Genomic DNA, 72089 nt, shown 5'->3' on the forward strand with positions numbered 1-72089 from the left:
GTATTCACGTAATGCATCTTTTTCTTTCTTTTGATCCAACACATTTCTAAGACATTTTTCACACGACATTCTCTTTATTAGTAAAACATTGGTTCTGGCAATCAGGGCAGTATATATTAGTTCAAATAGATTTTACTCTCTGAAAATCGAATATTGCTGGAAGGCAACTTGCCAAAATCTTGTTATGTTGGGATTTAAGTAAAATAGGACTTTATTTTGGAAGGATGGATGATAAGTAGTAATGTTCTTTACGTGGCCACATCAAATCCATTAACTAAATCTTTTCATTAATTGATAGTAATGTTTCACATTGGCTTTAAAATCGTGATCTAATATAACCCAAACACAGGAAAAATGGGAAAGTCTTCCACAGTTCTGGCATGAAGCACCAATGTCAAATTAGGCCTGCTGAGTCTCAGAATACAGCCTACAGGAATAGACCAGGTCCAATAAAAATAATAATCAAAGCTAATATTTTAACCTTCAAATCTATTATTATGAGTGTCTGGCAGAATGGGACCCTGATCAGAGCCTGTAAGCGCTGCCACAATTATAGATACTACTATAAAATTTCTGTGCACCTATCAAGGAAAATGCAAATTCAAGTAAATATTAGTTTTGTGGGTAAGATTATTTTTTAAATGATCAGCATTTAAATTCAAAGTATATCAGATGTTGCCACTGGGATCCTTATAAGTTTCCAGTGAAATCCTTCATCTTGAAAATGAATAGAAAACTCTGAAATCCTAGTTTTAGTTGCTTAAAGAAACATATTTATAGTGCTAATTTGTTGGAATGGGACAAAGAAATATCTTAATTAGAAGGATGATCGGATATGCATGTTATGTTATTAAATACATTATAGAGTCAGTTTAGGAGTAGGAACAATTCATCTGTTGTCTTGATCAATGATTCTATCTGAAACAGTTCTCTAGTTATTTCCTCAAAGACTGTAGGGTAAGGTTTTGATGTAGAATCTGAGAAAGAAACATTCTGGAGTCATGTGGTTTATATAATGTTCACTGTGCTGCTTTGTATTTAACTGGTGTCTGAAATTGGCTGGAGTCAGTTCTCATATTTCCTAACTTGTCCTTGCATGGTGATTAGCTAAGTCTATCACGTGGTTGTATGCTGTATCAGTCAGTTAAGCTGCAGATGCCTGCTGTCAAGTCATTCTTAATTGAGAATAAGAACTGAGTTGGTCTCTTGTTACTGGGCAGTTACAAAACACCTGAGTTTATCTTCTAATGGCCATGGAGCACTGATTCAATTGTGGTGCTGAGGAGAGTCACATTACATATCCCATCCTCCTTACTATTACTAGTGAGGTAATGGCGGCTGCAATCACTACATGGTGGTCATTACTGTTATTTATATAAAGCCAAAAAGATGATTTGCATATAGACACAAGTAGGAAGGTAAGGGGCTGACTTTATTGGTCTCCCATGGTGTAACTGGAACGGAAGATCCATAAATCTGAATAGTCCTGAACTCACAAAACATTATTATTATGTTATTGTTTGGGATTGTGATTAGGTATATGTTCTCCAGCAAGGGGAGGAAGGAATCACTGATCTTCCTTGTTGTGGAGGAAAAACATCTTCCCTTTCCTGTGTGAGAGAAGGAGCTAACATTCCTGGAGAGATGGGTAAACAGCTGGGCCTTATTAGGGAGGCAAACCTTTAAATGTATTCAGGCTGCAGATGAGTCCTTTGGTTCCAGAAAAGTACACACTCTACCCACTTCCTGGGCTGAGAAGACCCCTGTCCACAGCACAGAGGATGAGACACTATGTATTTGGTGTGCTTTAGACTCAAAGGCCTGTTGATGTATTATCCCTTAGAGAAGACTGATGGGTGTGTGTTTGTGAATTAATACCTCTGAAGAGTGTTGACATATCCTTGTTTTGCAGGACATACACACGTCACAGTCAGTTTTACTGGTTTCAGGGTAGCAGCTGTGTTAGTCTGTATCCTCAAAAAGAACAAATTTGTTAGTCTCTAAGGTGCCACAAGTACTCCTGTTGTTTTTGAGTTTTACTGGTGTTTGTAAACTCTGAAGACTGAGCAGGTGATGGTTTCAGCAGGCTATGTCTATGAACCTTTGGGATCAGCCTCCATTACATTTGTTAGATGTTGTCACTCTCTCTTCTTTCCATGGGTGGGAAGATACCCTGGAAAATTAGTTTTTGAGGTCAGACCCAGCCTCCTGGTAGGATTTGCCAATGACGTCTCCTTCCATGTGCGGTGGGGTTTTTTGATGAACCTCCTTCAGAGCTATTCTGAACCTAGGGTTACCATACGTCCGGATTTTCCCGGACATGTCCGGCTTTTGGGGGCTCAAATCCCCGTCCGGGGGGAAATCCCCAAAAGCCGGGCATGTCCGGGAAAATCAGGAGGGTTCTTTGGCCGGGGCCGCGGGGCCGGGGGCATGGTGCCGAGCCCGGCCGGGCGCGCGGTGCCGGGCCGGGGTCGCAGTGCCGGTCCGGGGTGGGCGCGGGGCCAGGCGGGGAGCCGGGGGGTCCGGGGGGTCCGGGGGGGCCGCGAGGGCCGGGGGGTCCGCGGGGTCTGCGGGGCTGCGAGCCGGGGCGTCCGCTGGGCTGGGAGCCGGGGGGTCCGCTGGGCCGCGGGGTCCGCTGGGCCGCGAGGTCCGCAAGCCGGGGGGTCCGCGGGGTCCACTGGGCCGGCGGGTCTGCTGGGCCGCGAGCCGGGGGGGTCCGCTGGGCCGGGAGGTCCGCGAGCCGGGGGGTCCGCGGGGTCCGCTGGGCCGGCGGGGTCCGCTGGGCCGGGAGGTCCGCGAGCCAGGGGGTCCGCGAGCTGGGGGGTCCGCGGGGTCCGCTGGGCCGGCGGGTCCGCTGGGCCGCGAGCCGGGGGGGTCCGCTGGGCCGCGGGGCCAGGAGCCGGGGGGGTCCGCTGGGCCGCGGGGTCCGCTGGGCCGGGAGGTCCGCGGGGCCACGAGCCGGAGGGGCCGCGGGGCCACGAGCCGGAGGGGCTGTGGGGTCCGCTGGGCCGTGGGGGCCGTGGGGTCCGCTGGGCCGGGGGGGCCGCTGGGCCGCGGGGCCAGGAGCCGGGGGGGTCCGCGGGGCCGCGAGCCGGAGGGGCCGGGGGGGCCGCTGGGCTGCGAGCCGGGGGGGCCGCGGGGCCGCGAGCCGGGGGGGCCGCGGGGCCGGCAGTGCTGGGCGGGCCAGGGGTGATGGGCCGGGGCCGGCACCCCAGGGCCCGAGCCGACCCAGGCTGGAGCCGCCGGGGGGCCAGCCTGGGCCGCGCCTCCTCCCCCCACACCGCCCCTTACCTGCTACAGGCTTCCCGCGACTCAAATGTTCGCGGGAAGCAGGGGAGGGGGCGGAGACTTTGGGAGGGGGCGGAGTTGGGGCGTGGGCGGGGCTGGGGGCGGGGCCGGGGTCCCTGGGGGTGTCCTCCATTTGGAGGCACAAAATATGGTAACCCTATCTGAACCTAACTGTTGTTCTTCCATGTTCAATATCCACTGCAGTCTCACTGTGTGAACGCGAGCGTCTGCTGAACCTTGACAGACCTTGTGAGGTGGCTAGAGCAATGAATAACTGGATGAGTTTTACAGTTTACAATGTAAATGGTGCTGTCAAGACTGCACTGGCCATGGGGTGCAGGGCAGAAGGGTGGGGATGGTTCCTCTCCTGCCCAATATTCCCTACCCTGTTTGGCATCTTTATTCCGGGTGTTATCTGCCCTGAAGTGTAAATAGCTCAGGGAAGGGCCACGGCCATCTCTTGTTATGTCTATAAAACACCAGGCACATACAGGGAGCAGCTGTCTATGGAGTTAATAGACTAGGGCTACCATATGTCCGGATTTCCCCGGACATGTCCGGCTTTTCGGTCTATAAATAGCCGTCTGGGGGGGATTTTTAAAAATCTAAAAATGTCCGGGATTTCCCCCCGGTCGGCTATTTATAGATAGAAAAGTAGCGGCCAAGCGCCGCTGGGCACCCAAAGCCCCTTCCCGGCTCCCCCCATCCCCTGCAGCCTTACCATGCTGTCCAGCCCGCAGCTGTCTTCCCCCTCCTACCCTCCCCTGAACGCTCTGCCCACCTGCTCCTCCCCCTCCCCTGCTTCACGCAAATCAGATCTTCGCGGGAAGTCTGAAAAGAAGCAGGGGCAAGCGGGAGGCAGCAGCAGCAGGTAAGCTGGGGCCGGCGGGGGACGCGAGGAGGAGAGCTCCGGGGAGGCGCGGCCTTGGCCGAGCGGCGCCCGGCTCCCCCAGCGGCTCCGGCCCAGCACCCCCAGCCCGGACCCGGCCCGGGCCCCACCACCCCCAGCCCGGACCCTGCCCGGCTCGGGCCCCAGCAGCGCCGGCCCAGACCCAGCCCAGCTCGGGCCCCAGCAGCGCCGGCCCGGACCCGGCCCAGCACCCCCAGCCGAGCACCTCCGGCCTGGCCCCAAACCCTGCAACCCCGGCCGGAGCGCAGCCCGATTCCTGGGCATTTAAAGCCGGCCCTGATCAGGGGATAGGGAGGGGGGTTGGATGGGTCGGGAGTTTGTGGGGGGGCTGTCGGGGGCAAGGGTGTGGAGAGGGTTTGGGACAGTCAGGAACAGGGAGCGGGGGGGTTAGATGGGTCTGGGGTTCTGGGAGGGCTGTCAGGGGGCAGGGGTGTGGAGAGGGGTCGAGGCAGGCAGGTAGCAGAGGGGGTTGGATGGGTCAGGAGTTCTGGGGGTCCTGTTGGGGGCAGGGAGCAGTTGGATAAGGCATGGGAGTCCCCGGGGGTCTGACTGGGGGCGGGGGTGTGAATATGGGGTGGGGGTGTGGATAAGGGTCGGGGCAGTCAGGGGACAGGTAGGGTCGTAGGGCGTTCTCAGGAGGGGGCAGTCAGGGGACAAGAAGCAGGGCGGCTTAGATAAGCGATGGGGTCCTAGGGGGCAGTTAGTGGCAGGGGTCCCAGGAGGGGGCAGTCAGGGGACAAGGAGCGGGGGTTGGGGGTTCTGAGGGGGGCAATCAGGGGGTGGGAAGTGGGAGGGACTGGATGGGGGTGGGGCAGGGCTAGAGCGGGGCCCCTCCCCCCCAGTGTCCTCTTTTTTGCTTGTGGAAATATGGTAACCCTATAATAGACCATGTTCTGGGGGCGCCCGCCCAGCGCTCACAGGCCGGGGCTAAGGCCCTACTCGGATGGGAGGTGAGGGCTGGCAGGCGCTTGGCTCGGCTTGCGATTGGACCTCCCTTGGTGGGGGGGGGGAGGAGAGGAAGCGGCGTGAATCAGCCTCTCTGCGCTCGGCGAGTAGCGCCTGGCAAAGGGGTAGGGGCGCCGTCTCCCCGCTGATTGGCTGGGTGGGATCGGGGCGTTGATTGGCTGGGTGAGTCGGCTTTCTCGGCCGCGTCGGGCGCGGCGCGCGCCGCCTCAGTAGGCTCCGGCATCGGCTGTGCGGAGGGGCCCGTCCTGGTGTCCTCGCGCTCCCCCCGTCGCTGCGGCTGGCGCCAGCATGAGCTGGGGAGATGGGGCCGGCGCTAGGGCCCCCCTCTTCCTGCTGCTGCTGCTGCTCTACCCCGACGGCAGCTGCCTGCCGGGCCCCCGGGCGCGCCAGCAGGGCGGGGGCAGCGCCTCCCCCCGACCCCCGGGGCCGCCCGTCGTGCTGAGTAAGGGCGGGGGCTGCGGACGAAGCCCGGGAGGGCAGTGGGGGGAAGGTTGGGGGCCGGGGACTGGGTACAGGGGCGGGGGGCTGAGGAGGAAGGTTGGGGACTGGATACCGAGGCTGAGGAAGGCTGGGGGGGGGGGAAGTTGGGGGCTGGGGGGTAGTGAGGGCGGGGGGCTGAGCAGGAAGGTTCGGGGGGACAGAATACAGGGGGCTGAGGAGGAAGGCTGGGGACTGGGTACCGAGGCTGAGGAAGGCTGGGGGGGGAGGGTGTGGGCTGGGTACAGAGGCGGGGGGGGGGAGCTGAGTACAGAGGGCTGAGGAGGAAGGCTTGGGGGGGGGAGGTTGTGCGCTGGGGACTGGGTACAGGGGCTGGGGGGGAGGTTGGTGGCGGGGCACTCGGTACAGGGGGCTGAGGAGGAAGGCTGGGGGGAGAAGGTTATGGGCTGGGGGGGAGGTTGGGGGCGGGGCACTCGGTACAGGGGGCTGAGGAGGAAGGCTGGGGGGAGAAGGTTATGGGCTGGGGGGGAGGTTGGGGGCGGGGCACTCGGTACAGGGGGCTGAGGAGGAAGGCTTGGGGGGGAGGTTGTGCGCTGGGGACTGGGTACAGGGGCTGGGGGGGAGGTTGGTGGCGGGGCACTCGATACAGGGGGCTGAGGAGGAAGGCTGGGGGGACAAAAGGGGTGGAAGGTTGGAGGCGGGGATGGAGGGGAGGCCTGGGGATGGAGGGGAGTGGAAGGTTGTCTGGGGTTGTCAGGTTAGTTCGGAGGGTCCAGGTTAATTAATGCTGTATTGGTGAATCCCCCTTGTGTCTTGTTCTGTACTTCTTTGGTCAGGCAGCCAGTTCTGCTTGGGCACTGGACTGCCTGTAGGATCGCCCTGCATGCAAGTCACCTGTATTAAGTGTAAACACTTGGTTTGCAGGGCTGTTCTGAGTTTGGCCTTGTGTAGACCAGGGCTTAAGGGGTAATGTTCGTAAATGTAAACTAACACACTTTAAAAGGACCTCAGACAAGGCACACTGGCTTGGGGCAGCCTAGGCTTTAACTTCGCTTGTTTAGCATGTATTAAAGGCAGTGTGCCTTGTCTATATTAGGCTTTTTAAACTTTTTTTTGGCTAATGCTTGTTAATATCACATCTTTAAATTCTGCCCTAGACCAGACTTTACTGTGCTTAACTGAACATATTTAGATGAATATGTGCGGACTTGCAATATAGTTGAATGATCTTAGAAGTAAAAACTACAACTGTGGTGTGTAATTCACTGTACATAGGACTGGACTGCATTGAAAATTTTTCCAGTTAAACTGCTGGTGTTACACGTTCCTGGGTGGACACTCTAATTCTGGAATAAGACCATCCACATCGGGGAGTTACACCAGGGGAATAATAAGAGGGGCTTTTTTTCAGTGTAATTTAAGCTGCTTCTGAAGCGGTATAAAGTAAGCTGGCAAAAAGCAATTTCATAGCAGAAAAGAGTGTCTGCACAGGGAGTTATAGTGATATAACTAGCAGTTTAAATTTGCACCTAATTTTATATCTGGCCTGCCCCACTTCTTGTTTACAGTATTGTGAACATACCAGCACTGGGGTGTCCTTTTGTGTGTTTCCTAATATGTAGTGATATTTTCTAGGGCTTAATGATTCTTCTTAAGTAGCAGAGAATTAAATAGGAGATGATGATTCTGGCCATCTGAAAAAGCTAGGGCACATTTTCCCCCTCCTTCATTTTTCTCCTCCCTTTATGCATTTCAAAACAGTGACTGAAAATTTTACCAGACCTACTAACCAAAAGGTTAAACCACTAGTCAGGAGCCAAAGCAGAGGCTGCATGGGGGTGACTCACTCAGTTCACACTGTCTTTTCAATCAAATGGGTTGGAAATTTTTCTTAAAATGTAAATGTGTATGCTGCTGAAGTTGATTTCTCTAAACCCCTTCATTTACCAGAGCAAGTTCCCACTTGTCAGTGGCATGTGGGCCATTAGATTTTTTTCAAACCCTAAATCAATTTAAGTCATGTTAACAAGGGAAAACTCCCTTTTCCCAATTTTTTATTCAAGCTGAAACTTATTCTTGAGAGAAGGGAATTATAAATCAAAAATAGGATGGGGGGAGGGATTGGGTTTCACAGTTGTTAAAAAGTAAAATTAAGAATTCTACTTCATCACACAACCCAGAAAATTCATTGCTGCTTGGTGCAGCAGCAAATGGGTTACAAGTCCTTGCATCTGTGCTAATAAGCAATAAAAACCTTGAGGCAGAAGTTTCTTGGGTAAATATTAGGCGTCTTTTTTTAAAAAAAGCTTGCAATAAGTGTAATTGTTTGAATATTGTTTTGCTGCATTTAAAACAGTTGTCAGACTTGTTTGTTCCTGAAACTTTCCAATGCATATGCACACATTGGTGTCCATTGGAATAGAAATTGTAAAACATACCTAATGTATTAAATAGGGGATGTATTTGTTCTTGATACTGATGCATGACCCTACAAGCAGTACATTCTGCATTTTCAGTATGCAAATGATGCTGATGCTATTAACAAATTATTTCCAGAGAAAAAAGCTGGGAAGAGTTTTTATTGGCTTGCCATAGATGTCAAGGTCTATTTTGATTTACACAGATTAGCTGATATGTTAAAATGCTGCTGTTCAGAATTATTAATATTTCCTTCGCTGCACACATATTTTGGAAAAATGTATGTTGTACATTAGTTTAGATAGTAACTTAGCTGCTCAATGCATTGTATTGCTATGAAGATACAGTTACAACTTTTAAGTAGATGTCTGGACTACTTGGCTAGGATGGTATAAATGGGTGGTGATGGGAAAACTTTAGCACCAGTTTGCTGTAGTGTGCTAAACTCATGGAATTAAGTGCAAGCAAAGCAATTTGCTGTGAGCCATGTTTGTGAAGATTAGGAAGAAGCTTTTTGCCTCATCTGCCCTAATTCTTCCTTGTTCCCTTTATAACGCTGTATCTTAGCAATAAGCTTTGTTACTTACATTCCAGTGCAAGCTTCTTCATGATAAAGCTGACCGCTTAATAACCACTGATCCAAATCAGACTCCAGCCACATAAGAAGTAAATGAGATTGGGTAACAATCATGTGATAAACAGATGTTGTCCATGGGACTGTAATGCTGTTACTTATGAAACAGTTATAGGTATACAAATTCCTCAAGCATAGTAAAGTAATTTATAAGACCTTGTTTCTTTTGTGAGAAGATTATAGCATAGATTCAATTGCTAAACATGTATTTGGCAGGTGGGAGAGAAGTTTTTTTTTAAAGTAAAAGCTCTTCTCTACATAATCAGAACGAGTTGTCAGCCAGCATTTGTAAAATTAATAACTTGTCTTCACTATGTCTCTATTCTAATCTGTTCATTCGCTCCCTTTCTTCCAGCTAGCTTCTCACCCCATTTGCCAGATGCCTGGTACAATCCTCAGGAAATAGAAGTAACCTCCTTCTAACCTCCCACCATTAAAACAAAATGGCTAAAATTCCATCTGTTTTATGATGATATGCAATTGTTTTGTGTTGTCTATATATCATAGAATATAGAACTGGAAGGGACCTCGAGAGTTCATCTAGTCCAGTCCCCTGCACTCAAGGCAGGACTAAGTACTATCATCCCTGACAGGTGTTTATACAAGCTGCTCTTAAAAATCCCCAGTGATGGAGATTCCACCACCTTCCTAGGCAATTTATTCCAATACTTAGCCACTCTGACAGGAATTTTTTCCTAATGTCCAACCTAAACCACCCTTGCTGCAATTTAAGCCCATTGCTTTTTGTCCTATCCTCAGAGTTTAAGAACAACAATTTTTCTCCCTCCTCCTTGTAACAAGCTTTTATGTACTTGAAAACTGTTATCATGTCCCCTCTCAGTCTTCTCTTCTCCAGACTAAACAAACCCAATTTTTTCAATCTTCCCTCATAGGTCATGTTTTCTAGACCTTTAATAATTTTTGTTGCTCTTCTTTATAAGTGTACTCTCTATGCCATATGTGAAAAGGTACAAGGTTTTTCAGGGTTGGGACCTATTTTGCATAGCTCACTCTAGTAAAATACCGTGCATTATTTTTTTTGAGCATCAAAAATACTATGTGCTTTGGGAAAACACCTGTCCAAAAGAGCTTAGTCTAAATTCAACATGATGTAGCAAGTGAAGGTTATAAATAAAGGACCAGGAGGGTGACTATAGAATCATAGAAATGTAGGACTGGAAGGGACCTCGATAGGTCATTTAGCCCAGTCCCTGGCACTGAGGCAGGACTAAGTGTTATCTAGACCAGTGGCTCTCAACCATTCCAGACTGTACCCCTTTCAGGAGTCTGATTTATCTTGCGTACCCCAAGTTTCACCTTGCTTAAAAACTACTTGCTTACAAAATCTGACAAAAAGTGCCACAGCACGTTATTACTGAAAAATTGCTTACTTTCTCATTTTGCTTCTATGAAATTTTAGTTTGTATTGTCTTCGTTAGTGCATTTTATGTAGCCTGTTGTAAAACTGGCAAATATCTAGATAAGTTTATGTACCCCTTTGAAGACCTCTGCGTACCTCCAGTGGTATGCATACGCCTGGTTGAGAACCACTGATCTAGACCATCCATGACAAGTATTTGTAGGCTTTTAAGAACAGATTAGAAAATGATGGCGATTCCACAACCTCCCTAGATAATTGGTTCCAGTGCTTAATTACTTTAATAGGAAGTCTTTCTAATGTTTAACCTAATCTCTCTTGTTGCAATTTAAGACCATTGCTTCTTGTCCTGTCCTCAGTGGTTATGGAGAACAGTTTATCACCCTTCTCTTTGCAACAATCTTTCAAGTAATTGAAGAATGTTATGTCCTCGCTCACTATCTGTTCTCAAGACTAAGCAAGCTTATTTTTTTTTTCCGGTCTTTCCTCGTAGGTCATGTTTTCTAGAACTTTGACCATACTTGTTGGCTTTCCTCTAGACTTTCTCCATCTTTCCTGAAGTCTGATGCCCAGAATTGGACACAGTACTCCAGTTGAGGCCTTATCATTGCTGAGTAGAGTGGAATAATTACTACTTGTGTCTTGTTTACAACACTCCTGCTAATACATCTAAGAATGATGTTCACTTTTTTTGGCAACAGTATTGCATTGTTGGTTAATATTTAGTTTGTGATCCACTATACCCCGATCCTTTTCTGCAGTACTCCTTCCTAGGCAGTTATTTGCACTTTGTATATGTGCAATTGATTATTCCTTCTTACGTGTATTACTTTGCATTTGTCATTATTGAATTTATAAGTGTACTCTGCCATTATCCAAATAATTTATGAAGATATTGAATAGAACTGAATGCAGGACTGATCCCTGCGGGACCCTACTTGATATGCTCTTCTAGCTTGATTGTGAACCATTGATAACTACTTTGAGTACAGTTTTCCAGCCAGTTGTGCACCCACCTTATGGTACTTTTGTCTAGGCTATATTTCTTTATGAGATGGTCATGTGAGGGAGTATCAGAAGCCTTACTAATGTCAAGATATGACACTTGCTTCTGCTTCACCCCATCCTTAAGGCTTGTTACTCTGTCAAAGAAAGCTATTAGGTTGGTTTGATATGATTTGTTCTTGACAGATCCAAATTGACTGTTACTGCCTTATTTTCTTCTAGGTGCTTACAAACTGATTATTTGCTCCATTATCTTTCCTGTTACCAAAGCTAAGCTGCATGGTCTATATTTCCCTCAGTTGTCCTTATTCCCATGATAATTCCCATGGTAATTCTGTAAAGGATGTACACATCTTGATGATTCCAGTTAACCTATCATTACCTTTCTTTTTATCCTCATTTTGCATAGGTGACATGGCAAAAATGAGCTTTTAGAGGTGATTTCAGTGAAACAAAGGAGATGGCTAGGAAGTAAGATTTGGTGAGGACATACCAAGAATCAGAGGCAACATGGAGGAAGTCATGGAAACGTTTGAGGGAGGTGGTGAAAAGAGGAATTAAAATTGGAATCGTTGTTGAAGTGTAGTAGGCAAAAGGGAATGGAAATGGAAACTAACTCGAGGTATAGGCTGGGGCTGTGTAATGAAGTGTGATGTGTGTGATGGCTTTGTATTCCAGTTCAGAGCAGGGCACATATTGATTGACTTGCTTTCTTAGCCTTTCCTTTATGCGCTTGTTTTCACCATACGTATTGTGGTAGATTTTTATTACTCTTGTAGCTTTATGGTAAGTGTGGTCATGTAAATTCAACATTCATTAGTAACTTTGGGCCACTCTGTTTTTGAATGCTATAACTCACAAAATTGTCCAAAATTATGGGTTTTAAACATTTGTGTTCATTTTTTTTTTGTTCTCACAGTTGTGGGAAATTATAGGGGGAGTGTCTGAAAATAATTATTTAATGACAGTAGAAGTTGATTCAAAAGTTAGTTTTATAACTGTTAAAATACACATTGTCAACATCACATGTCAAAATATGCAAAGTAAATATCCTTAAATCAAACTAAGTTCTCAAGCAGCATTTTTCTTTGTTTCTGTAAATTTTTATCGATGAAAATATTTTGTTTTATGTGTGAATGATGAAACTAGTGTTTACTGAAATTTATCAATAAAAATCTAATCCTTCCAAGCTGACTTGTGAACTGTGATGCTTTGTACTGCTTTTAACATAATTTTGCCTTATTGTCATGGACCATGTTCAAAGGACACTGTCAATGTGAAAATTATTTTCCAAAAACTTTCTGTTCATGATTGCTACAAGTAACACTGAAGAGTACTGTAACTGAAAGAAATTAAAGGGTGAAAAAACCTGCTAATTTCAGTTTTACAGCACTTTGTGTATGGTTTCCCTGTTTCCCTGCATAGCAAGGATCTTTTCATCAAAAGAGTAAACTAACATCAACAGGAGAGCAGAAAAAATTTCTGTACTTTTCAAAAAGGAATTGAAGAAACTTCAGAGCACGCCGTTTAAATGGTACTCTATCAGAAATTGGCTTTTTAAAAATTAGCCTAATTAAATAAGAGAATCAAGCTGAAAGTATTCCTCTAAATTCTACTGTTTTCCTAGCTTTACCATATCTGGTGTAGGCTACTGTGGCATACCTCTTAAATGGCCCTCCTTTTATGTGACAGTCACTCATTTTAGACCCAAAATTACTGGTGTTCCCCACAAACCTTGTGTCCCCTCACTTTTATTGTTGAAAACTACTTATATAAGAAATAAAGAATTGTGAAATTGTCGCTATAGAGTTGTTTACACTAAAGCAGGGTATATCACATCCTTTTAAGTTTCTTGCATGAATAATTGTGTCCCTGATTTTGGATCTTGACACATGAAGGGAGGCTTACTGTGGTGTTTCCCTGTCTTCTTCTGGTTTCTTCTCCTTGCTTTTTCTGTGATCCTTCCCTGGGGAAAAAAGGTTTGCTGTCAGCACATGCTGACTAAGGGCAGCATATTACTATCCTAGTGTAGAAAAAGCAAGTTGTGGTTTGAATACAAGTTAGCTGGTTGAGAAACTCTATGGTATTAGACTAGGCCTGTAAGGGATAGTAAGTAGTATTTCAAATCATATTCGCTAACTCAGTCTTTGAAAGCACCTGTATTTTTTATTTAGACAGACTCTTAGTTTTACAGTCTATGCATAATCCTAGACAATAGTGCATTATAGCCAAGTCATTTACTGGCCATGCCTTAGTTATCCTCTATGAAAATTGTAGCTTAACCCCCTCCCCCCTCCAAAATACGAAAAGATATAAGGGGAGTTTTATTCACCTGGAATTACAAACAGGATCAAAATAAGTCCTATGTAATTTATTGCAACCTTATCTCCTCCCAACTTTAAAACGCACCTGAGAACCAAGTCTGGATTCTTGGTTGTTCAACTGTAAAAACAGCTTTCTGCTGCTTGAATAACAGAAGCATCTTGTGACTTTGTGGGGGTTTTTTGCCCTGCTGCTCCTAATCATAAAACAAGCATTTTCTGTGGTAAACTGGTTTTGGGTGTACAAAGTAGCTTTAATGAGCCCTCCTCGTTGGAGAACGGTGGCAAGTTACTCACATAAGTTCTTATGGAGAACTGAGTATAGTACAATAAAGGAAAGACAGCTTCCTGGAATAACATTCATATAAAAGTCCCAACTTCTGATCTGCAAACTGATTTATGGACGTGACAACGCTTTGGCTAACCACACTAACAGGTGTTGAGAAGAAATTGCTGCTGTGGGCAAACTGGGCTCGGCTTATGCCCCAAGCCATGTGCTTTTACATTGTTACATTTTTATCCAATATAATTGGTTATCTTTTGCTACATAAATATCCGTTTCTGTTCTTGTCTAATGAGAAGGTAGGTAAAGAGGAGCAACTGATTTTCTTTCTCTTTGAGGTATTTTATATATTAGTTATGGCATCTCTCATTTTCTTGTCTCTAGTCTTAATCTTATGTCTTTTCTCAGAGGGCAGTCACAAAATTAGAGAAGCCTTTGAAATATCAGTCTTAAGATCCCATCTTAACTAGCATGTTCAAATTTCCTAAAACTTTACCTGTGCATTCTTTTCTAAATAAAGTATTTGTTTTGGACATGCAGACTTAAATATTTTAAGCTTTATATAACCTTTCCAGTGAAAAAGGTTAGAAACTGCATTTGTAAATGCAAGCATATAAGATATGACAAAATAAAACCATTGGGTAAAAAAATTTACCTTTTTATAGAAGTCTGTTGGGAGTCATTTTACTTTTCCCAGGTGGTCTGAAACCTAAAGGAAATGCTTCTGTCTACTACTATCAAATCTTCTTGTGAAAATGTCAAAACATTATTGGTTTTCTTCTGCAGAGCTTGAATGGTTGATTCCTGCTGATTGCTTTCTACGCGATAGTCTCCCATCCAAAATGCAGCTAATACTCTTGCAACCATTAATACTCTTCAGTCATGTTGGTAAAGGATTGTAAATCTGACTTTTTTTTTCTGAATACAAAAGTTTATCTAAATTAGCATTGCTGGCTTTGTGTACGTTCTAACTTCCCCATGAATCTTCTCACAAGATTGCTTTTGCAAATTGCAATCTGTATTTGTAAAATTTTAGTTGTGAGCATATAGTGATGAAACTGCTTCATTGCCAATATGGAGACCTTTTAGATTTCTCTCTAATTTGGAGAAAAGCCATCCCAAAATTGTCCTGGTTCTACCTCGTTATTAGCGTTCATATTTACTAACTTGGCAGCCGTTCCCTGACATGCACATGTGTGCATGCGTATGGGCTCCAGTCTTCAAACTGCAATGTGTGGTGTCTCGGGGTTGTGGAAATTGTGCCTTCACTGTTGGTTGAAACGACTTAAAATTTTATCAGCCTTCGACTTTGCTAGTTCTCTACTTTATGCATCCATACCCTAATTTAAAAGACTTAACAGTAGTCAGCAGGCAGTTTTTCTTGTCTTCTACGTTGTCAGACACTGGAACACGACATTTTTGTTCAATAACATAAGTGTTGAATATTATAACCTAACCTAGTTAGGTTTTTGTAGTAAGGGTATCTTCTCTTTTGTAGTCACAAGTGAAACTCCTGTACAACTTATATTAACATAATGAAGCTAGTAATTAAATGTCTAACTTATTCCTTCATCCTCTGAATTGTGACCCTTCCTAATCTGTGCAGAAGTGTGATTGTTTAGCTGCTGTTTAGAAACAACCATTCCCTAATATCTCTCACCCTTATCCAGGCTTTCAAACAGTACCTTTTGCTGAAAGAGCTTGTTTTTAAAAAAACGCCACAGCTTTGAGTGAGAATGTCAGTTACCTGTCTATTTTGCACTGGAAAAGAAGACAATATCCTCTTGTCAGCCAGCCACTGAAACTGACCAGCCATGAGTAACTAACCTGAATAGAGTTATGTTTTTGTGCTTCTTTCTAGTTAAGAGCTTTGGTGCAGCAGCCAAAAAAGGCACAAGATTATGTGGAATAACATGTGGCCAGCTAGTTCTATAAGCAGAGACTTAAACAGCAGTTAATGGGGTTCTGAGTTTGAACTTCAATACTTTTTGAACTTTATCATTTAAGTGTGATGCAGTGCTACAATGCCCTACTACTGATGATGGCTACACTTTCCACTATATTAGTATTTGAAATAACCTAAAATAAATTCTGGCCTGCTACTGTGCTTAAACAACTTCATTGAGAGAGAGTGAGTGTGTGTTTGTGTCAGAGGTCTAATGAGAGATGGGATAGTTGATAGAGAAATACAGTAAAACATTGGAGACACCAGATCCAAATTCTTTTCCTCCCCCGCCCTACACATTCTTTACAACAGTGGTCTCCAAAGTGGGGTGCGCAAGAGGATCCTTGGGGGTGCGTGGCAGGAGGAGCGCTTTTTTTTTTTTGCACTTTGGCGCAGCAGGGGGTGCGTGCTCAAAAAATTTTTACTGATGGGGTACGTGATCAAAAAAGTTTGGAGACCACTGCTTTACAGAATAGGCTAAAGCAGTAGTTCTCAACCTACTAATGTGTTACATGGACCTCAGATTGAGAACCACAGCGCCCTTCCCCACAGTCCGCTATGCCAAGCGCCCCTCTCCACGGAGAGGGGCAAGGAGTGGAGCCCTGGACATGGAGTTGGGAAGCCAGGACCCAGATCCCAACTCGGGCAGCCTAAAAGCTGAGGGTGTTACAGCACCCCTAGTTCCCAATGTCCCACTGCCCAAAGTGTCCCCTTCCCCACAAACCTGCCCAGAGACCCACTCTCTTGCACTCTGCCCCCCTGCGTCAGCAGCCTCCTGCTGGCAGGAGCCCTCCAGCAGGTTTCCAGATGCTGTCTTCCCCTCAGCCAGCCCCGTCCCCATTCAGATCAGAGCAGCAAGTTTTGAATTTTTTTAGCACACAGGTGGGCTGCATGTGTGTGCTAATTGTGCCGCATGCGGGCCATGGGTTGAGAACCGCTGGGCTAAGGGAACAGACTTGCTCACTGTCTTGCATACCCAACTGAAGTTCTTTATCGCTGGTGACTTTAAGAGATCCCTTTAGGAGTCTGTTTTAAACTATATATGTACCCCAAAATTTCCACAGAAAAGAACTGGAGGGTGGGAAGGAGGAGGAGGCGAGAGTTTAAATTTCTCCACACCCTAGTATGAGATTGCTGGGATCAGCAACTGATGGTAATTTGCTCTCAGTAGGCCAGCTTAAAATAGGAGCTCTTTTTATCTATCTCAACACTTACTCCTGGGTCATCAGTCTCTCTGAGCACTTTACAAGAAAGTAAAACAAGTGACTGGAGCAGCACTCTGCACGTGCCAGTCTAGCACTTTAGCAGAGTGAGCTTCTTAGAAGGTTCGATTAATGAAGGAAAAATAGAATAGTGCTATAAACTAAGGTTTCAGAGTAGCAGCCGTGTTAGTCTGTATCCGCAAAAAGAACAGGAGTACTTGTGGCACCTTAGAGACTAAGGTGCCACAAGTACTCCTGTTCTTTTTGCTATAAACTAACATGCCCTAAGATTCAGTAAATAGCTGAACCATGGCTATTTCCCCTATTTCAAAGCCTCATTCCTTAAAATATCCAACCCAAAGACGCAGAAGTCAAGAAATAGATATGCAGCTGTCTATTGACTAGAGACAGTGCCAGAACTTACATTTGCTCTTATAATTGAAGTTCTGGCTTTGCCTTGTTGCCTGGAAACTACGTATCCTGGTTTATCTAATTTTTGCTGCTGTTTGTGGAAACTTATGTTCCGAGGCTGATTTCAGAAGCCTTCAGGCAAGTTATGCCAATTTATTGCAGCGAGCTGTGCATGACCTTGCTTTTATTATAAGTTTGTTTTAAACAGACTATATGGCTGTCTTCACTTGTGTTCCCTGTTAGTCTACAGAGATAGGAAACCAATTATTTCCAAGTGTTTTCCAAACGTAGGAAAAAGTATGTGTATACATGCAAAATCTTGTGCTGTTTTATTATTTTAGAGGTGTGACTTCTTGGAAAGGAATATGTGGGAAGAGTACTGTGTAAAAAATTGTGTGGGTTGGTGTACCACTTGTTAACCTTTGGAGGAAACTTAGCAGAACACAATTACTATTTTTTGGATAATAGGACACTATAAATAGTAAAATCCTATGTTTTGATTGATTAGTTAGTTTTGAAGGGTGAAAAAATCAAACTGTAAACTCTGCAGACCTGCATTTAAAAGTCTCAAGGTGCCAGGTGGAAATATGCGGGAAAGTGTACAGCTGCACACATGCTAAATGGACTGTTACACCACTAGCTGGTAATCTGCAAAACCCACTTACACTTGCAAACTCTGTCACAGTAAATGCACGTGCATTTTTACTTGTGGTCCTGCGCTTTCTCATGTTTTGTAAAAGTGTCCCTAATCGTTTTAACTTCATTTGCAATAGTGGAATGATGGTAGGAGGGGGAATAGAAAGTGGATTGGGAAGAGTGTAGAAGGGAAATTTCAGAATGTTCATTTCTTGAGTCAAAAAGTTTCATGATAACTGTTGAGCAAACCCACTACTGTCTTTGGAGTTGGAATATTGTTATTTGATTGATTTTGCCACAACTTCCTCTTTGTAAGTCTTTTAAAAATTGTTGTATAGGTGGAAGTTAATCCATATTGGTTCTTGATTTGTCTGTTGTTGTAATCTGTTCCAGACCAAACTCTGATTAGTTTTTTTCTTTCACCTGAGACAGCCATGTGACCAGTCAGAATTAGAACAGCAGTGAATCTGACAAGTGTAATAAAATGGAACGAATTGAGTCTAGTAGGAACTTGCATTGGTGCAGCACATGTACTGTTACGTCTCCAACAAAAAAAAGGCAAATTCAATAAATTTAAAATATCGCTGGGTAGTTATAATATTCGTTGGCCTGGATTCTCCAAGAGAGCAAATAACCTTTCTTGCAGAGTAAGACACATTGGAAAGTAGTAATGTAATGCTGCCTGAGCTGAGAGTCTGTCAGAGCTTTTTTTTTTTTTTAGTTGCTCAGTATCTTGCTTGTTTTTAGTCGTCTTTGTGCAAGTCTTGGCACTAATGGTTGACAAATGCAAACGAAGGCTGACAGTTTTCTGTGTTGGAGAGAATAATAAATTGCCAAAAAACGGTAAAAATAGCAGACCATCTGCATGCTGATTAGGGATAGATACTATAACATTTGTGTCAAGACCATAACATCAGTTCTAAAACCTGGATGCAAAGGACATAAGGATATATGTGCAGATTAGTAAACTACAACCCAACTAAGTTCTGTAAACTGAGGCTGTTATGCCAGCAGATACATAGTAATGAAAATAAAGCTCCAATAATGAAGTAAAAGAAAAACTGATCCAAATTCATTTTCTGTGGGTAGTGGTGAAAATGTTAAATAAGAAATTGTGACCAGTTAGTGTTGCAATATTCTGAAGGAAAAAATTCTGTCTTCCAGAAGCTGTTGGATTATTCTCTACAGGTCACAGAGGTTTTTGATAAGGCTTTGATACAATCTGCTTGTGATACTCCTGTTTTAAGATTACCCCCCCCCCCCCCAAAATTCTAATAGGTTGGTGAGGCATATTTTGCCTTTACAAAAGCCCCAACTTTTTATGTTCACCTATGTGTGTGCGAATTCTGTTCTTTCCTATAGTTTCAACTAATTTGCCTGGTACTGAAGTTAGGCTTACTGGCCTATAATTCCCAGGATTGCCTCTGGAGCCTTTTTAAAAAAAATCACTCTCACATTAGCTATCCTTCAGTCATCTAGTACAGAGGCTGATTTAAGTGATAGGTTACACACCACAGTTAGTAGTTCTGCAATTTCATATTTGAATTCCTTCAGAACTCATGGGTGAATACCATCTGGTCCTGGTGACTTCTTAATGTTTAATTTATCAATTTATTCGAAAACCTCTATTGACACCTCAGTCTGGGACAGTTCTTCAGATTTGTCACTTAAAATGAATGGCTCAGGTTTGGGAATTCCCTCACATCCTCTGCAGTCAAAATCGATGCAAAGAATTCATGTAGCTTCTCCGCACCAGCCTTGTCTTCCTATAATAACGCCTTTCATCCATTTACAAAATCTAGCAAGTATCTTTGCTGATGCAGTAATATAACTGCAGTCATACAGTGGTAGAGTAGCATGGAAAACAAGCATATATAATCACTAATTCGGTAACAGGTTTTTACTTGTAGTCTGATAGTAGTATATTTCTGCTTATTATATGTTTCTTGCAGTCCCAGGGGATTTGGGTAACCAGTTGGAAGCCAAATTGGACAAACCCACAGTGGTGCACTACCTTTGCTCCAAGAAGACAGACAGTTACTTTACGCTCTGGCTGAACTTAGAATTGCTTCTGCCTGTCATCATTGACTGCTGGATAGACAATATCAGGTAGGACCACAGCCCTGTCAGGAGAAATATGGAGTGCTTCAGATTTTTCCTGCACCCTTCCCATCAGCCGCAAACACCTTACATAAATATATGCAATCTAAAAATCTTTCTTCCAATTCAGGAGTAGCAAGAAGATTTTTCACTAGCTGTTTGGGTGGCATGTAGGGGGAGGGAAGCCTTAGGTAGGATAATGGGCTAAAACGGAGGGATCTTCAGCTTGAATATCAAGAAAAGTCTCCTTTAAGTGCCTTCTAAAAATGGCATAACTCTACTGCCCCATAGGCTCTCAGGAGTGCAACATTAATTTGCAATGAAGGTTCTTGGGGGAAAAAAAACCCTATAACTAGCAATTAAAATACCAAATCTGCTTCATTAGAATATTTTTAGTTTTAAACATCTGTATGTGGCATTAGTGTCTTCCCTCATTAAACTTCTAATTGCTACTAGGTGTACAAAACTATATAGCAAATCAAAATCCCCAGCTAGCAGGTGTTAACTTCTTGTATAGTGCTGTTCTATAAAATACTGCACTGGCACATTTCTAGCTGTTGTCTATGTGCCGGACTTGAAAGGTGCTGATCTCGGCAAAAATCCATAACGTGGTTCCCTGGGTTGGTAGATGGATTGCCCAAGTCGGGGATGGCATTTTAACATTGTCACAAGCCCACATTTTAGCCAGTTGACTTTCAAAAATGTTCCTCTGCTAATGAAACGAATCTGATATTTTAAATAGAACTTTAAAGCAGCTCAGCATAATTTTTCTCAATCCTCTTCTCCACCTCAGGCAGAAGCCTCTGTAAACAAGGCATCTTACACCATATCCTGAATGTCTGGATTGTGTCTAACGGAAGCAAATTCTAGAGCTGAAGGGGTTTTCAGGGAGTGTCCGATCTCCAGGTCCAAATGCTCAAATCTAGGAAATCTTAAAGCACCTCAGTTGTCTTAGCAGCATGTAGGGAAAGGCCAACCAATACCCAAACTATATAGGAATTTCTGGATTGGTGTCAGCACCTTCTGTTGCATGTGGAAACTAATAGACAGGAAGCTATTTCTTCATCTGGAAACTGTTTTCCTCTCTGTGGCTAATGCTACCAAGTAGGTAGGCATTTACATTACCTAGATAGTCCTAGGTAGAGGGCATTGCAGTACTCCAGTATGGGAGCCATAAGATCTACACTGGGGAAATGGACCAGATGAAAGACGTTTTTGGCCATAGTCACTTAAAGGCCCTAAATGAGGGTCTGAAAGCATCCCCAACAAACTAATCTTGCCCCTTCCTGCCCACTGGGGGAGTCAGGATCCAATATTTTACAATAACCCTTTCAGTTAAAAATAGCCCAACACTAAATACTTTCCTTTTGAATGTAAAACGTATAGTGTCGATGGCCCTATTCCCTTGTAGTGTATACATTAACACCTTTTGGACACAAAAATGGTCCCCTTCAGGGCTTATCCACGCTGGACACTTTTTTTTACCTTCAAGGGATGACTCCTACAGGTGGGGAGTCTGCACAGCAGCCTTTACAAATGTGTTAAGTACCTTGGAGGTAAAAAATAGTCTAGTGTACACACCTTGAGGGTGTCTTTTCACTCCTGAATTCACTGGGCTCTTACATGAGTGTTTAACCCCTCCTCCCCCCACCGTCTTCCCCACTATAATCCTTTAACCCAGTGGTTTTCAAACTTTTTTTTCTGGCAACCCAGGTGAAGAAAATTGTGGCTGCCCATGACCCAACAGAGCTGGGGATGAGGGGTTTGGGATGTGGGAGGGGCTGGGGTGCAGGGGTGCAGGGGTGAGGGCTGTGGGTGGGGCTAGGGATGAGGGGTTTGGGGTGCAGGAGGGGGCTCTGGGTTTGGAGGGGGCTCAGAGCTGGGGCAGGGGATTGAGGTGCAGGAGGGGATCAGGGCTCTGGGCTGGGGGTGAGGGGTTGGCGCGCAGAAAGGGGCTCTGGGTTTCCGGGGGAGCTCAGGGCTGGGGCAGGAGATTGACACTGTCCCCCCCCTACCCCCCGCTCCAATTGGCTGGTTCCCGTCTAATGGGAGTGCGGAGTCGGGGCTCCAGGTGGGGGCAGCGCGCAGAGCCCCGTGGCCCCCCCACCTAGGAGCCAGACTACTGCTGGCCACTTCTGATGCGCAGCGAGGACTTTTAATGGCCTAGTCAGCAGTGCTGACCAGAGCCGCCATGACTCAGTGCCTTACATTCCGCAACCCAGTACTGGGTCGCGACCCGCAGTTTGAAAACCACTGCTCTAACCAAGTTTGGTGCTTTTAATCTGACCTGACTTGAGGTACAGGCTAGAGCTCTGTCTGGTAACATGCCCATCTTGCAGGATGCAGACTAAAATCACTCGAGAGCTGATAGTCCCTGACTTTCTTGAGTGTCCCTGCGTAGACATGTCCTTAGAGATGCTTTTTTTAATGCTGTTGCCTATAAGGCACCCCATACTGTAAATAAGTATTTTGAAGCAGATCTTATTACAACTTGGGTAAAGTCCAGTTCTATTTTGTAATGTAAACAGGGAGCCTAACTATGTTGATGGCTTCCTTGGTCTAAGACTTTAGACTGGTTCTCCAACACAATTAAGGACTCATCTGCACTTCACTTGTACTATGTCAAAGGACAAATTATAACCAGGTCACCCAACAAGGTTATAGTTCCAGTGTAAGTATACTCTTAAGTGGCTTATTGGTAGCTATTTCGTTGCTATTTGATGAATGCCCAGAGAGAAATCTAGCAAGTAGAAGAGCCTAATAGAGAAGCACAGGTACTCACAACATTTCCCTTTTCCTGGGGCCCTGGGCCAACAGAATTCTAGGTTTGCATTACCTCAGAGAGATTAGTTTTACAGTTAATTGTTTTGAGCATTTGTTCTCTGACAGATTACTCAAAATAGCTTAATTATTTCACTTATTGTAGAGACAAACAAATGTTTAGCTTACAAGTAAAACAAGTTAGACTGGTGGTTGTGGGGGTAAAAAATATCTGCATTCCAGACACTTCACACCCTCTTGAGATACATGGAACCTGAACAGGAGCTACAAAATACTTAATGTCTGTCTGTCCTTGTAATCTTTGTTTCCCTAGAGGCCTTTGCTTTACTGCTGGTTATGGCTTTTCAAATATTCCTTCCAGCTGGACAGCTATTCCTAGTTAGACGTGATTAGCTTCCTTCTATTTAAGGGACCTATATGAAGCCTCCTTTTAGTGCTCTATTCTCCACTATTGCATTACTTTACTTCTTACATTCATAACATTTCTCTAGCTTCTTGCCAGATGCAGACTGACACATCCCCGAACCATACTAGGCATTTCATGCTCTGTCTCCCTGGGACTGATGTTTGCTCCCTCTACTGTACACCCAGTTTCTACAGACTGAAGATAGAGCTCTATCCTCTTACTTTCAGAAACTAAGTAGAAGAGTACAAAAAACTTTGTTTGCACTGTGTGTAACCACTTGTGTATTGAAGTGCCCTTGTAGTAGTGCTTGGGCTTTGTGCTGTTCCATGTAGGTAATAGCTCTTAATCCTTTTTATTGTATTCAGCAAACATAAGTCCCATCTTAGTTGAGAGCTGCGAAGTCGGTGTTCTCCGTTGCAAGGCCCGCAAGCCAGTGGCGGCCCCATCGCCCTAAGTGTGGTCCCTAAATTCCCTCTAAGCAGCTGGGCAGCAGGCTATAAATAGCCGTGCAGCAGCTCTAAAGGGCCGTGCAGCAGGGACCTGGAGAGGAGAGAGGTCGGGGGTGGGCGGGAACTGGGCAGGGGAACAAGTTGGGGCTTGCAGGGCTGCTGTGGGCCTCTCCCTTGGCCCCGGAGCACCTGTGCTGCCTCCGGGCACGGGGGAGAGAGGGTCCCTTCCCCCGGAGCTCCCGTGCTACCTGCTGGCAGGGAGAGGGCTGAGGGGAGTCCTCTGACCCCAGCTCAAGGGCAGCCTGCCTTCACCCCAAACTCCTCATCCCTGATCCCACCCCAGAGGCTGCACCCCCAGCTAGAGCCCTCCCCCCCGCATCCCAACCCTCTGCCCCAGCCCTGAGCCCCCTCCTGCATCCTGAACCCCTCATCCCTGGCCCTACCCTGCAGCCCTCACCGCTGCATCCCAACCCTCTGCCTGAGCCCCCTCCTGCATCCTGAACCCCTCATCCCTGGCCCTACCCTGCAGCCCTCACCCCTGTATCCCAACCCTCTTCCTGAGCCCCTGCCCGCACCCCAGAGCCCTCACCCCCACACCGCACCCTCTGCCCTACCCTGGGCCACCTCCCACACTCCAAACCCCTCAGCCCCACCCTATGTGGCTCTCACATTGAAGTTTTTTTGCCAAAATGGCCCCCACTTCAAAAATAGTGGAGAGCACTGTGCTAAGTAGTAAGATGGTGCGTCTCATATTTATTATGTTTTTCCTTTCCCCCCAGGTTAATATACAATCGAACAAGTAAGATCACAGAGCCTCCAGATGGAGTGGATGTCAAAGTCCCAGGGTTTGGACAAACATTTTCCTTGGAATTTCTTGACCCTAGTAAAAGAAGTGTTGGTATGTACTAGTTTTGTTCATTGTCACATGTTTAATACCTTTTCCATTACATCTGATATACAGCATTTTAGAGGACTGCAATTTCAATTCACACTTCCCTACTGAAGTCCAAGGAAAGCTATGTAGCATTTGTATGAAGTAGGATAGTACATGGGTTCATTTTGCTTATAAACATTAGTACTGTGTATTCGCAGGGCTTTGGAGTGGAGCCCGGAGCTGGAGTGCGGAGCAGCTCCGGAGCAATGGAGCTGCAGGTTTTTGCCTGGAGCTGGAGCGGGGCTGCAGGACATTGTATTGTCCCGTCAGAGAAATAACCAAAAAAAAAAAAAAAAAAAAATCTTGTGCATATGTTATATGTCATGTGGCTAACCTGAGAACTTTGTATGATGAACAAATGGGGCAGAACTGAGTGCTCACCAATCTGTTAAAATTTATTCAGAATTAAAATTCTCAGAATGAAACTCCAACAGTCATCCTAAAGGCTTCTGTAGGAAATGAGACAGAGTGCATAGAAAAGACTCTCTGTAACAGGGGCTTGACAAACTGTGAAAATCAGGAAACTTTTAATAATAATAAAAAAACCTTCTCTTTGCTGCAGCAACCCCAGGCCAGGTAGCCCTGAGGGGAATGGATTTCCATACCCATTGTATGAATTTGGGAGATCTGGCACTCCTCCTTTTCTTCCCTTTTCCCTCAAAAAATTCATACAGTAAAGGACTCTAAATAGAGGGGTAATTTAGCCCCAACTGCTGTATCTCATGACTATGAATTCCTGAGAAAAATACATCTGACATACTGACAATTTTCATAGCACAATCTCATTGGGAGATGCTTAAATCTCTGACCCAAAAGTTGAAGTAATGGAGGTTTAGATTTGATGTGTTAGCCTGTTACTGCCACTTGTGATCCAAAGAATCCTTAAAAGCAGCAAAGAGTCCTGTGGCACCTTATAGACTAACAGACGTATTGGAGCATGAGCTTTCATGGGTGAATACACACTTCTTCGGATGCATGATTTCTTAGACTAATACAGCAACTCTTTCACATAATGTGTACTTGCAGTGATGGAAAATAAATGTAATGTGTGCACTTGGTGGTAGGATGATACTTGAACATCCAGTAGCCTACTTTACAAATGGGGTTTACTGCTTGACCAGAATTCATAGTGCACTTTGTCATGCAGGTCTTGGTGAGAAGAGCATATGGGAGCAGCTTGTACTTAAAAGCACAATCGGCTGCTAACTGATTTTGCTGTGTGTGGTTGTCCTTTCTTTGCTGAAAGGCTATATTTTTTTTAATTGGTTTTCTAGTCTTAAACAGTCCGTGAAGGGATAATAGTGCATTTACAACCTCCCTCTGACATTTTTAATATAGGACACACTTAAACAGCAGTCCCATTACTTTAGAAATCAGTATTTAAACCAGCCCAAACTGCTGATAGGACTTTTGGTAGAGAAGGTACTAATCCAAAATGGAAAAAACCCAATTTTGATGGCCTTAAAGATGTTTTTAGGCCTCCAGTTAAATGGGCTTTGAAGGATTCTGCTCTAATATGCAGCCCTGTGTCTCCAGGTTTCACCTTTTGTTGCAGTGTTTGTTTTGGATACAACTGTACTCACCCCTTTACTAGAGGGATAAATAAAAGGTTAAATAAAATGCAATTTACCTTATCACTTGAGATAACTAGTCTGCAAATACTCTGTCCATTGTTTGCTATCAAAGCATTGTGTTCAGCCAACTCAAGTGGATTAAAATTCCTAATCTTTTGATGGAAATAAAACTAGTTTCACAGTAGTTCCTGTCCTAGAGCAAATCACAAGTGTCTGTATCCAGGAAAAAATGTATTTGGAGGGCCCAGACTAGTCTGCACAAACGTTACCTTCCTGCAGTTATTTGGTGGTCAGCTCATTGTAAAAACTGTAGTGTACAGGATCTCTTAGAATTGAGAATAGTTTATTGAACTATTATCTGCACATTGGTAAGCCACCATATTTATGATTAAGTGCAGCATGTACAAAAGGAAGGTAGATGGAAAAAAAGTTGCAGTAGGGATTGTCTCACAACAGTTTAGAGAATTTTTCAGAAGAATAAAACCTCTTTGTATGTATCTTTGGTACATACCTAACATCCTTCACTTTGCCTAATGCAGCCAGCTGTTTAAACTGTGTCTTGGACTACAATAATCTTCTATTTGTATGGAGGCAGAATAATCTAACTGGAGTAAAACTTCAGTTTCACTATTGATGGACACCCAATAAGGCTGTTGTGATGCTGATCTCTTCTTTTTCTGTCCACAGGCACTTACTTTTACACATTGGTGCAGAGTCTGGTAGACTGGGGCTACCAGCGGGATAAAGATGTAAGAGGAGCTCCCTATGATTGGCGAAAGGCACCAAGTAAATGAAACTTCATTACCTGAATTAGTCATTTTATTGACTTTCTAGGCAGCAAATTTGGCTGAATTTATTACTCCTTTCTTCATGAGATCCCTTTTACAACCCTAATCCTGATTAGAGTGACTGTTAGGGTCCTAACTCTAGGGAAAACTCCACAGGAATTTTGATAAAACTACATAAGACACGGAACAAAGCCCCAAAAGTAATAATATTGGAAAGTTCTAAAGCACCTCCCTGAAATAAACTTGGTCATCTATTAGCAAGGCATAATCTACAGAACCACAATGTTGCCTCAAAGTCTAACTCTGTTACTTAATTGCTTTGTCTGGAGAAATTGGCTCCTCCGTGTGTAGTGTCATTAAAATTCAAGGCTAAGGGGTAATGTTCAAACCTGTATTCTGCATTTACACATTCCTTTAGTTGTGTAAGAAGGTCAGACACCCTGTACTCTTCATTGCACTCTAGTCTTACTTTACTATCTCCTGTCTATAGTTTGAGATAAAAAATACACTCTTCATATTACACGTGAAGACAAAATGAAAAAGCAGCACATTCATGCATATAACATTTTAGTGTCCCAGGCTGTTGCCCTGCCCTGAAGAGTTTAATTCTAAAAGATCTAGAACTGAGACAGTCTTATTTTGAAATCCAGGGAACTTCCTGATGAAAATCAACAACCCTGATTGTTTGGTAACAGACTGGTCTGCAGCTGGCCTAAAAGGATTATGAGGGTAGAGAGATGGATTTTATTAGGTTTTCTTCAGTTTGACGAATATTTAGTTACATGTTACAGACAGGAATGGTATTGTCTCAGAAGGCGCTAACAGGATCTCTAGATTAGCAGTGACTAGTTTTGTTAAATCTTATTAAATCCATTGACAAAGTAAAACAAGTTGGCAACTGCTGCCTATAGAATTTTAAAAAGGTCAAAAATACAGCTGGACTGAAAAGCCATGGTTTTACTCAGTGAGCAAAAATGGGAGTTTTTCTAAGGCTTCTAACTTACTGTCTTTTAAATGAAGAATAAAGGTGATCTTCTAAGCAGCTTCAGGTGGGATTTTCAGAAGTTCTTGGTCTGGCCTAATTCTACTCCCATTCAAGTCAGTGTGAGTTTTACCCTTGAATTCAGCGGGAGAAGTTAGACCAATGGAGAGCACTTTTTTGAAAAGCCTGCCCTTTGATAAATACATGCTACGGAGAGAGAAACAGTATAAAGTCTTCTGAGCTTGAAACAATTCACGTCTACATTTTTAGAAACAATTCTAAGCACATGAAAAGTGAGGAAAATTTGGCTTCTAGCAATATGCTGTTTGAATCAATGGTATGAATCTGTTCTCTTTACTTACAGCATCAAAAGCTAAGCTTTTAAAACACTGTATATTGAAAGATGGCATTTGCAAACAACCTCTTTACTTAACTATACTGTCTTGATGTTTCTAGATGAGAATGGAGACTATTTTGTGGCTCTTCGAAAGATGATTGAGTTGATGTATGAACAAAATGGAGGTCCTGTGGTCTTAATTGCCCACAGTATGGGTAATATGTATAGTCTATATTTCCTCAACCATCAGACTCAGGATTGGAAAGACAAGTACATAAAGGACTACGTGTCACTGGGTGCTCCATGGGGAGGAGTGGCTAAAACCCTTCGTGTGCTGGCTTCAGGTAGGTAACCTGCTTAAATACTTGAATTTAAATGGAAGCTACCACAGGATGTTAAAGGGTTACTGTTAACCATAGCATTAGAGGACAGAGTTTGAGATGCTACCAACTTTCAATTAAAAAACAGCTTTCAGCCCATAAGCTTATAACTGCCCCAGTTTCAGGCACGATTTCCAAATTCCATTCCCCTCCTATATAGAATATGGTTTTCGTATCCTGGCATTGAGATGTCCTATTTACTACTTTTTGGGGTGATGGAATCGGGGCACAAGGGGCTATTGCCCCCACAGTGGGAATATTGTGTGGGCTCTGCCCCTGTGTAAACTCTTGCATCCCTTGGGAGGGGGAGGACACTGGGACCGAGAGGGTCTGGAACGGGCCTGGAGCAGGTAGGAGGAACGACTGGGACCTTACCGGCCTGGAGACATGTTCTCTCTCCCCTCCCCCCGCCCAATCTCAGTACTTTTCCTCCCTCTGTCCTCTCTGCTGCTGCTTGCTTATTTTGTCTGTCCCCCTTTGCAGCTGTGTGGCTGCCTAACCCAGCACGGTAGAGTCTCCAGCACATTCCATTCCTTGCTGTTATCCTTCCAAACTCTCATTACTCTCAATTTTTTTATTGCAAAACTGACTTGGAAGCTTCTAAATGCTCTTTTATAACTGCAGACTTGGCAGTTCTCAAGGTATGTGGAGTCCTGAGTGATGGCAGAAGCATGACCACCTGCAAAAGTCTTTGCAAGGCACACACAGCTTAACATTTAAAGTGGTTTTTAAGAATACGAATCTCTCAAAGTGTGGCATTATATATTGGTAGTAATGAGAGGTAATGTTTGGTAGCTGAAGTGAATATCAAAGAAGCTAGGCATGAGACTTAAATTTATTTATCCTCATTTTGTTTAATACAGACACTGTTCTTTCACTAATCTTCAAAGAATTGCTCCCCAGTAAAAAGAACATACAGTACACAGTGTACCTTTTTGTAATTTCAGTATCAGACGGTCATGCCTAAATATCTCCTGTAGCAGAGCGGTGAATTAATTTTTGCATATTGCTACAATAATAATATATGGAGATACACCTATCTCATAGAACTGGAAGGGACCCTGAAAGGTCATCAAGTCCAGCCCCCTGCCTTCACTAGCCGGACCAAGTACTGATTTTACTCCAGATCCCTAAGTGGCCCCTTCAAGGACTGAACTCACAAGCCTGGGTTTAGCAGGCCAATGCTCAAACCACTGAGCTATCCCTCCCCTGCTTAACTATTAAGACCTTTGGCTTCCTCTTAGCTCACTACTAACTTATGATAGGTTTGTTTGCAGTTTTTGTTCCTGAAACACTTTTACATCAAGAAAATTAGGAAGGACATATACCAAAGTGCTTACGAGGCATGGGTGCTTCAAAAAAACATTTAATGTGCTTAAATAAGGCACTTGGTTTTGAGATGGGAATGTACAACTCAAAGCCACTAATTAAAAAGCTGAAAATGCATATATCCTTTGGGTGCTTACAATTGTTTATTTTTGTCAACATAGCATTGCAAAATTGATTTTCCCTCCCCCAAATGGCATCCTGTGGCTTGCAGGCTTCTGCAGAAACTACCGACTTTTTCATGTGGTGTACTCTAAATATCCAGAGCAGGAGGCTTTACTGGATAACTAACTTTGCATGGTGTCCAGGTGATACAGGATGTGAGCAGAATTAAACAGCACCACTTAGGATCTCCCCATACCTACAGTGTTTTGCTTCTTACTTGTTACTGCATGAGCAATATTTATTGTATGTAGCATCTCATCACAAAGTGGCTGTTTGTACATATGCGTACAGAAGAATCACTTCAATTTCTACTGAAATGCAGCTATCACTGGGACAGAATGTAGTTTCTGTAACAGCGTACAGCAGTAGGGAACCGTATCAACAGGAAGTGAAGGATAGTGCAGGGGAAAGTTAGGTGGGCAGAGTGTAACTGACAATGTTGGAATTAATCTGTGTGTGAGGCTTTAGCGGCAGGTGTGCCATTTGAGGCACAACTGAACTTTTTATGTCATACAAAAAGAGAAAGCAAGGGACGTGTTTAAGCACAAGTCTATTAACTGGTTTCAAACAAGAGCTACAAGGAACAACTTCAGTGTTAAAGACAAGATAGAAAACATTTTCCTCAGCAATGTGACAGGAGCATCTTCAGGACTTTGTGGTGTTCACTCTACTCTCTTCCGGTTTCCTTTCTTAATCAGGTGGTAGTATGTTGACCGTCAGCTGCAATTGTATGGAAATGCTGGCAAGCTTAATTAGGGCACCAGCGGTATTGTGCTGCAGCCCTCCTTACTGGACTAGAGAATCAATAGTGCCATCTAGTGAGTTTAAAAATACAGCATATTTTTTGAAACTTAACAATTAAAATCTTTTTTTTCCTCTCCCTTTTTCTTTTGGTTAATTCATATTCTTGCTGCACACTTTGGGTGGTATTTCAAGGCATTGTATAGCTGTTGACTTGGTATATGTACTGCATTTTGCAGGATGGTGTGTGTGTGTGTGTGTGTGTATATATGTATATGTATATATTTTTTTTTGGTACAGCATGGGTGGTATTTTTTATGTAGGTGTTCAGAAAGTGCACTTGTTCATGTATAGGAGCATCCTGTTTACTTTCTTCTGGGTTACTTACACTCTTTACTCCTGGGGGAATTCTGCAACAAAAAATTAAAAATTCTGTGCACAATATTTTCAAATTCTGCAAATTTTATTTGCCAAAATAACGTAATATAATCACACCAGTTTCAATTATTTTTGATAATTTATTTCAAAATACCTGTCAGTAAGCATGCCTGTAACAATATAGCCCACAAAAAAGATTCAAGAAATGTTTTTTGACAAGTAGATTCCTTACTAGGCATATTAATACTGAACTCTTAGTAATTCATTTAGACTACAATACTGTATATCCTGCACCCCTCAAAAGCAGTGCAAAGGCTTGGGAATGTCTGGGGTGACGGAAGAGCTGAGGGAGAGGGAAGTAATTGCTGGGAAGGGGCCTGCGTGTGAACTTGGAGGGTTGTTGGGTGTGAATGGGAAAAGTATGGAATAGGTTTTGGGAGGGCAGGAGGGGGAGGGATTGTTAGGGAGCTTCCCCCATGCAGACCCTGACTGACCCCCAGCCTCTCCCATTGTCAGGCACATCTGCCCCGTCCCCATGTGTCCCTGCACCCCCCCCCCAGACACCCCCTACCCCCGTCCCCATGTGGCCCTACATCCCCTACCCCGTCCCCATGTGTCTCTGTGCCTCCACTCAGCCACCCTCCATCCCTGTGTGGCCCTGCATCTCCCTTCCCCCCGTGGTTCTGCACCTCCACTCCCATTCAGCCCCTGCCCCAGTCTGTCCTCCACCATTTAGCCTTTATGAGCCCCATTTGACCGCCGAGCAGCCCCACGCTGTCTGTCTCCCCATAGCACCTGTCTCCTGACCTGGCCCAACAGTCGCTGTGAAGAAGACAGGCTCTTTCTCTTTCCTCGCTGGCCCGGAGCTGCTGCTCTGTTCTATCACTGAACTGTGAAAACCTGGGTGTCAACCTTGTTTCTTCTGCTGTCTCATGAGATCTCTTAAATGCGCAAATGTACAGAGGATAACACCAGCCTGTTCTCCCAACAAAAACATTAAGGGAAGAGTGTCCCTGTGAATCACTGCAAAATCTGCATCTGTGATTCCTTTAGAAAAAGAATTTTAAGATAGCTTTACAGATGGCCAGAATGATTGCCTAATGATTGATGTTGTGAAGAACTTTTGGGCCCAAAGCTTCCAAATGAGCCCAAGTAGAAAATATTTTCTTCTTAAACGAATATGTCAGAAAGGTAGCCTCAGGAAAATGCCATTCTAGGTTGTCTTTAGCAACGTTTCTTGCCCCTGTCATTCAGTCAACTAATTTGTTCCTCTTTATAAGGTATAAGCAGTTATTGGAATTGTATCTACAGTATTTAAAACATCCAGACTGTTTCCTACTAGTGATTAATGTATTTCCAGTCAAACTCTGTAATCTTTTAAGTAAGGAAAGTAGGATCCTCATTCATTCCATCATAAGCAGTAATTGATATTTCAGTGTACAATAAATAAAACAAAAATCTATTTTGTAGGTGACAACAACAGGATACCTGTCATCAGTTCACTTAAGATCCGAGACCAGCAGAGATCTGCAGTTTCAACCAATTGGATGCTCCCCTACAATTACACGTGGCCTCCAGATAAGATCTTTGTAAGCACACCCACAGTTAACTACACTCTCCAGGATTACCAAAAGTTCTATAAGGACATCAACTTTGAGGATGGCTGGTTCATGAGACAAGACACTGAGCCCTTGGTCTACCAGATGATACCACCTGGTGTGCGTTTGCACTGTCTCTTTGGCACTGGTGTAGAAACACCTGACTCATTCTACTATGAGGCCTTTCCTGATAAAGAGCCCAAGATCTATTACAGCGATGGTGATGGTACAGTGAACTTGGAGAGTGCCTTACAATGTCAAAAGTGGGTGGACATGCAAAAGCAGGAAGTGATACTGTTTGAGCTGTCAGGAAATGAGCATATTGAGATGCTGTCTAATGCTACAACTATTTCCTATGTAAAAAAACTTCTTTTTGGTTTGTGACACCCATGTGGACAGTGTTTTCTTGTTTTTTCTCCATCACCTGTGATGCCTTCCCTTAAGTGAGGGGGAAATGCCTTTTGATCCTTTGGTTTTAAAACACTTGGATTATTTATTTGGTCTCTTTTCAGGCCGTGTTCAGAAAGCTGTTTGGTGTCCTTAATGATCACTTGTCTCTTGGATTAGTGTTCATAATGCATCATAGTGTTTCACATTCTAAAGGCTTGGTCATATGTGCATTCTGGTGCTGCTAGACAAATGTCCAGTGTTCATACAGAAGTTCACTTGAACATTTTTCACACCCTATGTGCAATATGTGCAGCCTACACTGTTTCTTACTTGTGATATTTGGAGAGTTGGGGTGATGGAAAGAATTGCTTGCTGGTTACTGTCAGTTCTGTACTAAAGCAATGGAGAGGTTGTGAAGGATTTTTTGAATACAGTAACTTTCCAAAAGGGTCACAAGTTCTGAATCATTGTCCATAAATAAGCTAGTAAATATGAAGGTCCAAGCAGGTGTTATAAATAGATATGGAGTTAAGATATTGCAGGACTTTGGTCATATACAACTTACCTGTTTCTTCATTTGTACTGCTGCTGGAAAAGAGGGAAAGTGCATTAATTACCTGAAGTTCCTTATTTGATGTCTTGGAAAAATTGAAGAGAATCCAGTTGTCCTTAACTTTAGTAAGTTGATGATTTAGCATCAAGAGTCTAAGGCTGCTGGCTTCATGCTTTAGATTTTTTCCCCTTAATTAAAAAAATAAAATAAAAGGTTAGTAGTTGTCACTCCTCGTACAATGGCTATGGCTACATGGTGTATACATTGAAATCCACAGGAACTTGGTATCAGCAAATTTTGTGTGAGGTGCTGACTTAACTTGTCACTTTGACATGTGATCTCCATTATTTCAAATGGTAATAGATCTCAAAAAACCAAAGCCCCCTCCCACCAAAACAAGTAAAAATTAAAGTTCCCACAATGGGGAAAAAACCCTTTGTGTATGTATCTTGCTTTCAGCCAAGTACACTTCTGCTGTGATCCAGTTTCCAGCTAACTAACTATCTTTCCTATTGGATCAAAACTATGTTTAGTTGAAAAAGCTTAGAATTATAGAGTATTTATAGAGAAAAATATCTTTCCCGTAGGGGTAATGAGTTCTTAATTTGGGTTGAGAAACAAACATTTAAAAGGGGCACTATGTATTAGGCCCCAGAAAATTGCATAGCATGCAACTCTCCATGAAACAATACTTCAGTTACTTAACCATGGTAGACCACTTGTAATTGCATTTTTCAGAAAACTGCTATGAACGCTTCCAGGGTGCAGAGTTCTTCAGAAAAAAAGTTACCTTAAGAGTTATGCTCATCAGAAATCCTACAGAATTAAGAATCCATTGATTTCTAATGTTAGGAGATTGCAGTTGTTTTAAAGGTAAAGTTTAACCATTCTTGTAGTGTATAGAGGTTGTTTGCTGCCATTGAAATCTTTGATTAGGATGTGCTGATCTGACAGTGTTCTCTCATTAGTGTTTGCCACTGCACAATGTTAACACTCCGGCACCGGGTGGCTCTAGAGTGCTCAAGGATCTAATGTATTTTGCATTAGCTAATCACTTCTAGAAATCCTGACTGGGATCATTGGTAAGTTAAATATCTCCCTGTACAGAAGAGAGAATAAGAGTAACTCCCTGTCTCCGAGGGAGGACAAGCATTCCCCAGTAGAATGGAAGGTCTGTCTCTTGGAATCAGCTACCTAAGATTTAGTGCTTGGCGACTATATGGCTCAAGCAGACTTTCCCGCCTCATCTGTGTGTGCTAGTCCACTGCCAGATCTGAGTTGCCCACTGGCTATCTGTAACACATGGCTGACTGCTTAAATCTTAGAGAACAGAAGGATGAAATCCTTTTAGTCAGACTGTTTTTTGGTAGGCTTCTGCAGATTGCCGTACCAAGAACCACAGTTCTAGTCTAAGGCTCTTCATATGGTCTAACTCCATGGTGGACAAACTACTGTAAGACTGGTCTGCAGTACATACAACTATGCAAAGTAACTGATTCAAAAGTCCAGCTTTTTCAAATCTATGATACTTACCCAGGTAGAATGCATGCTTGCTAACTAGCACCAGGATGGGCGGAACTGGAATCTGTATTGGCTCCCAGCATAGAGTGAAGAATATCGGTAGGGCTGTAGAAGGGACTCAGGCTTGACCTGGTCTGCAGGATTTTGTTAGAACTGGTTTATTTACAAAGCTGCCCAGCTCTGTGTGATTAATCTGTAAAATGCTTAAAAATCGACAGCGAGAGTTTTTTTGGCTTTGGTATTCTGTATACTTGAAGAAGCAGAAAAATTGACACTTCTAAAAAAGCTGAACCAGATTTTTATGTTCTGATTTAGCATTTGATATTTACTGTATTTTCTCCCTTTGGGAAATGCACAGCTCTGTTTCCAGCTAATTCCATCTCATACTTTTACCTTCATGCCAATAACCCTTTAGTCCACACTCACTTAGCTTTCCATTAACAGATGGACCCTCCAGTCGCTTTTTGTGCTCAGTAAGTCTGCTCTCTTGCTTTTACTTAACACTGGTAAGTGGAGTTGACAGCCCTCCAAACCTTGTAGACTTGCTGTGATTTGTCAGCATAAATCCTTGTTTCTTTCCTAAGCAGAATTGCACATCTCTTACATTAGTGTGAATGCTGAGGACTCAGTTAAAGTATCCACACATCTGATGATTACCTTTGGTTGGGGGTGCTTTGTAAGACAGATCACAAGTCTGATTTCTCATTTTCCATCAAATCCTCCTGAGCCCTGCTCTTTTGTCTACCGTGCAATCCCAGGATAGAGATGTCCTCAGTGTGAAATAAATGGAGTACCTGAAATACAGGGGTATTCATCCCAAAAGGTGGAAGTAGTTACATTGTGCATTTCCCTTTTCTACTAGAAGTCTTTCTTTATTGTGTGACCCTCTGCATTAGAGGGCAAACCAAGTCTATTTAGAATCACTTTAGTAGGGTTGTTTGCAGTGTTTTTATAGCCATGTTGGTCCCAGGATATTAGTCAAGATGGGTGACATGTAATATCTCTTGGACCAACTTCCGTTAGTGAAAGACAAGCTTTCAAGTTTACACAGAGCTATTCTTCGGGTTGGCTGTAAGACTGTTAAAGTATGCAGTCTTAAGTATTCTACATTCTTGTGGAGAAACTAATCTGAGGAAATAATTATTGCTGGAAAGAGGAAAATAAAGTAAAGTACCTCAGGTGCTTTGCTTCGCTGGTTTGAAAGGTGTAATTTGCTGAAATTCCTTCTGAGTTATGCTAATTACTTACCATTTGTGAATGTCAATTTTTCTCCTAATCTTCATTTTCAGGATATTTTCAGAAACCAAAAGTAGTTAAGGACCAAAATGTATTTTTTATTTCTAACAAAATGTAAAGAGAGAACTTCAGCTGTTACTAAAGTGCTGCTGCAGGGTCACTATGTGATTCTGCTTGGAACAGAAGATTTTAATATCAAGCAATAATTGCAAAGGAGTTGCAGGCCAAAGGAAGGAATATTTGGTATTAAGATATTTCTTGGAGCAAGGTGTATTCAAGACCCTCTAAAATTCAGGGAATGTTTGGCAGTTACTTTGCTGCTCTAAACTTAACAGTATTTTGTATGGAACATGATCTGGTGAGACCCAGCATTTTATATATTTTCCTCTTTGTGTATGAATGACTGAGTTATAGATTTTTGCATATTTTATTGTCAGACTTTGATAACATAATAAACTTTATCTAATATTGAATGCCGTTTGTCATGAGTCACACACAACTACAGATGTCTCTCTCTCTCTCTCTCTCTCTCTCTCTCTCTCTCTCTCAAATATGCTACAAGTGGTGAACGTATTCATGCTTATTGCTGCTTAAAAGGCAGCATTTTATCCAAATTATGAGCTGAACCAGATAGCAGCATAGCTTCCTTCCAATGTAGAGCATTGCTTTAGAAGGGAAACTGAAAATACAAACAGTCATCATTCTGCACTAAAGTAAATGCTCAGTTCAAACCAATTAGCACAAATTGCCAGTTTTGAGACTCAATATGAGCAGAAGCCTTCATCCATAGTTTCCAACCTGCTCCTCCTAGGCCTCTTGTCTCGGTAGCTTTTCTTCAAATACGTTGACTTGTTTATAGTCATGTTAGATTGGTGGTGACTGGTGACCCAAAAATGGTGGGGGTGCAATTGCTGGAGACATCCTTTCATCTGCTGCCCTTCTACCTTCCTTCATGTAGTTTGACAAGACTGTCCTGGTAGGGATTGGGGAAGAGGCTGCAGGAATAGTTTCATTGGGCAGATTAGGTAGGTCTTTAGAAAGGAGAGAAGAGTGTGGGTTTTTTTTTTTTTTCCCTCTTAAGAAATCAAAGAAGGGCAGGCTGGGAGAACAGCATTTACCTCTGTATCCCCTTTGCTGTTTTCTAGTCATTTCAGTTTATCTCATGGCTAGTTCCTAAATGACCAGGTTTTTAATGTCCTGTATTTTAATTTTACCTTATAGTTGTTCTGTTCTCTTTTTGTAGGGCTCTGATTTCCTCTTTTATTCATTCCTCATACTGACATTTGTTTTTTCCTAACTTTTTCCTCCACGTTACACCTGCTTTCTCTCCGCTCAACTTCAGCTGTTCACCCTCACTTTTCCTTTAAATCTGTCTTGGTACTTCCATTTAGTTCTCTGCCTGATAGAGCAAGTTTCTTGAGAGCATAAATGACTACTTTTTGGAGCAGCTAGTCCTGAAACCTACAAGAGGCGAGATGATTCTTGATTTAGTCCTAAGAAGAGCACGTGATCTGGTCCAAGAGATATAGCTAAACTTAACATCCTTGGGGGGAGGGGAGGGACATCAAAGAACCCCACCCCAGTAGCATTTAACTGCAGAAAGTGGAACTATACAAAAATGACGAAGCTAGTTAAATGGAAATTAAAAGGGACAGTCCCAAAAGTGAAAACTGCATGGAAACTTTTAAAGAACCATAATAGACATTCAAATTAAATGTATACCCCAAATTTAAAAAAAAAGAGAGGGCCAAAAAAGTACCACCACGGCTAAACAACAAAGTAAAAGAAGCGGTTAGAGGCAAAAAGGCATCCATTAAAAATTGGAAGTCAAATCCTATTAAGGAAAATAGCATAAATTTTGGCAAGTCAAGTGTAAAAGTATATTTAGGAAGGCCAAGAAAGAACTTGAATTGCAACTAGCAAAAGACTCAGAAACTAACAGCAAAGTCCATCAGAAGCAGGAAGCCTGCTAAACAATGTGGAGCCACTGGTCGATCAAGGTGCTAAAGGAGCACTCAAGGAAGATAAGGCTATCGTGGAGAAGGTATATGAATTCTTTCCATCAGTCTGCACTGCAGAGGATGTGAGGGAGATTCCCTCTCCTGAGCCATTCTTTTTAGGTAACACATCTGAGGAACTGTCCCAGATTGAGATGTCATTAGAGGAGGTTTTGGAACAAACTGATAAATCAAAGAGTAATAAGTCACCACGATCAGATGGTATTCACTCCAGAGTTCCTTCAGAACTCTGATATAAAATTGCAGAACCACTAACTGGTTTATCATTTAAATCAGCTTCTGTACCAGATGACCCAAGGTAATGTGACCCCAAATTTTAAAAAAGGCTCCAGAGATGATCCAGGCAATTACAGGCTGATAAACCTAACTTCAGTAGCAGGCAAATTGGTTGAAACTATAGTAAAGAACAGAATTATCAGACACAGAGGTGACCATGATTTGTTGGAAGAGTCAGCAGGGCTTTTGTAGAGGGAAATCATGCCTCACCAATCTATTAGAATTGTTTGAGTGGAGGTCAACAAATGTGGACAAAGGTGATCCAGGGCTATAGCGTAATTAGATTTTCAGACAGCCTTTGACAAGGTCCCTCACTGAAGGCTCGTAAGCAAAGTAAGCAGTCATGGTTATAAGGGGAGGTCCTCTCATGGTTCAGTAACTGCTTAAACAATAGGAAATAGTTATCAGAATGGAGAGCGGTAAATAGTGGTGTCCCTTAGGGGTTTGTACTGGGACCAATGTTCAACATATTAATAAATTATCTGGAAAAAGGGATAAACAGTGAAGTTGAAAAATTTGCAAACTATACAAAATAATTCAAGGTAGTTAAGTCCAAAGCAGACTGCAAAGACTTACAAAGGGATCTCACAAAGCTGGGTGACTGGGCAATAAATGTCAGATGAAATTCAATGTTGATAAATGCAAAATTATGCATATTGGAAAACATAATCCCAAATATACATACAAAATGATAGGGTCTATATTAGCTGTTACCACTAAAGAAAGATCTTGGAGTCATTGTGGATAATTCTCTCAAGATCTCTGTTCAGTATGCAGCAGCAGTAAAAAAAACTAAAAATCTTAGGAACTATGAGGAAAGGGATAGATAGTATGACAGAAAATAGCATCATGCCTGTATATACATCCACCGTATGCCCACATCTTGAATACTGCGTGCAGATCTGGTCACCCCATCTCAAAAAGATAGAATTGGAAAGGATATAGAGAAGGGCAACAAAAATTAAGGTTATGGAACAGCTTCCATGTGAGAAGAAATTAAAAAAACTGGGACTTTTCAGCTTGGAAAAGAGACAAGTAAGAGGGATATGATAGTGGTCTATAAAATCTTGACTGGTGTGGAGAAAGTGAATAAGAAAACATTATTTACTCCTTCACATAACACAAGAACTAGGAGTCAGTCACCCAATGAAATTAATAGGTAGCAGGTTTAAAACAAAATGAAGATGATGTGAAGGCCAAAACTATAACAGGGTTCAAAAAAGAACTAGATAAGGTCATGGAGGATAGTTCCATCAATGGCTGTTAGCCAGGATGGGCAGGGATGCAAAAGTATGCTCTGAAGTGTCCTTAGCCTCTGTTTGCCAAAAGCTGGGAATGGGCTACAAGAGATGGATTGATTACCTGTTCTGTTAATTCCCTCTAAAGCACCTGGCATTGGCCATTGTCGGAAGACAGGATACTGGGCTAGATGAACCATTGGTGTAACCCAGTATGGCCTTCTTACGGTAAGACAGGAGTTTCAGGGAGAAGACTTATGGGGACTTCATCTTGATTTTGTTTTTCCCTGCTCCCCCTTGCCCCTTTAATGCAACACTCTTGTAAATTCTGCAGGGGACCATTTTGAAGCCTGAAATGTGCCAAGCATTTGGGACATCTCTAGACTATGTGAATAAAGTCCCCCTAGTGGCAGCCAGGTGTATTGCACCTCATTTATTGATGAGCTCTTAAACCCCACAGGTATTTAGTTAGCAAGTCCTTGCACTGTTTACTCTGTCTTCTGCCAAGTAGTTTAACTAATTTAACTTAAACCTCCAAGTATTAGTATAATAGCCCATTGTATGTAAGATTAGTATAAACACATACCTATGGTGTTTCAGATCTAGAGTTCGGTTATGCTTGCAGGCCTAGAAACCGGCTTCTTTGCCCAAAGCAAATTCAAAACGAGGGCCAGCAAATGAAAACACAAAAACACGGTTTGCTCCAAATCTTTACTAACCTCGTGTTTCAAAATATGCAGCATCTATGGTCAGGTGCAGACAGCCTTTATCAGAACTTGATCATACAGACCTGTCACATAAGCACAACTAACCTGCAGTGCCCAACATTCCATCCAGGTCGGTCATGCTTATCAAGCTTTATAGAGCTGATATTGCCTTTCATAAATTATAAGAGAACAAACTGGAGTGCTCAAACTGTGATAGTTAAGCCATTGGTACCTTCCGACAAACTTTATCTGATGCCAAACATTTAAATGATACACATCTATACCCTTCAGGACAACAACTTTTCCTGCCAAGCAGAAAAGATCTCATGGGGGGGAGGGAAAGTGAGGATGGAGATTCCAAATGGAAGTGGTGCTTTTAATTCTAGAACAAGAATAAATTAAGCAATGTATGCTTTACCTACTGTTCGTTAGCATCAGTATAGCAAATGACCTTTTTGATGTTATTCCAAGAGCAAATACCATAAAAGACGCTAAAACTACCTCTGACTGTAAGCTTTGGCAGGACTGTTGATTTGGGCTGTAGTGGTTTTTAGTCACTGGGATCTCCTCTTTTGCTGTGACAGGGAGGTTGTAAGATCACAGTTGTGATAGAAACACACCATTCTGTTGCACTGGGGGGCTACTACCCTTGAATGGATCTTTAATGGCTCCCAGTGGATCAGATTACTGTCATACCAATGAAAAAGGTCCACAGTAATTATCTTGCATACCCTGCAGTTTATTCAAAAAGGAATTACACAATTAGTAAAGGGTTACATTTAAGCACACAACTCCTATGTTAGACATTAAATAACTATACATTAAGAGCTATACATTCCTCTTAGCAAGCCTCTCTTTCACAAACATACATAAACAGGCCCTGTGCTAGCCTCACACAGTTCCTGCTTGGCAAACAGAGAAGGTGGTTACCAATTCTATGGATGACTTCTTCCCTCCAGGTCTGGTTTTCTCAGCCGTTGGGTCTGTCTCAGATTTCCCTTGAGGTGAGCCTGGCTGCCTGGAAACCCCTCTGGTCACAGTCCTATTGGAGCCCATGGAGCAGAGTTTTGGCTACTCTGTCTAGCAACTTCTTCAAGGTCAGTTAAGGAATCCTCTCTCCAGTAATTTACTTTGCTTGATTCTTATACTCTTTTTCCTCAAAGGAGTCACATGTCTCAAAAGCATGAACAGTGGGTGTGTAGTTATTAATTTTAGCTGATTAGTATTTTTGGAAGGGGCTGCGGGGGTACCGAGCAAAGACCACTCCATGTTTACTCACTCATCAATCATTCACTCTGGCTCTCTGCGTGGTGTCCTTATAGGGTCACTATAACCAGGTTAACTTGTGCTCCATGCTGGAACTTTATGCATGTGATATTTACTTTTGCATGGGCCCATATTTGCTGACCAATAGGTTCAATATCAATCACACATGCAGGCTTTGCCAGTCCTTTATCAAATCTGCTTCTGCTTAAAGGGGCCCTGCTCCTAGGATCCTCTGCAGTACTTCAACCATGTTTAAGTCATGTCAAGTTATGCTCACACCATTCATTCAGCACAGTCACACCAATCACAGTCACACAATAGGCATCATCCCAACACATTCCACAGTGACAAGCATCCTAATCCAGTTTCCCTGCACCAAAAAATTTCTGCCTAGTGACCAAATTCTTGTTTCCTTTCTTAGCAGCCAGATACCTCTGGCATCAAGGGGTCCTCATCTTCCCTTATCTCAATGACTGATGCTTGGGCCTCATGTCTGGATCACACTGCCAGCAGCCAACTTCCATGCTGCTTCTACTCCTCTTCTCCGTGGGGATGAATGTGTGGCACTGTAGACTATTGGAATTGAACTTCAGTCAATTGCAGCTGCTCAAATACAAGACTTGCTTAACCACAGGCCATATGGAAGGTATGGTCAACAGGTACATGTACTGTACTGACCTATGAAGAATATGCATCTTTAATGCTACTGATAGCTACAGGTGATGTCCTTTAAACACAAGAAATGGATGCCTGAGCAGACAACCAGGTGTATGCAAACATATTACAATATAGACAGCTGTCCAGCAGGAACAGGACTGACATCACCAGATTTTTTGGCTCCCGAGCACAGCATTATATCGGGGTAGAGGTATAGTTGTAAGATACTCACTGAAGTCCAGTAGAACCCAAATCAGCCAAATGTCCCACTTACGAATCCATGCTACTTCTATTTCATATCCTCACTTAAGAGTCATTCAGCTCATATTAGCTAGATTTGTGCCTGCATTAAAAAACAAACTGTTCAGCTGATTATTAATTAATATTTGTACTGCAGTACCATCTAGGAGCCTCAGTCATGGATCAGGATTCCCTTGTGCTAGGCACTGTATAAACACCTCTATCATAGATATTTCTAGAGCTGTAACTTGCTCCTCAAAGTTGGATTGTGGCCAAAGGCTGCATAGAAAGAAGTCAATTTAAGTCCCATGAATACTTGATATTGCAGCAGTATCCTGAGTGAAAACCCTTGTGTTGTCATAGGAGGCCAGCTAGTAGTACTTGACTGATCTATTGAAAGAAATCCTCCTCCTCTTTGTGGGTGTGTGGGGTGGGGGTTGTGTGGACAATCTGGATATACGTGAAGTAGATCTAACTGCACATTTATTTTCTACTTTATGTAACTGAGTGACTGAGACTGAGTTTTGGGGCAGCAAAATAAATGGGAGATCTTTTGGTGGGGATGCTCATCCTTTCCTACCTTAGCTGAAGCACTCAAGGAATGTAGAGAAGGCAAGCAGCGCTTCTGCAATGAAGGCGTAGAAGCGAACTTATTATTTTGAGTCAAAATCAGGTTAATCTGCCATGATTTAGCATAAATTGCAACTGATTGCCTTGAGATACGCTTCAAGCCAAGAGCTTAGTGGGATTTGAAAAAAGTATTGGATGTCTACAGGGATAATGAGAACATCCACGGAAACGTGATGAAAGGTAAGGGACATAAATTCTATAACTGTCCATTTGGGGTAGCTGATTGGCAGGAGGTGGAGAGAGAAGACTGACATCTACCTCTGAGGCATCTGGTACTGGCCACTGTCAGTATCCGTCACTAGTTGAACTACTGATCTGATGTGACATGGCAATTCCTATGTGCCCAGGCTGTGTTTTTGGGCCACAGGAACACAAAGGACAAAATTTCAGCAGGCTGAGTGAATGTGTGTTGACTCGTGTGTGGGTGCACAAGTGAGTGTGGTAGAGCCCTATCTTGGGGAGAGGAGGGAAGCAGAGCAGGAGATATACAAGGTCTCAGTGCAGAGATTTGGCTATAGGCAACATTTGAGAGGGGAAAGCTGTCCCAGATGGAGAGAGGAGCAATAATAGCATTAGGCCCACCATGAGAGAAAGTGAAAGTAGCTGGCCACAGCAGACATGGAACAACCCTCAACTTCTATCATCATCCATCGAAAGTGACCAAGATCTCCGTTCAAGCTGATGCAAAGAAGAAAAGCAACAGACTTTCTACTCTGAGACATTACAACTTTAGCAGCAGCACCTGCCAATTCTATGGGCTGGACCAGCTTTCCAGCAAGCTAATGGCCACTGTATTCTCTTCCCCTGGAGTTCTGTAAGTATTCACAGACACACCTCTGTAGCTTCTTTATCACTGAGTATATGGTGCATTCTGGGAAAATGTAAGGTAGGATTAGTTTTTCCTGTTGCCCTGAGGTGTATCAACACATCTCATGTAGGCTGAGCAAAAAGATTAAGGGCCCCAGTGGGAACGTTCTCCAAAACCACACACTTGTTTTGTATCTTTACCATCATTATGAAGAGGTTTGCACCTGCAATGCCTCTGGTGATGGGAGTTTGCATCCTGCGAGCTTGCAAGATCACTCCTCAGAGACTTTAACATCTTTACCCGAGTATCCATCATCACTCCTAGTGATTTCCACTTCCCATTCAGGCTTGGCCAGCTCACTGTATGCCTGCATCTAGTTTGAACCTTGAGAATCCTGTAATGAGCTATCTCAGTCTCTGGGCTATATTGGACGTGTGTAATACTATTTTTGTGCAATATTATGAGGATTCATGTAGCATGGTTATTGCCAAGGTTTCTTTTTATACAGTAGAACCTGCTTTTATTATAGTATTTTTCTGCATCCTAAAACTCCTCTATATGTGGAATTCCACTCTAATAGCTGATGGCCTTTACCTGGTGTGTAAGGGCCTCTACTTCACTTCCTGTAGGAAATGGTCTACCAGGAAGTGCTGCCACTCTCTGTATGAACAGCAGTTAGCAGAAGCATCTCTCCTTTTCAGAAACAGTGAGAGACTTTTCTCTTTTCACCCTGCAGTTTCAAGGGGCATAGGCAGCTGTTCTCTGCAACCATGAGTTACTAGGAACTTAGTTGCTTTATGAAATGAAAAATGAGATTCTCAAATAACCACAAGGATTAGTCACTGAACAGTGAATGAACCTATACATCTACTTTGTGTGGGGATGGCTGGGTTTGGAAGCTTAACCCATAATCCACACTTTACTTTTTGTTGCATTTTTCTTGCTGTTTTAAGATTGTATGTGTTAAGGACTTCTTGACTCTGCTGAAAAGAGTTAACTGGTTAGGTGGGGATTCTTGTTTGTTTTATTTTTTTTGAGAAACCCTAAACTAAGGGACTTTTGTGAAACTTTCAGGGTAAAGGGTAAGTTATTTCGTCATTTCAAAACGTCAGGCTCTCAAATGGCTCAAGAATCCAACCAGCAAACTAGCCACTAGAGGGAGAGCACTTCCAACACATGGTGCAATCCAAGCACAGCAGAGCTTTGCCTGACACTGCAGCAAGTGGAGGGAGGAGTTGCAACAAGATCATAATACAAATTATTTAAATATGAACATGTAGTTCTTCTTTTTTAATAAAGAATGTTCAGGCTACAGAGGAAAGTGACATAAGGAGAAAATGTTTTGAACTATCAGAGAGATCTAAATAATTCTAAAGTGCTGCTTGTGCTGCAGAAATTCCTTTCCTATCTCATTGCTTCCCAGTTGAGAGCAAAGCACCTGTTATAACTTTGAGATTGTCTTTTTGCTGAGAAATGGTTTGGAGTCATTTACCCTAAGGTCACAAGTTCAAGTGAGCCAAATTCAATAGCAACTAAAAGTAATTAGCATGTAGTTGCTTCTGCTAAATAATTGATGTCAGTCCTGTTCCTGCTGGACAGCTGTCTATATTGTTATATGTTTGCATACACCTGGTTGTCTGCTCAGGCATCCAGTTCTTGTGTTTAAAGGACATCACCTGTAGCTGTCAGTAGCATTAAGGATGCATATTCTTCATAGGTCAGTACAGTACATGTACCTGTTGACCATACCTTCCATATGGCTTGTGGTTAAGCAAGTCTTGTATTTGAGCAGCTACAATTGACTGAAGTTCAATTCCAATAGTCTACAATGAACCAGTGGCTGCATACATACAGACACTGTTACCAATTACAGAAATAAGGGATAGAATTCAGAACTACAACTGTGCAAAACTTTGGTGGTTTTTGGCACTCAGAGTTCAGATGTTGTGTTGATGCTGCAGTCTTTTGCTAGGGTTTAGAAAACATTTTTTTTAGGTTTTCATTGTCATCTGTAAAGTCTTGTTTTGTTGTGGGATTGAATGAAGCTGAGTCTATATTCATCAAAATCCTACCAGAAATCAAGCAGAACAAATTAACCATGGAAGAACTCTGGATGTTTTCAAATGAAAACACGAGGCATCTCCTAGACTGCACTGAAAGTGAGGGGGATTTGCTCATCATCTTGCCCAAACCCTTTGCATGAACCTGGGATTCCCATGGTTTCAGGTTTTACTGTCAATGTTTTGCAATAAATAAATAATGTTGTTAGTCTCTAAGGTGCCACAAGTACTCCTGTTCGTTTTGCAATAAATTACCCAGGATCCAGTAATGTCGGATTGTCACTTGTACTAAGGGAGCAGCAGAGGGTAATGGTACATAACTGTACCTAGTAACTACAGAATTACTTAAAAATAAAATTCCTCCCTATAATTGGAACCAAATGGAACCCTTGCTGGAAGTCTCAACACAGAGGTCAAGGATTGTATAGCCCTGCAGACGCCGCTAATTTAAAGTCCACAGAATGGTTTCTTTTGGTCTATCATTCTTTGTCTGCCTATCCAACGTATATTTATTTTACTTCCCAAATGACAAGATGAGGTGAATGCATATAGACATATCACCCCCTTCCCCCCACACACACACTTTCTGTCTAAAGTGACACAAGCACAGACAAGGCCTGATCTGAAATGACAAATGCTATGTTCCTAAATCTATTTCCTTACACCTTACCTCATCACTGAATTTTCAGTTGACAGTCCTTTCCTAAACCATTACCCAGCGTTTCTTGGTCACATTTGTAACCACTGACTCACTCACTAATGCTTCTTGGCTGGTTTAATTACTGACCAAATGAAAGATCTGACAAAAATAAAAATGTCACCTTATAAGAGTAAAGTCTAAGTATTCATTAAAAAACCCATCAAACCAGATGGCAGATTAAGTTGAATGTTGTAAAGCAAGTTGCTGTGCCTCAAAGTTAAGCATTTTCTCCCATGATTCTAGAACCCATATGGTATATAAAAATGACTGATGACGGAGTCAGAATAAGGCCTCCAATCTGCTCAGCTGTTGAGCCAGGGTCATAGTGTATATCTTTGCTGTGCTAGTTTGCACTCAGACAGCAAAGGCAGGCCACCAGACCGGAAACTTCATTATGTGTTTAAAACTGAACTGGCTACTCAACCACCAGCTGGGCAGACAAGTCAAGTTTCAGCATGAGAGATGACAGCAATTCGGTATGAAGTGTGTTACGTATATTGGCAAGCTAGCTACACGTTTTATCATGCCATGTGTTTCAATAAGTGGCCTTTTCCCCCACCAAAAATGATCCCAAAAGCCTTTGCACTGTTGTGTGCAGCGCAATGAAACTTCGGATGGAAAAGCAGCTGCAAGTATGTTTGGATCCCATTTCCTACTCACGTGGTGGTTCGAAACAGGTGTTAACTTGTTTGAAGCTGACAATATTCATGCCCCAATAAGAGCGCCCTCAGGGTGGAAAACAGTTGCCACACATTGGGCTCTCTCGATACGAAAAAAATGAAGAGCAGCCTTTTCTCTCCTGTGTCTTAGAGCCTTAGCGTGGGAGTTTGTAGGACTCCCTAACTCTTAAGGTGTTTTGACCCTTCTGGGTAGTGGCAGTGAGGCAGATCCTGAGCCTGGTCCTCCGCTGGCCATCATGTGCCATCTCCTGCTAATGCTGACCCCTGAAGACTCCACGCAATTGCAGGGGGGCAGCAGTTAAAGGAGCTCCCCAATCCCTGCAGGAGTTCTACCACCTTGGCAATTGCTCTGTCTTTTTGGGTATTCTCTCTGTTCCGGTCAGATTGAATTCAGAGATCTAAATTCTCATGCCTGTGCCTCTAGTGCATGTTTTTGGGTGGTGCTTTAGAGCATATAACATTAATGTTTGACACTGCTTTGTTCCAATCTGTTCATGTTTTCTTGGCACACAAGTGCTAGCTCTGTTCTTGATTCACTTATGTCTAAGTTTTAGGGCATTTCGATGCCTTAGTTTTTATTAGACTGCCTCCCAGTTACTCAATGCATCAGTACCTGATGCATTGCTACAGTACCCGATTTCTTTATTTTGCAGTTCAACACTGAATCTATGCTCATTCCTGTGGTTAGTTCATGTCTTCCCTTGGTTCACCAGTATCCTTCTTTTTTTCTTTTGCAGTTATGGTACCTAAGGAAGAAGGCTCAGGGTCTATAAATGCCAACAACACAACAGAACAATGCTAAATACGTGCAACCATTTTAATCAGATGCACTGATGACCCTAGATATTTTTCTGGCCATGGGTGGAAAAAGTTTTTGAACACCTCATCTCTCTGCAAAGTAGCCATGCAAAGAAACCCAAATGCATCTGACCAAATAACAGTATGGTGCCCAATCAAAGCTGGTGCTTAGAGTGACCAACTGCTTGCCTTCCCATAGAACCAGCCCTGATTGTGTGGTCCTCTGCTTTGAAACAGCTCATGACATATGAGCTGCCAGATTTGTCTACAGATGTCACTCTGCCCTGAGCACTGAAGAAATATGGAAAGCACCACCAGTCCCTCTTGAGGTGCCCCCGTGAGACTAGTAGCAATCCAGCATAGAGGGCAGCAAAATGGTTGAAGCTCAAATCCTTGAAGCTCAAGTTTGAGAGTGTCAAGACTGCTTAATGTCATGACAGGAGCTCTGTATGTTTCTATTGTTAAGAAAATAAACACCTGCATTCTTAGAAAACTAGCTACTCCCCAGGTAGATGTCACAAAGGGCTGCTAACTTCCTACTGTTTGGAGAAGTGATTGGGAAAGAGGGTACTCAAGATGATATGGGGGGAGGAGGGGTGTGCAATTCTGGCTACTCAGACAGGGCTGGGTCAAGACTTTTCCTTGTGGTATGTCCTGACTGGCCCTGTCCTCCCACAAAACTTCCTTGTTCCCTGCTTTGTCCTATTCATGTGCCCCTGCAGTGCCAGCTCCTAACTAGATCCCTCAAGCAGGGAACTAGAAGGGTGGGTGTAGTGCAGTGTCAGCAGCAAAGGATCTCGGAAGAACTGAGAGAGCTCCGAGTAGCTGCACACTGGCAGACAGGACCAGCATGGTACAATCATGAGGTCTTTTCCTTTGATGGGACTTGTGGTCGAAGGGGTCTCAGTTTGGTTGGAGTAGTTGGAAAATCATAAAAATGAAGGGCTGGAAGGGACCTCAAGAGGTCATATAGTCCATTCCCCTGCACTCATGCAGGACCAAATAGACCTAGGCCATCCCTGACAGGTGTTCATCTAACCTGTTCTTAAAAACCTCCAGTAATGGGGATTTCACAATCTCCCTTGGTAACCTAGTCCAGAGCTTAACTATCCTTATACAGTAGTTAGGAACTTTTTCTTGATACCTAACCTAAATCTCCTGTGCTGAAGATTAAACCCATTATTACTTGTCCTACCTTCAGTGGACATAGAGAAAATTCATCACTGTCCTCTATGTAACAGTTCTTCACATGTTCGATGCCTGTTACTAGGTACTCCCTCAGTCTTCTTTTCTCAAGACTAAACATGACAATTTTTTTACTTTTCTACATAGGTCAGGATTTTTAACTTTTATCACTTCTGGGATTGTGTGACCAAGGGGCGCATTATTAACTTCCCTCAGTGCACGACACTGGGAGTAAGTGCATTCTCTTTGGTGTTGTGTGTGTTAATTCACACACCCTGCCAACAGCAAGGCACATCAGAGCCTCTTTTTTTGGCTGATTTCTAGAAACCCTTTCGGCTCCTCAAAGTTGGTCTCTCCTTTTTAAACATTAACCGAGAACAGTCTTTGTCCACTGCTATAAAAATCCCATGAGTGGATATGCTGAAGGAGCCAAGGTCAGCTTATAACACACAGGCCAAATTCTATCCTCACTTATACTGGTGTAAGTCTGGAATAACTCCAGTGAAGTAAGCAGTACTGTTCTGGATTACACTGGTGTGACAGAGTATACAATTTGGCCTGCAAGGCATAAATAAATTGAGTGTTCCCCTTGAGAGGTTGTGGTTCCATAGCCCTTGACGTGAAAGAAAGATGTTCCACCTTTTTTTTAATTCTCCTGTGGGCAGGTAAGAATAATTTAACTGTTCATATCTGCACATTACAATAGCTGTGTGCTTCCCTCAGAATAGATGGAACAGGCTCTGCATTCACCACTGTTTATACCCACTGATATACTCGCCCCTATATCTCACATGAGTTAAGTGCAGTTCCATCTAGCAAGTCCCACTCCACCTCACACCATTTTGATCTGATTTTTAAATTAAGATTATTCTTGTTTGACTTTCAGGAGACAAACCTGGACTTGTTTGACTTTCAGGACTATCAGGGCCGGCTACAGGCACCAGCTTGGCAAGCAGGTGCTTGAGGCGTTCGCTCCGGAGAGGGGCGGCACGTCCAGCTATTCGGCGGCAATTCGGCGGACGGTCTCCCGCTTGGAGCGATCGAGGCTTTTTTTTTTTTTTTTTTGGCTGCTCTGGGCGGCCAAAACCCTGGAGCCGGCCCTGATTAGTATGCATGTTGTTGTGGCCTCGGAGGACCTGGAATGCCTGTGCATGAACTGGACAGGTAAGTAGGTTTTCTGAAAATGAGCCTACAGCGAGCATAGTAAAAAAAAATTTGCAAAATCCAGCCCAGGTAAGGAAATCTGGGGCCTGATCAAAATTGTTAGACATGGGTGAGGGAGAACTGCAAAATACTTCCAAAATCATTAGTTGTAGGTTTGAAATGAATGTGTGTGGACTGTGTTTTCAGCCCTCTGCATCTGCTCTGTTTTCAACAGAGAGTTTAGAAGACTATAAATTCAAGGTTCTCTTTTTTATAACTATTCTCCAATAATCAGGTTCTAAGGCACTTTATAAAGATTATGCTATTCCAATCAGGGCAGCAATATTTCCTGTGTGTTCAGTCCAAAATAATTTCAATTTCAAATATCCAACACTCACAATGAACCGCTCATGAATCAGCTCCAGGCCTCTTATGTGTGTAGTTTTTCCTCTAAGTAGCTTTGTAATTCAGCAGGGTCCAAGAGTTATCATGGACAGAGCAGGATGATGATTTGTTCTGTCTTGTACTGTGGAGAACATTTATATCCTGTATTGACCAGAATAGAGGATGATTCTTGTTCATAGCCCCACACAGCTCCAGGGTCCAGTGCAGAACGTGGCTAGCTGAGTGTGTACACCCCTTATGAGATGGATTACATGTGAGAAGCCAGAGGGTGAACTTTGTGAACTTCACCATAATCTCGAACAGTCTCTCTAGCAACTGCCCTGAGAAGGCTTTGATGTTAAGGGGTTTATCGATTAGACAAGTAGCCCTGTTAATCTGTCTGTGGACTCTAAAGGTATGTCTACACTGCAATAAAAACCTGCAGCACAGAGCCTGGGTCAGCTGACTCAGGCTTGCAGGGCTCAGGCTGGAGCTCAAGCCCTGAGACCCGCTCCCCTTGCAGGTTCTCAAAGCCCAGGCTCCAGCCTGAACATCTGCACTGTAATTTTATAGCCATACAGCCTGAGTCAGCTGATCTAGGCCAGCTGTGGGTACATCTGCACTGCAGTGAAAGACCAAACGATAGATCAAAATCCTGAGTGCATCCCAGTGTTTTCTCCCCGCCCCCTCCATTTGAGCCCAGAAAGGGAATATAAAGAATAAAGAGGATATTCGTGAATCTAGATCTTCCTCTCTAGGTCTGAGTCAGAGTTTCAGTGGTGAGGAGTATGAAGATGAAGTGAGTCCATGTTCAACCTACAGGATCAGTCTGAAGTTCAGTGATGCAGACCAAGTCAGACAACTCTTCGGTGATAAGGTTGTGGATGATTTATTCACCACTGATCTTGTGTTCATTAGGATGAGGCCATGGTGTACATCTGGTTTGGGCCTGTGTGAGGTAGTTGTTTGCCAGCTGCCCCAGACTGGATGTAGCTATTTATCTTTTTTCCAAACATTGGAAGGCATTTCCTCTATTTATTTCTTCCCCCTATGAACTGTATTGGAGAAGGGTGCAGTTGGGTTGCCTGATTGGCAGTGATGGCACATAAGTGGTGCACCAGATACTGTTTCACTATTGTTAGTTTCAATGCTAAGGCTGAACACTGTATATTTGTCTACAGCAAGCCTAGCAGAGTTCTCTCTAGGCCCAATACTCAGGCCAGGTTTATTGCAATCTTCCAATGACCCTGGTCTGCAGGTGTCAAGCAGACCTAGGAGCTCTCGTGGTTTTGGGTAGAAATTCTTCAGAACCTTCAGCTCAGTTTTGCTTTGTTTTCATTCATATTCTAAGCTTGCGGCATAGGAGAAAAGTTGGGAGCCCACACAAGGTAAAACCAAGAAAAAGAGTGGACAATGCCAAACCAAAACTGCCATGTTCCTCCCAGCTCTAATTTGCTATTCTCGACTGAAGCTCCTAACAGAAACCTACTGTAGCATAAAGCCAGCCAGTATGTTCAGTGATTAAAAATGAATAGGAATAAAAATGAAATGCAATAGCTGCTCCTCTGAAGCAGCTGGATTTACCCAAGCAGAAAAATATACAAAAAGGTAAAACAGTTCTTTTTGAACTGTCAGATAATAAGTGGGTTGGCCTAGCAGGGTTGGTACTCTTCCAGATGAGCTATTTGGATAAGCAAGAGTATTTCATACTTTTCAGTCTAGACTGGACACTGTGGTAAAAGACTAGCAGAAAACAACATTAAAAGGAGATTGTTTTAATCTTTGGTCTTATCAGCCCTGGAAGTTTCAACCAGACCAGGCATATGCCACTTAAATGTGACCACCTGATCTGGATTTTTGGGACCAAATCAATATTGCTTAACCCTTTTCATTTTAGAAAGAACTGTTCAAGGCCTTTCTATTTGGGTTGCTTCATCGGACTATTTTGGCCTCCCGCGCCTCCCAATTCCCCCCCCCCCCTTTTTTTAATAGTTCTTCTTTCAGGACTATTTTCTTGCATGCAATTTACCTGATGTAGAGAGAGGCATAAACTAAAAAAACCCAGATACAAATGCTAGATCTGAATTTATCATCTCTGTAAAGGAGAGAACTAAAAACACTCCTGAACTTGGGGGTTCAGAATTTGGACCTGAACTTGCTCAGATATTGGTGCATCCACATTTCAGAAAGAGGTTTGAGCTGTGAACATGGATATTAACAAAAATGCTCTGCCTCTATTTAGCAATTGTTACCCACTGGGTTCAAAGCACTTTGAGTGACTAACATTATTAATCACCTGGGAGAAAAGAGAGATTGGCTTCCAGATTGAGCGGATCAAGAGTGGCTCTGGGAGTACGGGTGAAGGAGTTTGGAGCGCAGGTGGTATTCTCTTGGATTCTTCCTGTCAAAGGTAGGGGCCCGGTCAGAGACAGATGCATCATGGAGGTGAATGCATGGTTGCAAAGCTGGTGTCGCTAGGAGGGCTTTGGCTTCCTCGACCACGGGATGCTATTCGAGGAAGGACTGCAGAGATGGCGTTCACCTTTCAAGGAGGGGAAAGGCCCTATTTGGACACAGACTGGCTAATCTAGTGAGGAGGGCTTTAAACTAGGTTCGACGGGGACAGGTGAGCAAAGCCCACTGGTAAGTGGGGAACACGGAGACCTGGGAGATGGGTCGGAAGCAAGAGGGAGTGTGGGCTATATTGGCAGAGAGAAAGGAGGGTCAGGACAAAACTGGGAGGCAAGATCAAACCAGTATCTTAGATGCCTATATACAAATGCAAGAAGTATGGGTAATAAGCAGGAAGAACTGGAAGTGCTAATAAATAAACACAACTATGACATTGTTGGCATCACTGAAACTTGGTGGGATAATACACATGATTGGAATGTTGGTGTGGAGGGGTACAGCTTGCTCAGGAAGGATAGACAGGGGAAAAAGAGAGGAGGTGTTTCCTTATATATTAAAAATGTACACACTTGGACTGAGGTGGAGATGGACATAGGAAATGGAAGTGTTGAGAGTCTCTGGGTTAGGCTAAAAGGGGTAAAAAACAAGGATGATGTCATGCTAGGAGTCTACTACAGGCCACCTAACCAGGTGGATGAGGCTTTTTTTAAACAACTAACAAAATCATCCCAAGCCCAAGATTTGGTGGTGATGGGGGACTTCAACTATCCAAATATATGTTGGGAAAATAACACAGCAGGGCACAGATTATCCAACAAATTCTTGGACTGCATTGCAGACAACTTTTTATTTCAGAAGGTTCAAAAAGCTACTGGGGGGAAGCTGTTCTAGACTTGATTTTAACAAATAGGGAGGAACTCGTTGAGAATTTGAAAGTAGAAGGCAGCTTGGGTGAAAGTGATCATGAAATCATAGAGTTTGCAATTCTAAGGAAGGGTAGAAGGGAGAACAGCAAAATAGAGACAATGGATTTCAGGAAGGCGGATTTTGGTAAGCTCAGAGAGCTGATAGGTAAGGTCCCATGGGAATCAAGACTGAGGGGAAAAACAACTGAGGAGAGTTGGCAGTTTTTCAAAGGGACACTATTAAGGGCCCAAAAGCAAGCTATTCCGCTGGTTAGGAAAGATAGAAAATGTGGCGAAAGACCGCCTTGGCTTAACCACGAGATCTTGCATGATCTAAAAAATAAAAAGGAGTCATATAAAAAATGGAAACTAGGACGGATTACAAAGGATGAATATAGGCAAACAACACAGGAATTCATGGGCAAGATTAGAAAGGCAAAGGCACAAAATGAGCTCAAACTAGCTACAGGAATAAAGGGAAACAGGAAGACCTTTTTATCAATACATTAGAAGCAAGAGAAAGACCAAAGACAGGGTAGGCCCACTGCTCAGTGAAGAGGGAGAAACAGTAACAGGAAACTTGGAAATGGCAGAGATGCTAATGACTTCTTTGTTTCGGTCTTCACCGAGAAGTCTGAAGGAATGCCTAACATAGTGAATGCTAATGGGAAGGGGGTAGGTTTAGCAGATAAAATAAAAAAAGAACAAGTTAAAAATCACTTAGAAAAATTAGATGCCTGCAAGTCACCAGGGCCTGATGAAATGCATCCTAGAATACTCAAGTAGCTAATGGAGGAGGTATCTGAGCCTCTAGCTATTATCTTTGGAAAATCATGGGAGACAGGAGAGATTCCAGAAGACTAGAAAAGGGCAAATATAGTGCCCATCTATAAAAAGGGAAAGGCATAACAAGTGGGGTTCCGCAGGGGTCTGTTTTGGGACCGGCTCTGTTCAATATCTTCATCAACGACTTAGATATTGGCATAGAAAGTACGCTTATTAAGTTTGCGGATGATACCAAACTGGGAGGGATTGCAACTGCTTTGGAGGACAGGGTCATAATTCAAAATGATCTGGACAAAATGGAGAAATGGTCTGAGGTAAACAGGATGAAGTTTAACAAAAACAAATGCAAAGTGCTCCACTTAGGAAGGAACACTCAGTTTCACACATACAGAATGGGAAGAGACTGTCTAGGAAGGAGTACAGCAGAAAGGGATCTAGGGGTTATAGTGGACCACAAGCTAAATATGAGTCAACAGTGCGATGCTGTTGCAAAAAAAAGCAAATGTGATTCTGGGATGTATTAACAGGTGTGTTGTGAGCAAGACACGAGAAGTCATTCTTCCGCTCTACTCTGCTTTGGTTAGGCCTCAGCTGGAGTATTGTGTCCAGTTCTGGGCACCGCATTTCAAAAAAGATGTGGAGAAATTGGAGAGGGTCCAGAGAAGAGCAACAAGAATGATTAAAGGTCTTGAGACCTATGAAGGAAGGCTGAAAGAATTGGGTTTGTTTAGTTTGGAAAAGAGAAGACGGAGAGGGGACATGATAGCAGTTTTCAGGTATCTAAAAGGGTGTCATAAGGAGGAGGGAGAAAACTTGTTCACCTTAGCCTCTAAGGATAAAACAAGAAGCAATGGGTTTAAACTGCAGCAAGGGAGGTTTAGGTTGGACATTAGGAAAAAGTTCCTAACTGTCAGGGTGGTTAAACACTGGAATAAATTGCTTAGGGAGGTTGTGGAATCTCCATCTCTGGAGATATTTAAGAGTAGGTTAGATAAATGTCTATCAGGGATGGTCTAGACAGTATTTGGTCCTGCCATGCGGGCAGGGGACTGGACTTGATGACCTCTCGAGGTCCCTTCCAGTCCTAGAATCTATGAATCATCCAGCCAGCTAATGGCAAAACTGGCACTTAACGGTCCCCAGTCTGGCAGCTAAACAGGGCCGGCTCCAGGCACCAGGCAACCAAGCACATGTTTGGGGCGGCACCTGGTAAGGGGCGGCCAATCTTGGGGTGGTGGGGGGCAGTGCAGCGCAGCATTCCGCGGGGGGAGGAGGGGGCGCTCCGGTGGCGCGGTGCTCGGCGGGGGGTGCTCCAGCGGCGCTTGGCTGGGGGGCGGCGCGGGGTGCGGCGCTCAGGGAGGGGTTCCGGTGCAGCGGTGCTCGGCGGAGGGGGGGGTGGGCTCCGGCGGCGCTCGGCGGGGGGGCGCTTTTTTTGCTGCTTGGGGCAGCAAAAAAGTTAGAGCCGGCCCTGCAGCTAAATAGCCTTTCCACTGGCTTTGGTTCAGGCTCATCTCCAATCTGAGGAAAGAGCTGGTTTTGATGGTTCACTGAACCCTTCTCTCCCCTCCTCCCCCCTGGCCCAAGATTTTACAGACTATCAGATAACATATAGGGAGAGCAGCACTTTATAACTCAGTCACTTCAAGGTGATCCCTTTAAAGCCAGACATTCTGCACGGTCGTTCTCCCAGGCACATGCAAATTCATAACATAGGCACAAGTATCAGACACACTTGATGTCCACTAATTCTCTTCCATGCAAATTATACCTGCAGTTGTTAAGAGATTATCTGAAATACATGGTGCACATTTGATTTTGTAGAGAAAGGGCCAGAGGCTATCAGCAGCTACAAATGGAATTTGGGTTAGATTTTTATGTGGTTAGGAGGGATCTGCATATATGGTAAGGAGCGAGAATATGGATTAGACCTATGGTGTTTGGAAGTCAAAAGGGAAGCAGCAAAGAGAAGTGGGTCAGAGCCCACGTCTTTAATTTCAGTCAGAATTGCAGTAGCAGTTAAGCATAAGAGAATGGGATGCAAATGATAGTGATAGCTGGAAGTGGGGAAGTAATGGTTGGTGAGGACATTTATATTTGAGAGGAGAGGGAAAGCTGCAATGGGAGGGAACGAGTCTGTGACTCTGGGGAGCGAGGAGGAAAGGAACCACAGTAGGATGGAAAATAGGTAGCCAGCTGGGTGATGCACATTAGCATCTGCCAAATATCTAAGAATAGAAATTCCATGCTTGAATAATAAGAATCATATGGCCGTCCAACATCTTGACAGATGACAGGAGATGCAACAAAGTCAGTCCGTCAGTCATGTTTACAATGGTATGGGAAAAGAGCCCAATAAGTGAGTGGCAAACCTTCCCACAGTGGCTACAAGTCCACTCACCAGATGGAATTTGAAGCATACTCTGCTTCATGGCTCATCTCTGAGCCTCACCCTGGGCTCTCCGATGGCTCTCCATAGTGATGGCACCAGTCTTAACCCGGCTTCTCCACACTGAACAATTGTGGGCAAAATTTTCCCAGTTCTAGCCTGCTTTGGCCTTCCTGTGTGGCGCAGGCAGTTCTTAGGTTGGCCATATAGCACAGCCTTGGACAGACTATCTTGAGGCATGCACTCCACATGTCCCAGTCAGCAAAGCCTGCAAATGTCCAGCCTCGTCTGCATAGACTATAGGCCAGTTCTCTCAAGGATCTTGTTATTGGTGATCCGTTGGTCCCAAGTAACTTCAAGGATTTTTCTAAGACAGCAGGGAGGAAATTGTTCAATCTCCACTCCTGCGTGGAGTATGTAGCCCAACTTTTGCAACTGTAAAGAAGGGTACCATGCACACAAGCTTGATAAATAGACGATTTTGCATTCAGGATTAGCAACTTGTTATTCCCAACATGTGAGGTAAGTTTGCCAATGATAACAGAAGCTTTGCCGCTTCTAGCATCAAGTTCCCTATCAAGGTTAAGTGAGCTGGTAAGAACTGAGCTGAGATAGCAGAAGTGATGCACATTGCCAGAGCTTCATTATTGACATACATTTTAGGTGGAATATTGGTACCTTTTGACAGGACAACAGTTTTCTTGATATTGATTACCAGGCCAAGCTTGGTGCATGCATTGGAAAATTTGTTCATCATGACCGGCAATTCATCAGGTGCATTAGAGACGAATGCAGCGTCATCTGCGAAAAGCAGATCCAAAATAGTAAGCTGGGTGACATGCGTTCTGCTCTGAAACAGTCTGATGTAAAACAAGCTGCTGTCCATCCTTGATTTAATTAGTATGCCAGATACATCATTTCCAAAGGCGTACTTAAGAAGAACAGAGAAGAAGATGCTAAAGCCAGTGAGTGTTAAGATGCAGCCTTGCTTCATACCAGTATCAATACTAAACTCGGGTGATGTTTCATTTTTATACTGGATGGTTGCCTTCATTCCCTTGTGGAACTCCTTGACTAGGGAGAGCACCTTTTGTGGACAGCCAATTTTCAACAGGATCTTATAGATGCCAGTCTTGCTAATCGTGTCAAAGGCCTTTTGTAGGTCAATGAATGCTACACACAGAGGTGCCTGTTGTTCACGGCTTTTTTTTCTTGCAACAAGCGCAATGTGAAGAACATGTCAGTTGTGGAGTATCCAGCTCTGAATCCACACTGACTCCCTCAGCGAGGACCTGGAGTCTTTTCAACAGGACTCCTGGAAGCACCTTTCCAACCACACTGAGTAAAGATATTCCTCAATAATTGTTGCAATCTACTCTGTCCCCTTTATTTTTATACAGAGTAATTATCATTGCATCTTTCAGATCTTATGGTATATGGCTTTCTTCCCAACAGGTGCAGAGAAGTGCATAGATGTCACTCGCAAGTTTCCTCCCCGACCTGGCTTTAGGAGCTCTGGAGGTATCTGATCATTGCCTCTGTTTCACAGGCGCAATTTCTTTGATAACCTTGGTTGGTATTGGTCCAGCTCCTCCATCGTTGGAAGCTGGGGAATGGCAGTATCACAGACAATGGTATCCTTTGAGTAGAGTTCTTTGTAATACTCATAAGACTGTAGCGATAAGAATATACTACTGACCACCTGACCAGGATGGTAATTGGAAATTCTCCGGGACATTAGAGAGGCTACAAAAAAGAAAACTCACTAATAATGGGGGATTTCAACTTCCCTCATATTGACTGGGTACATGTCACCTCAGGATGGGATGCAGGGATTGTTTCTAGATACCGTAAATGACTGCTTCATAGAGCAGCTAGTCCTGGAATCCATAAGGGGACAGGCAATTCTTGATTTAGTCCTAAGTACAGCACAGGATCTGGTAGAAGAGGTGAATACAGCTGAACCACTTGGTAATAGTGACCATATATAATTAAATTTAACATCCTCGGGTGAGGGTGGGGGGAATACCACAGAAGTGCACCACAGTAGCACATCACCAATAACATCAGAAAGAGGAATTACACAAAAACGAGGAAGCTAATTAAGTAAAAATTAAAAGGTACTATCACAAAAGTGAAATGCCTGCAAGCTGTATGGAAGTTTTTTTTTACATTACCATAATAGCGCTCAAATTAAACTTATACCCCAAATTAAAAAAACAAGTAGGAGGACAAAAAAGTTAAACAACAAAGTAAAAGAAGAGGTTTAGAGGCAAAAAGGCATCCTTTTAAAAATTGAAAGTTAAATCCTACTAAGGAAAAGAGAAAGGAGCATAAACTCTGGCAAGTCAAGTGTAAAAGTATAATTAGACAGACCAAGAAAGAATTTGAAGAGCAACTAGCAAAAGACTCAATTTTGTTGTTGTTGTTTTTGAGTACATCAGAAGCAGGGAGCTTCCCAAACAATCAGTGGGGTCACTGGATGATCAAGATGCTAAAGAAGCACTCAAGGAATATAAAGCCATTGCAGAGAAGGTAAATGAATTCTTTCCATCAGTCTTCACTGCAGAGGATGTGAGGGATATTCCTACACCTAAGCCATTCTTTTTAGGTGACAACTCTGAGGGACTGTCCCAGATTGAGATGTCAGTAGAGGTGGTTTTGGAACAAATTTATCAATTAAAGAGTAATAAGTCACCAGGACCAGATGGTATTCACCCAAGAGTTCTGAAGGAACTCAAATATGAAATTGCAGAGCTAACTGTGGGATGTATTACTTAAATCAGTTTCTGTACCAGATGACCGTAAGATAGTTAATGTGACGCCAATTTTTTAAAAAGGCCCCAGAGGCAATTCTGGCAATTATAGGGCAGTAAGTCTAACGCCAGTAGCAGGCAAATTGATTGAAACTATAGTAAAGAACAGAATTATCAGACACAAAGATGAACATGATTTGTTGGGGAGGAGTCAAAATGGCTTTTGTAAAGGGAAAGCATGCCTCACCAATCTATTAGAATTATTTGAGGGGGTCAACAAATATGGAACAAGGGTGATCCAGTGGATATAGTGTATTTGTCTTTCAGAAAGCCTTTGACGAGGTCCCTCACCAAAGGCCCTGAAGCAAAATAAGCTTCAAGTCATGGGATAAGAGGGAAGGTCCTCTCATGGATTTTAGTAACTGGTTAAAAGAAAGAAAACAAAGCGTAGGAACAAATGGTCAGTTTTCAGAATGGAGAGAGGTAAATAGTGATGGTACCCCAGCAGTCTACACTGGGACCAGTCTTATTCAACATATTCATAAATGATTTGGAGAAAGGGGTAAACAGTGAGGTTGCAAAATTTGCAGACGATACAAAATTACTTAGGAGAGTTAAATCCAAAGCAGAAAGACTTACAAAGGGATTTCATAAAAATGGGTGACTGGGCAACAAAATGGCAAATGAAATTCAGTGTTGATAAAAGCAAAGTAATGCACATTGGAAAACATAAGCCCAACTATACATACAAAATGATGGGGTCTAAAATAACTGTTACCACTTAAAAAAGGTCTTGGAGTCACTGTGGATAGTTCTCTGAAAAAATCTGCTCAATGTGCAGCAGCAGTCAAAAAAGCTAACAATATTAGGAACCATTAGGAAAGGGATAGATAATATGACAAAAAAAACAAAAAAAAACACCATCATGCCACTATATAAATCCATGGTACTCCCACGCCTTGAATACTGTGTGAAGTTCTGGTTGCCCTATCTCCAAAAATATGTTAGAATTGGAAAAGTTATAGAGACAGGGAACAAAAATGATTAAGGGTATAGAACAGCTTCTATATGAGGCAAGATTAAAAAGATTGGGACTTTTCAGCTTGGAAAAGAGAAGACAGGGGATGGATTGCTCAATGATTGCCTGTTCTGTTTATTCCCTCTGAAGCAGTGGCTCTCAACCTTTCCAGACTACTGTACCCCTTTCAGAAGTCTGATTTGTCTTGCATATCCCCAAATTTCCCCTCACTTGAAAACTACTTGCTTACAAAATAAGACATAAAACAATACAAAAGTGTCACAGCACACTATTAGTGAAAAATTGTTTACTTTCTCATTTTTACCATATAATTATAAAATAAATCAATTGGAATATAAATATTGTACTTACATTTCAGTGTATAGAACATAGAGCAGTATATACAAGTTACTGTCTGTATGAAATTCTAGTTTGTACTGATTTCGCTAGTGCTTTTTATGTAGCCTGTTGTAAAATTAGGCAAATATCTAGACGAGCTGATGTACCCCCAAAAGACCTCTGCGTACTCCTAGGGGTACATTACCCCTGATTGAGAACCACTGCTCTGAAGCACCTGGCATTGGCCACTCTCAGAAGACAGGATATGAGGCTAGATGGCCTCAGTACGACGCCTGAATTTGAGGGTTTGGTAATATTTTTTCATCCTGAATCAGGACAAAAAGCCAAAACTGAAATTTTGTGTGGAATCAAATTCTACAAATATTTTGTTTCGGAAATACCAAACTTGGGATTTCCAAAACAAAATATGCTCCCTGGGATCCACACCTGGCTGTTGGCAGGAAGCAAGGCAAGTTTCCATTGCAAGTTTGCCAAAATTCAACAGTTTCCACTACTTTTCAATTTTGAGAAATTGATAAATGCTACCAAAGGATGTGTTGTCAAAAGATTTCTGACAAGATTCTCCCAATATACAGGTGACCCATGGTGAGATTCGAACCCAAAAAATCCTCAACGGGAACCTGGAAATCTTAAATGAAACCCAAGTAGACTGACATTACAATATTATAGCCTTATTTTTAAGAGTTGCCTTGTCTTTTAAAAAGCATTGAAATGACATTTTAAACATTATTTTTACCCAAACTGTCTGATATTTGCTAGTGAGGTTTTTCAGTTTAATGGTTGGTACACCAGCTATTTCTGTCCAGGTGTTGTCAGATCCATGACAACTGCTATCAAGCTGCTGAGCACATTACAAAGTGCTATTCACTGTTTCAAAACCCATATATTAAGATCTATTTGTAAACCTGCTCTGGAACCAACATCACCTGTGACAGTAAGTACCTTGGTATATGATCCTGTTTTCGCCAGTCCGAGTGTTTATTATCCAGCTCAGAAACCCATTTCAAAGGAATACTGCCCGGTGCCAGCCATGATGTGTGTAAAAGCAACGCTCCTCCTCAAACTTCTGTGTACCGCATTATATGTAGTATGTTAGGCTACAAACATGGAAGACAATACACTCCCTAACTGGCCGATGAGTTTATAATCTAGAAAGACAAAAGAAGTGGGGGAAGTCAATACAATATAATCAAAGTTATATAATACATCTGCTTACAAATTAACACCATTATGGTTGAAACTAACTGCTCTTTCTATGCCTAACCATCCTGTCACCCCCAGTCTCCCTTTACTGAGCCCTCCCTCTCAGCAGTCATTTTATTTCACCCTACATTAAGCAGCAAAGTGCTCTTGGCTATTTAGTGTTGGCAATATTTATTCTGTACATTTCAATTGGTTAGGGTTATCACTATAGTTCAACTGAAGTGGATATCTGAATCCTTAATTTTCAAATAAGTATATTTGTAACAAATATTTTTACTATTACATTGACAATTTTACTGAACTAAGATGAAATGTAAGGGTAGCTCTAGCAGCAAGAAACTTGTTTGATAAATCAAATAGGTATTCTGAGATGCAACAGGTAATTCAAAGTGTCTTGGACAAGACAGAAAACTGATGGTGGTCATTAAAGAACCCATGGTATGTTTCATAGTGGTTGAAGTGCTAACTCTGATGTCCTGGCATTACAGCTAATTTTTTTTCTTATATATAAATACCAACATTAATTATTGATTTCTGAATTGTTTGTCCTTTGTAGAACTAAGCTGTTTAGTAATGTACAGCAAAAATACACAACAGCTGCCATCTTTCAATCTAGTGCTGGCTGCACTTGAGAGCTGGCTGGATTGATTCCATGTGTATATATAGAAGAGCAAAAATCCTGCTTTTCTAAGAGGAGTAGCAGTCGCTAACTGGCAAATCATGCCTCCTTGGGGCAATTACTGCCTATCCATTACCTGTGGAGAGAGAAGGACCATTACTATGAATTACTGGGGCTACTTATTGCAGAAAAAGGGCTTGCTCTGTCCTCTATCCCTACCAGGGCCGGCTCCAGGGTATTTGCCGCCCCAAGCGGCGCAAAAAAAAAGCCTTGAGAACGATCTGCGGCGGCAATTCGGCGGGAGGTCCTTCGCTCCAAGTGGGAGTGAGGGACCGTCCGCCGAATAGCCGCCAAATAGCTGGATGTGCCGCCCCTCTCCAGAATGGCCGCCCCAAACACCTGCTTGGCAAGCTCGTGCCTGGAGCCGGCCCTGATCCCTACCCACCAGATTATGAGCATGCAGAATCTACCCTATAGTCATGATGCACTTGGCGATGAACAGCATTATATAAGTGTAAGAAGACATTTCATGGCTTTACCTCTTTTAGGAATATATTGTCTGATTGGCTCATGCATTTTAGGCACTGAGTTCTGCATCTCCCTGGCTTCTTTTGGACTGATCAGGATTGCTCTAGAAGGCCATCCTTGGTGTTCTCCATACATTAGTTTTCTTTTCTGCAGACTAAACAAACCCATTTTTTTCAATCTTTCCTTATAGGTCATGTTTCTAGATCTTTAATAACTTTTGTTCCTCTCCTCTGGACTCTCTCCAATTTGTCCATGTCTTTCCTGAAATGTGGTGCCCAGAACTGGTCACAATAACTCCAGCTGAGGCCTTATCACTATAGAGTAAAGCAGAATAATTACTTCTCACGTCTTGCTTACAACACTCTTGGCTAATATGTCCCGGAATGATGTTCACTTTTTTTTAGGGATGTCAAACAATTTTTTAAAAGTCACAATTAATCGCAAAATTAAAAAAAGGTTGTGATTAATCAGTTTTAATTGAGCTGTTAAACAATAATAGAATCCCAATTTAAACGTATTAAAAGTATTTTTGGATGTTTTTCTACATTTTCAAATATATTGATTTCAATTACAATACGGAATACAAAGTGTAAAGTACTCACTATTTTTTTCTTACAAATATTTGCACTGTAAAAAAGCAGCAACCCAAAGACTATTTTTCATTTCACCTCATACAAGTACTGTAGTGTAATATCTTTATTGTGAAAGCACAACTTACAAATATAGATTTTTTTCTTACAGAACTGCATTCAAACAAAACAATGTAAAACATTAGAGCCTAGAAGTTGAAGCATGAAGGGGCATACAAATGCTTAGCATATCTGGCACATAAATACCTTGCAACACCGGTTACTTGCCCGAACGCCTGTTCTCACTTCCAGGTGACATTGTAAGTAAGAAGAGAGCAGCATTATCTCCTATAAATGTAAACAAACTTATTTGTCTTAGCGATTGAACAAGAAGTAGGACTGAGTGCACTTTATGAACCAAAGTTAGATTTACTGCCAGGTGTTTTATGGTTTCCATAATATATCTTCAATATAAACATTTTGTTGAAAACCCCCAAACCAAATAATCCCAATTAAGGCCTTGAAAATGTGTTAACAATTGACTGACTTGTACACCTTCTTTGCTCGTGTCAGAACTCAAACCTGGGACTGTCCTGCCTACTCTGGCAAGTAGTGCCCTTGGATTTCACTAGGGCTGCTCATTTGGACAAAGTGAATGTGATTTAACGTTTGGTCTTTAAAAAGAAAAATAACTGCACCACATTCTACCTTGTTAAACCTGTAATGTCATCGTCTTCCATGGGGTTTTTGTGGGTATCATTGGGGGCAGACTGTCTGCTTGAAAGTTACTTTTTTGTTTCTGAAAACATGGATCAATACAGGTGAAATAAGTTGTCACACTTGGTTGTTTTGCTGCATTTCTCCACTTTGGTGAATGAAACCAGGGAATCAGGAACTAAAACTAACTCGGCACCAGTCAGTATATGGGATTATGAAAGTGGAAGGTAAAGGCTTATTTTAAAGAATGGTTTTAAGTCATGAATGGATACTGTCGTAAAATTTACACTACAGATACATAGTGTTCTTAAGGGGTGTGAAACCCTTTTAAATATAGCCTCACTATGTGACCTTGCTGAAGTTATCATGTACTAGTTTAGTTCCAGTGCATGTCCGTTGTACGTCTGTTTCCATGCTGTCACAGCAGCAATATTTTTTTTATTCATGTGTAACACTGCCAACGGAGGAGAATCTCTGAAGAACTCAGGCCTGCCTAGAATAGGGTGACCAGACAGCAAGTGTGAAAAATCGGGATGGGGGTGGAGGGGTAATAGGAGCCTGAACAGGATAAGAAAAAGCCCCAAATATCGGGACCATCCCTATAAAATCGGGACATCTGGTCACCCTAGCCTAGAAGGAGGCACATAGCAAGGAAAGACCTTAGGAGACAGACCGCCCCCCACTACATTCCTCATTCCGTACAATGAAAATATAATGAAAACTTGTGTTAACATTACAGTACCATATAACTCTATGTACCTGCAACATTCAGAGCTCTTCCCTTTTGAATTTCTTATTACGGTGTAAGAGACCTGATCCTTCTTTCCACTCCAACTGATTTCAGTGAAGAGGGGAGCGGGCCCTTATCTAAAGTTATATTTTTAAAAGCTGGTTACAAGACAACTAGAGAGAGATGTGTAGTAGAATTCATTAAAGCCCCTCTGTTTTAATCTCAAATCACACTAACTTCCAGTGGGACTTGTGCTCCTAAATGATTTAGGTGCTTTAGAAAGTTCTACCCCAAATGCTTTGCTATCACTATTTTGCCTAAGTTCTGTTACATCCCATGCTCCACCTCCCCTTGCTGTACACAAATCCTCATCAATGGATGAAGAGTTGGGCCAATGAATTCATTGGCAAAACCCCATTAACTTCAAGAGCCGCAGGATTGAAGCTTCTTTCTCTGCAAGACATTTGTTTAAAAATGCTGACTATACATTACACATTACAATATCTATGTACCCACTGCACCGACTACTCATATTTGGTGCATAGTTTACTGTCACTTTAGCCAAATTAATTTCAATGAGAAATTATTAACTACAGAAATGTTGGCATAATTTGAAAAGGATGTAACAGGTATTTTTTCCAGCCCCTGCTCTTGTACAGTTTGGCATGTGGTTATATTGCTTACTGTCGTTTCAGAAACACTAAGGGGTACCTCTTCTAAAGGCATGTGTGGGAGGTAGATGAACAAATGCTGTCATTAGGTAATTGTGCACTAACCTCCCCCCTGTTAACAATTTACCCCCCAAAATGAGCAAACTGGCAGTCTTTCACAATGGGGATGTATGTGAGTTGCACTTCACAAGGGAGAAAGTATTGACTCATTTGAAAACTCTCACTGCACTTTATTTACATGTTCAAATAGGCAATAGATTCATGTTTCTTCCCACCCTAACCTACAACACTAATCAGCTCTTACTTTTTTTTTTTTTAAGGCTGAATTCAAAGTCCTCCATTGCCCAAGCAAAACTACTTTACTTGCTCTCTCCTCCTCCCTTCCTCCACTCCGATTTATCTTATATATTTTTAAAGTGTTAGCTGCATGACTAGCTGTTAACACTCTGTTGTTTGGTGCATTAAGCCTTTCAGCTGGCCAGTTCAGGGGATTTCCACTCAGGTATGCCGCTGAGAGTCAGTAACTGCCTAGCATTCACAATAGCTGAAATAATTCTAGTGCACTGTAATTAGACACACAAAAGGCAATCCATTGTCTGAAGGGTGTACAACTCTAAAGACAAAAACAGTCTGAGGTCAGGGATTAGGGGATACTACATTAAGCATATCAATACAATGAAAAATTAGTGTAGCTCTTAGTTACTTTGAGGATAACCTACGGAGTGGGGGAGAGGAATAGTCATAGCTTGTTCAGCTACCTGCAAGCAACAGGTTGGGTTTTGTCGGTATCATAGCAAAAATGAGTTTTAAAGATAAGGCAGTGGCTGTTTGGACTTTTAGCAGAGAGTTTTTCCGTCCCTGGGAACAACATGGCAAAAAGCACAGATGCATAGGGAAGACCTGACTCATGGGTAGCAATATAAGAGTCTTGCTGGAGCCTTAAAATCGCACTTGTCCCACTTAAAGGAAATATTAATTTTTAGAGGAATTTAGTGTTCCTTAATAGGAACACTGTAGCGGTAGATTTGCTTCTCAGATTCCCCGCTTCAGCCCCATTTTGCTGGATTCTCTATTTGGTCACACCTACTCCAATTAGCTGCTGCCTGTTCTATGGGATTTATATGTAATAAAATACCCTGTGACCAGCATCAGAAAACTCCCAGCGACTGGCCATGATGCTCCAGTTCCGCTGTAAATGCTCACAGATGGGAACAGGGAATGCAGTTTCCTCATGCTGGCCACGGGAGACTATTATTATTATATTCCCAACTTTGTGCATCAAGGCAAATCATCTGGATACTCTATATTTTAATTGATGAGCATGTGCTTTGTATGGCTTGTTGCCTTTTAGCAGATGCAATACATTGGGTGTGACATTCCAGACACCAGGGTGAAAGGATAATTTTCATAATCAAGCAAGCAATTTAACCCCCATTTAAACCTAAATGAAAAATCTTTGAACAGACCAAACTTCCTGTTTTCAGTTTTATACTACTACTACTAAATCCAGTCAGGAGCTGGACCCACACAGCGACACACGTGATATGTCAAATATAGGGTACAGTGAACCTCTCCCAGAATTTGTTAATTAACTTTATATAAGGTCATATGGAAACAGCTGGCATAAGCAGACTAAGCAATTGCTTAGGGCACCAAGCAGCTCAAAGGGGCCCTCATATGCCTTTGATTATTATTATTTTCATAAGAATATGCCTGTTTTAGTATGTGTGTGTGGGGGGGGCAAAATATTCCTGCTTAGAGCTCCAAAGGGTTAGCACCACCGTCCGGAAAACTTCTACCTTCTGCCAACAACTATGGCATTTTATACTTAGCATGCACAAACAGAGCAGAAATAAATGAGCAGTGCAGAGTAGTGAGCAAAGTGCCAGTGTTTCCATACTTCCTCCACTCATTCTGCTTAGTAACTTTCTTTTTTTTAAATAAACCCAGAGTGACTAATTCACACTAGACAGGAAAAGCAACCTGCAAGACTACAATTTGCTTTGCTGAGCTGTACCACTCCTGGAAAGCTGCATGCAACTCATGGTAAATTATTTCATTTTCAAGACAGAAGGCTGCCAACATGCTTGCCACAGTCACACAGGTCACCAGTGCAAGAAAACCAAAACCCACTGCATGTTTGTTACACGATTCATTTAATAAATCCTTTCTACCATTCCACTTCCCACCAAAGACTCTAGACACATCCCTTGTCATTCCACTTGCCACAGTGCCTCTGACTCATTATTTACATGCATTGGTGCCTGGAGTACAACTTAAATGATTTGCTGAAATAAATATAATTGGCTATTTCAAGTACAAACTCTCATTTCACAAGGATATACATATGATATTTTAAAAATCCCAAATACTCTGGCATTTTTCAGAAGTAGTAAACCAGCTAATCTCCCCATGTCCTTTGAATTAGTCTCTGTCACAGCTTGACACTTCTAAACATTTTTGACAGGGTGTGAAATCACAAATTTGTAACAGATCCATATTTTACAGACTAATTCAATGTCACTGTGTAGCTCAAAAAGAATATGCTTTGATACAGCGATTCTATTTTGTCTTATTTGGAGTCTTGCTTTCTTCATATTAGTCAGCAGGCAAGTGAGAAGTGCTTATAAAAAGTTTTCCCAAGTGGCCCCTGATTGTGGGTGCTCCTCTTGGGCCTGCTTTTCAGAAGTGCCAAGCATCCCTAACCGAAGTCAAACGGAGCTGCAAGTGCTTACTATCTTTGAAAATCAGGCCCAACTCTCAATTTTGGAACTTAAAAATCTGTGGCTACTTTTGAAATTTTGGCTGTATGTGGTTCACCTGGGATCTGTGCTTGAGTCAGGAGAACAACTTTGGTCTCCTGACTCTTAGACCTGTTCTTTACCGAAAAGATCATCTTTCCTCATCTATATATTTTGAAGAGCAGACTGCAATAGGCAGTCTGCATTCACATGGCACTGACATGAGTCTATAAGCCTCGGCTCATACCTATTCTGTCAATTTCTTAGCATATATGGTAAATATAGTGTGTTAAATAGTCACTGATGAAGTGTAGTAGCCACTTCATAAATTGTGTTACTATCTCCCCATCATTGGAGTCCGCAACGCTCATCTGGGATTTACCCACAGTTTTGACGGGTGTATATCTAGGATGGATATCTTTACATGTCCTAAACAGGTAGACCCTCATTTTGTTTACCTGTGACAGACCCAGGCTAGATGAGTCTATTTTCTCCTCCAAAATGAAATCTAACAGTTCTGGAAACACGGTAAAGAATTGTGACGGGCAAGGAAAGCACTCAAAAAACTGCATCATGCTACGACTCAGATCATGATGAAATCGAAATAAACTGAGTCGTAGCATGATGCAATCTTTTGAATGCTTCCTGGGATTGAATATAGTGTCTATGGTTATATCAAATAGTTAGAGAAGAGCACTGGAGTCAGGACTTCTGAATTATATTCCTGGCTCTGCGAAAGACTATAATCATGAACAAATCACTTAGAAACCATTTCAAACTTTTGATGCCTCTAAAGTTCTTCAACAAAAATTGACACCTTTGGTAGGACTAGATTTCAGAGGTACTGAGCATCTGTATCTCTAAATTTAGCCAATGTGAACATCAGATGTTCAGCACCTCTGAAAAATCAGGTACCGGATATTTAAAGTTGGGCATCCAAATACTGAAACACCTAAAATTATCAGGACACTTATGAAAGTTTGGCCCTTAACTGCTGTGCTTCAGTCTCCTGTCTGTAAAATGAAGCTAATGCCTGTCTACTTCATGTACCAATGTTTCCAAAGTTTCTGAGATCCATGAATGAACAGCATTATATATAAATTCAAAATATTTGTTATTAATTAGGTATTTGATAACAAAGTGAAGGCTGAATTTAAAGAAACTATATCATGTTTTATAGCATCATTCCTACCGTGAATGACAAAATAATTCCTTTGGTCAGATCAGACTGAGCTAAAGAAAGTTTTATACCATTGCCCAGAGACCTTAAATGGCATTAAAGCCGTATTTATCATTTGAGCAGATAGAGGAGAGTGAATCTTTATAAACTGATCAGAGTTTCTTGAGATAGGACCCGTTGTGTTCTCCATAGATCAATGACTTGGGCTATTTCTATACAGCTTGCTGTCTCAGCAAATTAGGAAAGAATTTCTTCCCATAAGAAGCATATATATCACTTGGCCACTGAGCATCTGCATCAACCACATTGCCTAATGACTGAACAATGTCAAAAGTGTTCCAATTTTCAAGGAGGAAGGTAGGTAAGTGTGGATATACAAAGTGTAACTTTTTTCTTAGTCTTCTTAGTCTTCACGTCCTTTCTACTGTTAAAGACCGAACACCAGCAGTTCTCAAACTGTGGGTCGGGACCCCATTTTAATGGTGTCTCCGTGGCTGGCATTAGACTTGCTGGGGCATGGGGCATAGGGCCAAAGCCCGAGCCACACTGCCCAGGGCCAAAACCCTCGGGCTTCAGCCCTGGCTGGCAGGGCTCAGGTACAGGCCCCCTGCCTGGGGCTGAACCCCTTGGGCTTCGGCTTCCCTGCCCTGGACACTGTGGCTCAGGCTTTGGCTTTGCCCCCCAATCCCACCCGGGACTCGAGCTTTGGGCCCCTCTCCTGGGGTCATGTAGTAATTTTTGTTGTCAGAAGGGGGTTGCGGTGCAATGAAGTTTGAGAACCCCTGCCGTACACTATTGAAGATTATAGAGTATAGTACACCTTCTGCACAAAAGCCAAATTTTTCATTGGTGAACCACCACACAAACATATTAAAATCAGAGACTATCAGCGAACATTACTGTACAGTATACAAAATGCACGGTGGTAATCAACTTTACATCATAGGCCACATCTTTAGACATGCAAATATGGGCACACAAATATGCATATAATTGCCATCATTATGCAAACAATTGCAGTCTTTATGTGTGCAAATAACCAGTTGTCTCTCTAACTGGTGTCTACTACATTACGTAACTATCTCTAATGATCTAACCATAATTACTTATACAATCATGGTATGTATGCACATGGTATGTGTGGAACATTCACGTATTTGTGCACATATCAGCATGCATGGTGATGACCCCATACATCTAACAGAATATGGAGGTATGGTTTTTCCACTGACTACTCCACCGGT

The 72089-nt window shown here is 42.7% G+C and overlaps 1 protein-coding gene and 1 long non-coding RNA gene across 5 annotated transcripts; one reads left to right on the plus strand and one right to left on the minus strand.

Annotated features, from left to right (window-relative positions):
* The first annotated feature begins 5386 nt into the window (after positions 1–5386).
* On the plus strand, positions 5387–33788 carry PLA2G15 (phospholipase A2 group XV). 2 transcript variants are annotated; one of them, XM_054048656.1, is made up of 6 exons: positions 5387–5606; positions 19788–19944; positions 24351–24469; positions 26767–26865; positions 28306–28530; positions 32647–33788. In XM_054048656.1, the coding sequence occupies exons 1-6, from the start codon at positions 5453–5455 to the stop codon at positions 33156–33158; spliced, it is 1266 nt and encodes a 421-aa protein (XP_053904631.1). In that variant the 5' UTR covers positions 5387–5452; the 3' UTR covers positions 33159–33788. The 2 variants fall into 2 exon arrangements, with proteins under 2 accessions (XP_053904631.1, XP_053904632.1); XM_054048657.1 differs by lacking the exon at positions 26767–26865.
* Positions 30591–41889, minus strand: LOC128848624 (uncharacterized). 3 transcript variants are annotated; one of them, XR_008447086.1, is made up of 4 exons: positions 41644–41889; positions 35896–36032; positions 33782–33905; positions 30591–31208 (listed from the first exon to the last, which is right to left on the minus strand). It is a non-coding gene; the product is annotated as an uncharacterized LOC128848624 (long non-coding RNA). The 3 variants fall into 3 exon arrangements; XR_008447084.1 differs by lacking the exon at positions 35896–36032 and having other exon boundaries at positions 41644–41881; XR_008447085.1 differs by lacking the exon at positions 41644–41889 and having other exon boundaries at positions 35896–37002.
* Between the last annotated feature and the right edge of the window lie 30200 nt (positions 41890–72089).

Source organism: Malaclemys terrapin, chromosome 14 (assembly GCF_027887155.1).
Source record: "Malaclemys terrapin pileata isolate rMalTer1 chromosome 14, rMalTer1.hap1, whole genome shotgun sequence".
NCBI lineage: Eukaryota > Metazoa > Chordata > Testudines > Emydidae > Malaclemys > Malaclemys terrapin.

Coding starts and splice junctions, on each gene's coding strand:
- PLA2G15 (XM_054048656.1), top strand. CDS start 5,453: ATGAGCTGGGGAGATGGGGCCGGCGCTAGGGCCCCCCTCTTCCTGCTG. Junction 5,607..19,787: donor GGGGCCGCCCGTCGTGCTGA/GTAAGGGCGGGG, acceptor TGTTTCTTGCAG/TCCCAGGGGATTTGGGTAAC. Junction 28,531..32,646: donor CCTTCGTGTGCTGGCTTCAG/GTAGGTAACCTG, acceptor TCTATTTTGTAG/GTGACAACAACAGGATACCT.